The following is a 71,107-nucleotide window of genomic DNA, read 5'->3' as shown; positions in this document are numbered from 1 at the left end:
TAAAATAGTGGTTAGTTGCAGCGCTGGGCTACATCCCCATCCCACAGTGGGTTTTTTTTAGCCGCCCACTCCCGCCAGATTTGCGTTGGGTCCCGCAGGACCCGATCCGGATTCCGCCCTCCGTTACCGATGTCCTTCCAGAGGTGCCGGTCCGTCCGCACCAGCAGCCGTCGAGCCTCCACCTCCAGCTCCAGCCGCTGGATGGCCGTGGCCATGGCGTCGGAGGAGAAGAGCTGGCAGGCGCCGCGCCGGAGCCGGTTCAGCTTCCGCCGGGCCGTGTAGGTGCTGAAGGACATCTCCTCCTTGGTGGGGGCCTTGGGGACGCTGAAGGCCTCGTCGTTGCCCATGGCAACGGACACGGCGCTGACTGCAGGAGACGAGACCAGCAGGTTAGACCTCCGGTTCTAAAGTCTCCAGGTGACCAGATTTAAAACATCCTTGATTCTCATATTAATTCCTAAAAATCCATTCGTATGTCTAAAGATCGATTTTTTTTTTTTCATCATTACAACTTTTGGTATTTTTTTGTTTATGCCCAAAAAAGGAATGTTTTGTTGGACACGAGTATAGCTGCTGCCATGTTTTTGGCTTTGGATATTTATTTAAATTAATATATTATATATTTAAAAGGTATGAAAACATTCAAGTTTCCAGTTATAATTGCATAAATTGTCTATATGTCATTACTTTATATACTGTCTTGGGGTTACATTTGCATAAAATGCTAAAAACAAAATTGTCAAAAATTAAAAAACGGGAAAAAAAATAAATAAATTGAAAAAATGTATAACTAATAACGGAAAAAATTAATTTCATACGGCCTCTGTTTACTACGGAAGAGTATCAGGGCCAGGCAGGAGAACAAATATTTGAGAGGGGAAGATTTTTTTTTATTATGCACTTTGAGAAAAAGTCGAATAAAGTAAAAATTTCGAGAACAAATTTGAAATACAATTTTGTGAATAAAGTTGAAATGTCTCCTCTTGCCCATCAGATCCAGTTAGCAGAGCGACTGACAGCTCTGCAGCAGCAGCCGTAACTAACTAACTAACTAACTAACTAACTAACTAACTAACTAACTAACTAACTAACTAACCTACATGAAACGTTAAGGGTTTGTTTCTGAAGTTATGCAAAAGCAAAGCTTGATAATGATTCTGAATCTTCATAATTCTTGATATGAATGGATGAATGATGAATGGATGCTTGAGCAGCAGCAGGGTTCATGTCCGCTACCTTTGGCGACCTCCGTGTTGACCTTGAAGTCGTCGGGCGTGAGGACGTAGTTGAGCCAGCGCGTGAAGCCGCGCTCCTGCTTCTCCATCCACCGCTCGTCGTAGAACATGTTCTTGGCAGCGAACGGCGTGGGGTGTCTGGGTAAAGCTGGGAGATAACGGCACGTGTTAGCGGTCGCCGTGGAAACGCCGTCAACACTTCACAACGCCGTGGAAATGTAAACGTACTTTTATTCATACACAGCCCTTTACAGCCACCTCTAGGTGTTTTACAGAATAAAACATACAGAAATACAACATACAATCATAATACAGAGGAAAAAATAAACAGAATAAAAGAAAAAGAGTAAAAAGTGTCACCACACTACTGGGTGTTAAAAGCCGTTCTAAATATAAAGGTTTTAAGGTCAGAGATAGTGGTAAGTTTGAGGATCTCAGCGCCCGGCCACGCACCCTTAAAAGCTCTGATAAATACAAACATTACAAGTTTAAAATCAATTCTAAAAAGGACAGGAAGCCCATGGAGTAAATAGGGCTTGGTCACCAAGTTGCATTGTGGGACACGGCGGCCATGTTGGCAGCCTCGTGATTGTAAACAAACAGCAGTGTAGTAGCACCAAGTGAACAGACGGAACGCAAAAAAAGATGTTAAAATGCCGGAAAGGAACTGGAATTTACCGGGATACCTTAAACAAGGAAGCGGTATATGGAGAAAATAATGATTATTAACGGTTTGGATCCATATGAAATCCCTGTTAAAGAGTAGAGCTCCGACGAGGACTTACTGCCGCAGTTCTGCACAACTGACGTCTTTGACTAGCTTATCTGCGGCGTGAGCGCCTTACACTTCGGAGCAGTTCCGTTGATACAAGTTGTTGGAGTCTCATTCATTAATTCATTCATTCACAAATGGATGAGTGCAGGAGCTTCAGATCATAAAGCAAACAGTGGGAACACGGTTATCCGGTCAAAGCTGAGCTCCATTCTAGCAACAGTTAGTGCTTTGTTTGCAGCAGCATGCACACGTGTGCTTTTTTACTAGGCGTTACAAAAGTGTAGTTAAGCTATACACGAATCCGGAAGTGGAGCGGCCGCCATTGCTGCGGTGGCGGCTGCGCTCCTGCGCTCCCATGGATCTATTATATTACATATAATAGATTATAGGGAGCGGACATTATATATGTCCTCTCCCTGCCAGGCTCTCTTAATGTATTTGTATCATCGGAAAACTCCTGTCCCGTCGCTGCATTTGTTTTGATAGTGAATGAAGACGGGACGGACTTTCAAAACTACTTTCCTGTTTCACCAAGTGAACAGACGGAACGCAAAAAAAAGATGTTAAACTGCTGGAAAGGAACTGGAATTTAGCGGGAACCTTAAACAAGGAAGCGGTATCTGGAGAAAATAATGATTATTAACGGTCTGGATCCATATGAAATCCCTATCAAAGAGTAGAGCTCCGATGAGGATTTACTGCTGCAGTTCTGCAGAACCCACGTCTCCGGCTACCTTGTTTAGGAGTGTTTGGCAGCTGCTTTGGTAAATGTTTGACTCGCCATGTGTTTCAATAAATTAGTATAATATAACAACATACAGTACATCTTTTTTATTACTCTTACTTCTCTTTTCTTTTTTTTTACCGCTATATTATGCTGAAGAGGCTCCGAGGCGTGAGCAATATTTCTTTTTCCTCGTGAGATAATTTTTTTCCTTTTCCTTAATATCTTTTCCTCAACAAACTAGTTTTATCTGAAGATTGGGAGACCTGTAATTGCGTTTTTTTTGGTGATCGGACGCCAGGCGATTAATAAAATATTCTTGGATATCGCTCAAACAAATCATTATTTATAAATTAACATCAGCATTAATTTAAGATACCTTCATTATTTATGGAAGGCCACTGTCTAACATCATCAATCCAGCTATAATGATGCTGTAGAGCGTCAGGTTACAATAACAGCATCATGATTGATTGACACCTGCCACCGCAGCGATGGCGCCGCCGCAAGATGGCGGCACACACAAACCGGTCGCCGGATTCGTGTATATAAACTATTATTCAGCTGTTATACTTTACTGTCATATACATAAATGTCATAGAGCAGCTAAGGCAGCTTCCAACATGGCGGCTCCGCCAAGTGATGACGTGAAGACGACCAAGCCCTATTGAAGGCGGTTACTAGAGGACTTGGAGACGCCAACAGCGATACAATAGTCTAATCTGGAGCTGATCAGCGCGGGAACAGCTTTCTAGCATCGTAGCATCAGGTACCTGTCTGCGCCGGCCTGACGAAGGTCAGCTTGGACTGAGCCACCGCCACCACTTTGGTGATCTTCACCCGCCGGCACCCCGACGCCCGGACCGACGAGGAACCTGCGGATGGAGGGGGTTAGTGAAGTAAACGAGCATCACATGGACCAGCTCTGAGATCAGCAGACATAAACACCGCTAATACCTCGCGCCGCAGCTCTGGGGCTCGGCCGTTGACCCGGCGTGGGAGCTGCAGACCTCCTGGTCTTCAGGGAGGAAGAGGACGTCACCGATCGAGCCGAGCCTGGAGGACACAGTCCTGATCATCTTCTGGTTCTCATCATACCTCACTGACCGCCAACACTTCGTACCATTAAAGAACCACAGATCTGGGTGCACGGGTGTCACACTGGGCGTCCCCCAGAGGTCAGTGTTGGGTCTGCTTCTCTTCTCCCTCCCACCCCTGGGCTCAATACTCCCTCACCATGGGGTCCATTTCCACCGCTACGCCGATGACACACGGATGTATATCTCCTCCAAACCCACTGCTACTATTCCTCACACTTCCCCTCCATGGACTTCTCATCATTCCCACTTCACGCCTCGGCACCATGGGTGCCCCATGGGTGCCCGAGCCTCGGCACCATGGGTGTCTGAGGGGTCTGAGGGATAGGAGGGACAGAGATAACCGGCCCTAGAGAATCATTAAGTCAGACCTCCGACCTGCCAGGATGCAAAGGTCAAGAAGTGGGAGGACCACTTATCTGGGGAGAAGTCAGGACTCTGGCAGCCCTGACCCTTCCACGGAAAGGTCAAGAAGAAGAGGATGATGACAACGAGACCCCTACCCCTGTTGGCATGCAAAACAATGCTGCGAAGCAAACCAGTACCTCCCAGAAAATCTGTTCCCCCTGGTGGCTAAGTTGAGTCATGGGAGTTCCATGTCTCATCAGGAGGGAGGCAGGGTATGGTACATCACCAGGACTAAATACCTTTTAAAAATTTTGTAGGAGCAGGCCTAGTGGAATGAACTAATGGCACTGTTAAGCTAAGGCTCAGGAAAACCATGGAAGAAACTGGAAAACCATGACCTGAATGCCGGCCATCAGTCGAAATGTACGTGAGAATCGTCACGCCCTTTGGGTGGTGCATGGTCACCCGTTCCAACTCCCTCTATGGGAGGGAGAACCGTGGCAAGAGAAAACCGAAGAGGCAAATCCACTCTCGATGTGGATGAGTAAATTGTTTGCTGGAAAAATGTTGAAAGTTCTTGTGGGGACAATGGTTTCTCTCTCTCTCTCTCTCCTAAGCAGGAACTGCTGAAACTGGGTGACCAGATCCTGATTTGAGTGGTGAAAGGTAATCACCCCGTCAGGACGGCCCCTTTGCTGTCCAGATCAGGACACCAACAGCAGTAAAGGCTGCTGAACGATCTATGTGGGTTCACCAGTCGCAGTGAAAGCTAGTAGAAAACTTTCCAGACCCTGAGTAGGCCGGAAGTCGGACGGTATCAAAACCCTTGTCCCTGTGATTTAGGGACCCAACACATGGGTGCCCGGGCCTCAGCACCATGGGTGCTCCATGGGTGCCCGAGCCTCAGCACCATGGGTGCTCCATGGGTGCCCGAGCCTCAGCACCATGGGTGCTCCATGGGTGCCCGAGCCTCAGCACCATGGGTGCTCCATGGGTGCCCGAGCCTCAGCACCATGGGTGCTCCATGGGTGCCCGAGCCTTCAGTTGCTCGGCACCCAGACTCTGGAACTCCCTCCCCCCCCACACATAAAACAGACAGACTCCAACATTCAAAATTCAAAACATTCAAAACACACTTTCTGAAACTTGCTCACTCACTTTAACCAGTCCGTATTTTATTTATTTAATGTATTTGCATTCTATTTTTGAATAATGCACCTGGCCTAATTGGTTTGCTGATGTGCTTGAGCTTTTTCTTTTGAATTTTTTTAATGAAACACACTTCACCAATAAAATGTTGCAATGTCCTAGAATTCTAATTCTTTGTTTGGGGACCTTTAGCAGATATGAGATTAAAATGCAATTAATTAGATTAATTAATTATAAATCCTGTAACTAATTAGATTAATTTCTTTAATCGCCCTAATAAAAGCACTAATAAAAATACAACAAAACAATTCCCCTGGATCCTTCCCAGGCAGGTCAAGCTGGACGACTCACCTGCTCTCGGGGCTTTACTCTCCTGGAACCTCGGGGGGTCCGGCCTTCCTGCCCCCCCCCTGCTCCTCTCCGGCCTTCCTGCCCCCCCCCTGCTCCTCTCCGGTCCTCCTGCCCCCCCCCTGCTCCTCTCCGGTCCTCCTGCCCCCCCCCTGCTCCTCTTGACCTCCTCAGGTTTCCCAGAATCCTCCACTTTACTGTCGCTCTTCAAAAACTCCTCACTCTTCCTCTTCTTGCTTTTCATGGCCGAACGAAAGGGAAACGAACCCTCCTCCCTCCTCGGGGGGGCGGGGGCCGTCTGGGGCTGCTGGGATACAGAACCTGGTGGGGGGGCGGGGGCCGCCTGGGGCTGCTGGGATACAGAACCTGGTGGGGGGGCGGGGGCCGCCTGGGGCTGCTGGGATACAGAACCTGGTGGGGGGGCGATGTGAAGACGAGGCGATAGGGGGGAGACGGAGGAAGAGGGGGGGGAGACGGGGAAGATGACGGGGTTGGGCGTGGGGCTGGAGGTGAAGGCCGGGACCTGAGGGGGAACAGCAACGTTTGAGACAACGACGGTAAAAACAAACACAAGGGACCAATGGTTTTTTTTCATTATGCACTTCGAGAAAAAAAGTTGAAATGTGGAGAAAAAAGTCGAAATGTTGAGAAAACATTCGAGATGTCGATTCGACTTCATTCTTGAAATTGTATTTCAACAATTTTCTCAACATTTTGACTTTTTTCTCGAAGTGCACAATACAAAAAAATCTTCCCCTCTCAAATATTTTTCTCCTCCATGGCTCTAATACTCCAAACGCTAATTTTCTGAACCTCATGATACTTCATTTGTTCTTTTTGCATATTATTATGTTAAAAGGTGGGCCAGATAAGTGTTATGCTTCAAGCCCAGACCTTTTTCGGTCAAAATAATGTTTATTATCTTGCTTATTGATTGCTTCTAATTGAGTGAAATAAAGAATAACTAACTAACCTGAGGTCCACCAGCGTCGATGACCGGCAGGTCTGGAGTGGCCGGGCCAGAATCGGGGCTGCTCCCCTCACAAAGCTCCAGCGTTTTCTCCATCAGCCGTCGCCGCGACTTCTTCACCTTCCGCCCGCTGGACGGGTTCAACGGCGCCGCCGGCGCCTTGCTCTTAGTCACCGTGGCGGAGGTGAAGCTCTTCTTCTTCCCCGGGACTTCATCCTCTGGAGGAACTGTGGGAAAATAAGACACATTCTGGATCATAAATCATTACATACTCTAGCCCAGCGGTCGGCAACACAAAAGGTTGAAAGAGCCGTATTGGACCAAAAAACAAATATGTCTGGAGAAAAAAGTCAAAATGACGAGAAAAAAGTCGAAATGTCATGAAAAGTTGAGATGTTGAGAAAAAAAGTAAAAATTATGAGAAAAAAAGTTAAAATGTTGAGAAAAAAGTAAAAATGTTGAGAAAAAAGTAAAAATTACGAGAAAAAAGTAAAAATGTCGAGAAAAAAGTTGAAATGACGAGGAAATTTTAAAAATGTTGTGAAAAAAGTCGAAATGTCGAGATTAGTACAATTTCAAGAAAAAAAAAAAAAAATCAACAATCTCTTTACCGAGGAGGAAAGTGTGGCGCTGCCCGCTGGACTCTGCCATCAGCCCGGGGCCCGTCGGCCCGGGGCCCGTCCCGGAGTCCCGCTGGGGTCCAGTCCGGGACTCCAGGGAACCTGAAAACCCGCAGCTCTGACCCGGTTCTCCCGGACTGGTTCTGACGAGACTCAGGTCAGAGTTGATGAGCAGCAGAGCGTCTCTCATGGTCAGACCCGGGGTGGTGGGTTCCAGGCCCGGGGTGGTGGGTTCCAGGCCCGGGGTGGTGGGTTCCAGGCCCGGGGTGGTGGGTTCCAGGCCCGGGGTGGTGGGTTCCAGGCCCGGGGTCCGGATGTGGGGCATGAGCCTCCTGAAGGTCTCCGGTGTGCCGATGGGGGACAGAGTTCTGTTCAGGAGCTGCAGACCTTCCGGTTTTTCTGCCGGGTCCTGCAGGGCTGCAGCCGGGACCAGCAGGACCAGGGGGGAGTTCTGGGCCTGGGGGGCCCGGGGTGCCTGGGGGCCCGGTTCCTGGGGCCTCTGCTTCGGTTCCTGGGGCCTCCGGTTCTGGCCGGGGTCTGCAGGCCCTGGCCTGGCCCGGTTCCTGGGCCCGGCCCCCAGTGCCGCCAGCGGGCTCCGGGCCTGGTCCCGCCGGTACTGAGCCGCCCGGGAAACCGCAAAGGTTTTATTGGCCGCCGGCTTCAGCGGGGGCTCCTTCTTCCTGGCGCTGGAGACGGTTGTTTTCTCTCCTTTTTTGGCTTTGATGGCGTCCCATAAGCTCTTCTGAAACACATAATAAACAGGTTCCTACACATGTTTCAAGGACAAATTCAAGCACTTTCAAGGTTCATTTTCAAAATCTTCAAGCACCGTATCGCTGGGGTAAAATATCTACAGGAATATATATACACGCAATTATTTTTTCCGCTTTTTATCACAATTATGTACATTGTATTGTGCTGTAAACATCTAGTTATGTTTCATAATAGCAAAATGTTTAGAAATTAAAAGGGGAACACAAAATGTTATCCAAAAAAGGTAAGCCACTTGGCATTCTACAGGCATATATATTATTATTATTAGTGCCACGGCTAGCGCCAAGGGGCACGCCTCCTCCATAGCTCTGCAATAGCAATGGAGGAGCAGCCAGAGGCACTATTGTTATCCTGCGCGTTTATTATTCATTTTCCGGACAAACTTCGGCGCGTAACTAGTCCTGCAGCTTTGAGAAAACGCGAAAAGTAAAAACGTAGAAACGTGCGCGTTAAGCGGGAATCGTATGCTATGACTTTTATTAGCGATTGGTGTGCACGTTTTTGCGCAACGTGCAAAAACGTGCGCTTTATGCGCCATCCGGAACGCATTGCGAGAACTTTGGGGCCTCACCACTCGCACACCGTTACTCGAAACATTCTGAACCGATTTAGAAAGTTGTCGGTCCTGAATTTAACTACAGTCCTGTGGATTTTCAGAGCGATGGCACAAATAGTTTTTGCACGAAGTGCAAAGACATTTCCAAATTTCCAAACTAATGGGGAGATTTTCCCATGTAAGTGAATGGGGCAGAATGTAACACTGTGGCTGGAAGGAGGTTGGAAAAACTCCAAATTTACCTTTTTTCTAAGTCACGTATCTTTCTCATACTTGCACGTAGAACTGTCATTCAAACTTCAAAACGGAGGAAAACTTCTCTTCTCTCTCCAAACCTGAAACAGTTTTTTCCTAAAATGTACACTTTTCAAGATATGAGCCCTCAAGCGAGGACTGGAAATCACATTTTTTTCAAAATCTAGAGTGAAGTTCTAATTTTTTAGAGTGAGAGAAACCTTCAAAAAATGACAATTTTTATTTGTAACTCGAGCTCACGGCCGAACCGTAAAAGCTGGACAAATAATTTTTGGTCAAAATGTAGATATAGGTGTTGGGATTCATATAATGTGACTTTGACATGCGGGGTATGCACAAAATTTAAACGGCGAATGCTAAAGCGGCACCAATTCCTGCATCGGTCTCCATTTACTTCAATGTAATCAAACATTTTCTTCAAAAAAATCTCACTTTGTTTTCGAACTGCCGTTACTAACACATTTTAAGGAATATCTGAATAAAATTAAGATTGTCAGAATCTCCCGGGTTCTGTCTCTCTCACGATGTCTTTGTTTTTCTGCTAGGAGCTACGGTTTTCTCACAAATCGGAGTTATTTAAGAACTTGTCACAAGGCAAAAGCTGGGGTTTTCTCACAGCCAGTCCGGAACCTTCCTCATTTCGAGGTTCTTGTTGCCCCTAGCAACCAGAGCTCAGCTGTTGACTGATTACTGACCCAGAACTGGTCACATGACCCAGTCAGTACAGACAGCCGACAGCCATCGGTTCCAAAAAGTCTAGAGTTTGCCAGGGCACATGCCGACAAAGGTGAGCGCTACTGGGACTCTATACTGTGGAGTGATGAGACCAAAATCAATCTTTTTGGAACCGATGGCTTCAACACTGTCTGGCGTCGCAAGGGTGAGGAATACAAAGAAAAGTGCATGGTGCCCACAGTGAAACATGGAGGGGGTAGTGTCCTTGAGGGGCTGCATGAGTGCTGCTGGTGTTGGGGAGCTGCATTTCATTGATGGCATCATGAATTCAGAAATGTACTGCTCTATACTGAAAACTAAGATGCTTCCATCACTTCTTGCCCTTGGTCGTCGTGCCCTTTTCCAACACGACAATGATCCTAAGCACACATCTAAAGCCACTGCTGGCTTTCTGAAAAGGAACATGGTGAGAGTGATTCCGTGGCCAAGTATGTCACCTGATCTGAACCCAATTGAACATCTTTGGGGAATTCTAAAGAGACAGGTTGAGCATCACTCTCCATCCAACATCCAATCTCTGAAAGAGGTCATTGTAGAAGAATGGAAAAAAGATTGATGTTGCCAAATGTCGCCAACTTGTGCATTCCATGCCCATGAGACTTGAAGCTGTCATCAAAAATAATGGAGGCCATACAAAGTACTAAATGTACTAAATTTAGTAGTTTTTCTTTTGGGGTGTACTCATTTTTGCACCACACTAATTTGACTAAAAAAGGAAAATATGGCATCTGAGTTATATTATTAACCTTTGTTTTAAGTCAAAAGTTCAACAGATGCTGTATTAAACGTAACCTGTGCACATCTTGGAAATGTTGTTTGTTTTCAATGAGATATTGTATAAAATGTTACTTTTCAAAGGGGGTGTACTCATTTATGCTGGGCACTGTATATATATATATATATATATATATATATACAGTTAGGTCCATAAATATTTGGACACTGACACAATTTTCAGTATTCCAGCTCTGTACAACACCACAATGGATTTGAAATGAAACAATCAAGATGTGCTTCAAGTGCAGACTTTCAGCTTTAATTTGAAGGTATTTACATCCAAATCAGGTGAACGGTGTAGGAATTACAACACATTTTATATGTACCTTCCACTTTTTAAGGGACCAAAAGTAATTGGACAACTAACATAATCATACATCAAATTGTCAATTTTTAATATTTTGTTGCAAATCCTTTGCAGTCGATGACAGCCTGAAGTCTGGAACCCATAGACATCACCAGACGCTGGGTTTGGTCCCTGGTGATGCTCTGCCAGGCCTCTGCTGCAGCCGTCTTCAGTTCCTGCTTGTTCTTTGGGCATTTTCCCTTCAGTTTTGCCTTCAGCAAGTGAAATGCATGCTCAATCGGATTCAGGTCAGGTGATTGACTTGGCCATTGCAGAACATTTCACTTCTTTGCCTCTTTGGTTGCTTTCGCAGTATGCTTCGGGTCATTGTCCATCTGCATTGTGAAGCGCCGACCAATGAATTTTGAAGCATTTGGCTGAATATGAGCAGATAATATTGCCCAAAACACTTCAGAATTCATCCTGCTGCTTTTGTCAGCTGCCACATCATCAATAAATATAAGAGAAGACTTCACCAGAGGAAATACAGAGGAAATACAGATGGGTTACACAAGGTAAACCGTTGGTGAGCCTCAAAAACAGGAAAGCCAGATTAAAGTGAACAGTTCCTTCCCTTCTCCATACTCTTCTCTTTCCATCATTGTGGTACAAGTTGATCTTTGTCTCATCTGTCCATAAGATGTTGTTCCAGAACTGCATTGGCTCTTTTAGACCTTTCTTAGCTAACTTTAATCTGGCCTTCCTGTTTTTGAGGCTCACCAATGGTTTACACCTTGTGTAACCCATCTGTATTTCCTCTGTATTTCCTCTGGTGAAGTCTTCTCTTATATTTATTGATGATGTGGCAGCTGACAAAAGCAGCAGAATGAATTCTGAAGTGTTTCGGGCAATATTATCTGCTCATATTCAGCCAAATGCTTCAAAATTCATTGGTCGGCGCTTCACAATGCAGATGGACAATGACCCGAAGCATACTGCGAAAGCAACCAAAGAGGCAAAGAAGTGAAATGTTCTGCAATGGCCAAGTCAATCACCTGACCTGAATCCGATTGAGCATGCATTTCACTTGCTGAAGGCAAAACTGAAGGGAAAATGCCCAAAGAACAAGCAGGAAGTGAAGACAACTGCAGCAGAGGCCTGGCAGAGCATCACCAGGGACGAAACCCAGCGTCTGGTGATGTCTATGGGTTCCAGACTTCAGGCTGTCATCGACTGCAAAGGATTTGCAACAAAATATTAAAAATTGACAATTTGATTTATGATTATGTTAGTTGTCCAATTACTTTTGGTCCCTTAAAAAGTGGAAGGTACATATAAAATGTGATGTAATTCCTACACCGTTCACCTGATTTGGATGTAAATACCTTCAAATTAAAGCTGAAAGTCTGCACTTGAAGCACATCTTGATTGTTTCATTTCAAATCCATTGTGGTGTTGTACAGAGCTGGAATACTGAAAATTGTGTCAGTGTCCAAATATTTATGGACCTAACTGTATATACATACATACACACACACACATACATACACACACATATATACTATATATATATAAATATATACATTTGTATATTATATATACAAATTAGCCCCGCCCCTTATTGGTTGATATATCAGTCCAATAACTTTTGAATGGTTTGACATAGAGAGTCATGGGTGGTGTCATTGGACTCGGTATTGAGTCCTTGACCTTCATTGGTGCAAATTAGCCCCGCCCCTTCTTCTGATTGGTTGTCCCTATTTTCTGCTATAACTTTTGAATGGTTTGACATAGAGAATCCTGTGTGGTGTCAGACTTAGTTTTGAGTCCTTCACCTTTATTGCTTGCAAAATATACACAAATGTGCAGCACGCCGTGGCACTCTCGAAATTTCTGCGAGGAAATTGTCTAGTTATTATTATTATTCAGGCTCACTCGCACTGAGACGAAGAGAGATCTGTGAAGTTTTGGTTTGCCGTCTAATCTGACAGTCAATATTAAAAATAATCACAAAAACTTCACTTTCAAACTTCAATAATTTCAAGCATTTAAACTAAAATGCAAGCACTTTCAAGGATTTCAAGCCCCCTAGGAACCCTGAATAAAATCACTTAAAAAAGCTGTCAATGCCAAGAGTACTTTAAGATGCCATTTCAATGTTTCCTGCATATTTAATGGAACTTGTGGAAAACTAAACGCAAATAATGGCGACTCACTTTAAGGCTGTAACTAACTTCCTCAGTTCCTTCTTTGCCCTCATGCCACCCGTGTGACGCCCTATTAGAGCGCCCATCGACTCTTAAGGCTGAATTATGGTTCCGCGTTAAACCAACGCAGAACCAACGCCGTAGGCTACGTGGGAGTCTCTCCGTAGCCTGCTAGCACCTCCCAAAACATGGAACTACGCGTCGAGGCGACGCAGGCCGAGAGGGCTGTGATTGGTTCTTGGTAGCAACGCATTTCCGGTTCCGGTTCGTGAAGCAGTCGTGAAATTTCAGCCTCTTTTCTTCGTGTGTGTGGGATTTTTTTTTTTTGCGGTTGTTTTGGTTTTTTACACAATAGTCGTCCTTATCTCTTTGATTCACTGTGACCGGAAAAACCGGAAGCTAAACAAAGTATCAATTAGCTCTGGGGGGTTAGTGCACCGCGGAGAAATGGAGTGATGGAGAAGTCCGAAGGTTCACGACGGTGTCGCGGCAACGGCGTCGCGGCGACGGCGTCGGTTTAACGCAGAACCTTAAATCAGGCATTAGAGGTTTCATATCCACTCTAGCAGGCTTCCTCAGGTGCAGAGCTCCTCCATCTCTCCTTAAAGGACACTGGGAATCTGACCAGAGCTCCTCTAATAACTAGCGCTGGGACGATACGGTAACTCACGATTCAATACTGTGGCGATATGTGGCCCACGATAACGATCACCATACTCCATATATTGTAAGAAATAATACCCGTAAAAAGGAAAACGTCTGTAGTTCTGCATTTATTCAATGCCAAAACTTCATACAATGTACAAAGAAAGTGTATTTGTATATTTCCTCTCTGCTGCTAGTCTGTAAATGTAAACTCTGAACAGCTGGACTGATTCAAGTGCATGAACATTAATAACCCCGAGGGGCCCCTACCTTCTTCCTGCGGGGGCCCTCGGCCCTCCCCAGGACCCCTACCTTCTTCCTGCGGGGGCCCTCGGCCCTCCCCAGGACCCCTACCTTCTTCCTGCGGGGGCCCTCGGCCCTCCCCAGGACCCTGCCCCCCCCAGGACCCCTACCTTCTTCCTGCGGGGGCCCTCGGCCCTCCCCAGGACCCCTACCTTCTTCCTGCGGGGGCCCTCGGCCCTCCCCAGGACCCCTACCTTCTTCCTGCGGGGGCCCTCGGCCCTCCCCAGGACCCCTACCTTCTTCCTGCAGGGGCCCTCGGCCCTCCCCAGGCCCTCGCCCCCCCCAGGACCCTGGCCCCCCCCAGGACCCTGGCCCCCCCCAGGACCCCTACCTTCTTCCTGCGGGGGCCCTCGGCCCTCCCCAGGACCCCTACCTTCTTCCTGCGGGGGCCCTCGGCCCTCCCCAGGACCACGGCCTGGTGCTTCAGGACTCCGTTGGCGCTGAAGAGGATCAGCTCGCGGGCCCTCCCCTCCTCCGTCGGGGTCCATGTCACCGTCAGGAGGAACGATCCCTGGGGCTGCAGAGGAAGAGCAGCAAGTATTTACACATCTATATTAATATTTATTAGAGCTGCAGAGGAAGAGCAGCAAGTATTTACACATCTATATTAATATTAGAGCTGCAGAGGAAGAGCAGCAAGTATTTACACATCTATATTAATATTAGGGCTGCAGAGGAAGAGCAGCAAGTATTTATACATCTATATTAATATTAGAGCTGCAGAGGAAGAGCAGCAAGTATTTATACATCTATATTAATATTTATTAGGGCTGCAGAGGAAGAGCAGCAAGTATTTATACATCTATATTAATATTTATTAGGGCTGCAGAGGAAGAGCAGCAAGTATTTACACATCTATATTAATATTAGAGCTGCAGAGGAAGAGCAGCAAGTATTTATACATCTATATTAATATTTATTAGGGCTGCAGAGGAAGAGCAGCAAGTATTTACATATCTATATTAATATTTATTAGATCTGAGGAGGAAGAGCAGCAAGTATTTATACATCTATATTAATATTTATTAGGGCTGCAGAGGAAGAGCAGCAAGTATTTACATATCTATATTAATATTTATTAGATCTGAGGAGGAAGAGCAGCAAGTATTTATACATCTATATTAATATTTATTAGAGCTGAGGAGGAAGAGCAGCAAGTATTTATACATCTATATTAATATTTATTAGAGCTGCAGAGGAAGAGCAGCAAGTATTTATACATCTATATTAATATTTATTAGAGCTGCAAACGAAGAGCAGGAAGTATTTATACATCTATATTAATATATATATCTATATATATCTATATCGATATAGAGATTTATAGTAATATATAATATATATATATATATATATATATATATATAAATATGTCGATATAGAGATTTATAGTAATTTTTATGTACCGTAACTTGAAACATGTGTTTTGATGTTGTTTTTTTCTTTATGAGAATAGAATAAACTTTATTGATCCCCAGAAGGGAAATTCACTTGTGCAGAAACACACACACACACACACACACACACACACACACACACACACACACACACACACACACACACACACACACACACACACACACACACACACACACACACACACACACACACACACACACACACACACACACACACACACACACACGCTCAACGGTTTATACAAAATATACACGCAAGTATGAAAAGGAATAAAAAAGTATATCCTAATAAAAATAACCAATAAATAGCTTAGTAATTAAAAAGAGCAATATAAAAAATGAGTAATGTACAAAAGAAGCACTAAACCTGAAAAACGAATAATATATATACATGTGCAAAGAAACAAAAATACCAGTGATGCATTTGGAGAGAGAAGGTTATTGCACTTTAAACAATTATTTAAATAATAAATAAAATAAAAATATAAATAAAATATTAAATAAGTCTATATTTCCTCCCACTCCTTTTCGAACATGTATCTCGAAATATGTGTTTTGATATTGTTTTTTTGTTTTCCTTTATGTGATGGAATGCCCACCTGGATTTGTTTTCTTGTTATACACAGTACTGGAGTAGAGGGGGGATGAGGGGGGATGAGGGGGGATGGCATCGCCCCCTGAAATAAAAACGGTCCAAATCATCCCCCCTGAAATAAAAACGGTCCAAATCATCCCCCCCTGAAATAAAAACGGTCCAAATCACCCCCCCTGAAATAAAAACGGTCCAAATCATCCCCCCTGAAATAAAAACGGTCCAAATCATCCCCCCTGAAATAAAAACGGTCCAAATCATCCCCCCTGAAATAAAAACGGTCCAAATCATCCCCCCCTGTAAAACTTCCATCCCCTCCTTTCCATCCCTTATGTCATTTCATCAATGAATGTGGTTTTACTGCTATTTCAACATTTAGATTCATCACCAGAAAAATAACACCAGAAAAGTAACTTATTTGACAATTTTCACCTGTTTCAAGTAAATTTTCACTTGAAATAAGTAGAAAAATCTGCCAGTGGGACAAGATTTATCTTCTTATTACAAGCAAAAAAATCTTGTTCCACTGGCAGATTTTTCTACTTATTTCAAGTGAAAATCTACTTGAAACAGGTGAAAATTGTTGTTTTTTCCAGTGATGAGTCTTGTTTTAAGTGTAATGAGATTTTTTTTACTAAAATGAGACATTTTAACTAGAAATAAGACCAATATTCTTGTTAAGATTGTGAGTTTTTGCAGTGATCCATGTTACTTATCCTGTGAAGGACAGAGTCATATTGATAAGTTCAGAAAAGTGTTTTTTATTGTTGTGTTTTGATGTATTTGATGTAAGTCCAGTGGATATTTAAAGCTTACAGAAGGCTGCATTTAACTGCTGCTATGTCATTCCTGCAGTATTTCTGCAGCTGTTTTGGTCACTGCTATTATTTGTAATATATTATATTATTTGTAATCAGCACAAATTATCTGTCCCCATATGATAAAATCCACCACCCCCCCTGATTTATTTTTACAACTCGAGTACTGGTTATAAACATATAAAGCAGAACCCACCTGGATGGTGAAGGTGTTTTTAAAGGTTTTAAAGGTGTGAAGGGAGAACCCACCTGGATGGTGAAGGAGCGCTGATCCACAGAGAAGCCTTTGCTGGAGTTAATCTTGTCGACAGAAACCTCCGCTTCCACCTCCTCTGTGGGGTTATCGATCTGCAACACCGCAGACCTGGAGCTGCCCAACTTCACCGTCCCGAATGTCACAAAAGGAGGCTTGGAAAACTGTAACAAACTCAGAACCGGGACCTGGTTCTCCTTCCCCGGACTGATGCTGGTCCTCCTGCCCGGGCTGAGGGCTCTCCTGCCCGGGCTGATGTCCAGGAATCCCCGCTGCGCTGCCGGTCCCACTTCAGCCATCTCACACGTTCTAACGTCGCTTAATTAAGCCTCATATTAAAAAAAACATCAAATAAATGCGTTTCACCTTTAAAAATCCTTGTAAAATCCGCACAAAACGTGGTTTAATCCCAACACTCGCGTCGCACACGCTCCTCTCAACACAACACTGACTGTAGTTTGAAATGTGTGACGTGTTCTCATCAGCCAATGGCAGCAGGGCTGCTGCTGCGTCGTAGCCAATGAGCGAAGAGCTGCGGACGCCGTGAGCCGGGCAGCCAATCAGAAGCCGGATCCAGTTTAAACCGCCGGAGAACACGCCCACATTCTGAAAACGGATCAATATATTCTAAAATCATGACACAAATTAGACGCTATATTCAATAAAACGAAACGATAATGTAATATTGTTTTGAATAAAGAATAATTTAGCCTTAAGAGTTCGAAATTACATCTGAATTTACAGAATTATCGCTGAAAAAGCCCACCGTGGTGTTTTAGTTTCCTCTCCTTAGGCGGTAAACGGTTAATATCTTAGATTTGGCTGTAATAAATGTTATAAATGTATTTGTTCCAGTTTGAGCCGGATTAAAACACTTATAGACGTGTTCTGTGAGGATAGTCCCGGGTTTAGGTCCGGGTTTCTGCGGATACTAGCGGGTTTCCGGGGCCCTCTCCGCCACCCGGACGGATAGCTCGCCGTGATCGTATAGTGGTTAGTACTCTGCGTTGTGGCCGCAGCAACCCCGGTTCGAATCCGGGTCACGGCAGTCCGGACGGACACTTTTTATTCTTGTTTTGTTTTTAACAATAAGAAACATAAAGTATTAGTCATATAAGATCTGGAATAATATTTTAAAAGCATTTCCACATGTTTCCAGCAGCCCACTGCAGCGTTGACTGGTTTCTGATTTAGGGTGAATAAGTGTTAGAAAAGTCACATAAACCTAGTTAATAATTAGGCCTGTGTTGAAAAAATCGATTTTCTGATTCTAAATCGATTCTCATATGAATTCCTAAAAATCGATTTGTATGTCTAAAGATTGATTTTTATTTTTTTATTTTTTTCATAAAAAAAAAAAAATATATATATATATATATATATATATATATATATATATATATATATATATATATATATATATATATATATATATATATATATTTTTTTTTTTTTTTTTTTTTTTTTTTCTCATCATTTGCCTGGTGAACTTTTAATCCCAGTAGTTTTGAAAACTCCTGAACTGATCATGAACTGAACTGATCATATACATACACACACACACACACACACATGCATGATCATATACATACACACACACACATAGACATACACACTGGCTTGTTCACCTGCATGCTGGCTCTCTAGTTTTTGGGTTTAGGTAGCGGTAGCGATAGCTTAGCTCAGACTGCGATCAGATCTCAAGATTTAGGTCGATTGCTGTTCGTGTTTTGGTTGGCTCCGCGCCGGTTTCGTGCTTTGTTTGTGGTTTTTTGTTGCAGATTTCCAGTGCTTGACGTGTGTCTCCGTGTGTTCCTGCTTCCTGGATTGGCAGTGGATGTCGTCACCCCCCCCCCCCCCACCTCCCCCCCCCCCCCCACCTCCTCCCCCCCCCAAAAAAAAAAAAAAAAAAAAAAAACACTGGGTTTGTATGTGTATATTTATGTATGTGTACGCATATGTGTGCGTATATATATGTATATATTACATATAGTAATAATGCACATATATACACTTTTGGTTTCTACCGTCATGGTATCAATCAATAGTATGTGTGCAGACAAGGTAAAAAAAAAAAAAAAAAAAGAAAACTCCTGAACTAAATGAACTTTTCTTTAGAGAAAATGCTGGACATTTCAGCTTAAATTTCTAAATGTTAAATTAGTTCAATGAAGTTCATATTATCTATATTTATATTTATTGTTATCGGACACGGTTTGTCATGAAATACCTGAAAAACACCGGTGCTTCATGTCCAGCTGTGTCTGGTGACAGAATAAACCAGACAAGATAAAATAATCTGTTACTGCTTGAACTGTTGATATTTCTTTCTTTTTTTGCACTTTAAATGGATATTGAAATGCCTATTTGAGTTATTTATTTCTTAGTTATTTCACAATAATTATTGTGAAATTATTATTTCAATAGTTATTTTACAGTCATATAATCCAGGAAACACCAACCCAAATCAATATCCAATCAAATGGTGATAATCGATTCTGAATCTTAAGAATCAGAATTGAATCTATTGTTGACATTTGAATGGATCCCCAGCTCTATTAATAATAATAAATGATAATAAACTTTATTTCTGTAGCACTTTCACACAGGAACTGCAGCTCAAAGTGCTTCCCAGTAGGAACATAGACATGTAAGAACAACGAGAAATAGAGAAATAAACAATCATATATTTGTTTAGCCCCTTTTTTATGAGTGAAACGATGTTTTAACTGTTTAACTGGAACCTGAATTGAATTAGATGCATAATATTATTTTTGAATGTCATGAACACATGAAAACAAATTATTATCCAGCAATTCACTTTAATACAAAATTACAAAATGAACTGAATAAAATAAGTATCTGTTTTAAACAGAAACCTGTCCTGCTTTAACTTAAAACTTAAATTAATATAAAACAATAGAAAGAAACAGAACATCCATTCTGTAACAAAGGTGCAAACAGAAAGTCTGTAGAAAACTTAAACATGTTTGTGCCTCAAAGGCCACGACTGTAGTTGGAGTAAAAAAGATAAAATAACTTATCTTAAATAACTTAACTTAGATAACAGCTCAATGCCATTTCCATTGGTATTTCATGACTATTTTCTGACTCTCACAGTAAAACAGACAAGTGTGTCCGTTTCCAGCTCAATACGGGACTTTAGTTCATAAATACGGGACGATTCTGTTATTCAGGGGACGGTTAAGCCGATTATAATACACTGCAAACTCTGAAATTATAATACACTGCAAAAACTCTAAAATTATATTACACTGCAAAAACTCTAAAATTATAATACACTGCAAAAACTCTAAAATTATATTACACTGCAAAAACTCTAAAATTATATTACACTGCAAAAACTCTAAAATTATATTACACTGCAAAAACTCTAAAATTATAATACACTGCAAAAACTCTAAAATTATATTACACTGCAAAAACTCTAAAATTATATTACACTGCAAAAACTCTAAATCTTAACAAGAATATTTGTCTTATTCCTAGTTAAAATGTCAAATTTTTAGTAAAAAAAAAAATCTCATTACATTTAAAACAAGACTCATCACTGGAAAAAACAACAATTTTCACCTGTTTCAAGTAGATTTTCACTTGAAATAAGTAGAAAAATCTGCCAGTGGAACCAGATTGTTTTGCTTGTAATAAGAAGATAAATCTTGTTCCACTGGCAGATTTTTCTACTTATTTCAAGTGAAAATTTACTTGAAACAGGTGAAAATTGTCAAATAACAAGTTATTTTTCTGGTAAAGACTCTTGTTTTAAGTGTAATGAGGTTTTTTGACTAAAAATGAGACATTTTAACTAGAAATAATATTCCTGGTAAGATGTAGAGTTTTTTCAGACAGTTCTAATAACTTTGAGCATGAAGGTTCTCCGTGTGTTGCAGCAAAGCTGTAGAAACCGCTGTATGAAGTCATCTATTACTATTCGTAACTATTTAAATCTGAGTTCAGTGAGCAAAAAAAAAACAAATTCCGTGTCTGGCATGTTCATACTTGGCCAATAAAACTTCTTCTTCTTCTTCTTCTTCTTCTTCTTCTTCTTCTTCTTCTTCTTCTTCTTCTTCTTCCTGTGAGAGGAGTGTGAGTGGAAGAGCTGAGAGTGGATGGTTGATTTTTCTATTTTCTGTCCTTTGTTCTTTCATGTTTTGTTAGTGGTGTTTGTGTCAGTTGTTTAGTGTTGTGTTTGGTTAGTTTTATTTAAGTTTGTAGTTGTTTTTGTGTGTTTTTGCCAGCCAGGCTTTGTCTGGCTGGAGGACCACTCGAAGCCAAAATGGCTGCCAGTGGCTTCTCCAAGCTGTCTCGGAAGCATGGCATCAAAGTCGGTGCCGGCTCTCCGTGCAGCGTGGAGGAGGTGGCTTTGGCTGTGGGGGAGATCATCGGGCACAGCTCTGTCATGTCTGCTGCCCGCATGAACAAAGCTGTGGTTTTGTTTTTGGAGAAGGAGGACCAGGTGAAATGTTTGGTGGAGAAAGGCATCACAGTGAATGGTCTGTTTGAGCCTGTGCTGCCGCTTACGCAGCCAGCAACTAAAATAACACTGTCAAACGTTCCTCCATTCATCAGTGATGAGTTCCTGGTTCGAGAGCTGTCCCGTCACGGTAAGGTGATATCACCGATCAAAAAGATATTGTCTGGTTGTAAGTCACCACTTTTAAAACATGTTGTTTCTTACCGGAGACAGCTCTTTATGATCCTTAACAACAAAACGGAAGAATTTAATTATCGTTTCTTTGTTCGTGTGGACGATTTTGATTATGTTCTGTTTGCGACTTCTTCCCTGGTGAAGTGTTTTGGCTGTGGTGAGGAGGGACACCTCATTAAGGCCTGTCCTAACCGCGCCGGCTCGGCGGGGGCGACGGCGGCCGCTGCCACCGAGCGGCCGGCTCCTGCTGCGCGGCGGCGGAGTCCTGCTGCCGCGGGGGGGGATGGGGCTGTGGGGGGAGCTGACTCAGACGCTCCGTCCGGGTCGGACCCCCCCGCGGCTTCATCCGCTCCAGTGGTTGAGAGTCAGGTGGAGAAGGAACAGGTGGAGAAGGAACAGAGCCATGACAGTGGTTGTGCTGAGGTGAGTGGTGAGAGGGAGAGTGGAGCAGGTGAAGGTGGAAAAATGGCAGCTGAGGTGACAGGTGGGCTTGGACCTGAGCTGACTGAACCAGGTGAGGTGACAAGTGAGTTGGGTGAGGTGACAAGTGTGCTGGGTGAGGTTACAAGTGAGTTGGGTGAGGTGACAAGTGTGCTGGGTGAGGTGACAAGTGAGTTGGGTGAGGTGACAAGTGTGCTGGGTGAGGTAGGTGAACTGGGTGAAACCGGTAAAGTGACTGGTGAGTTGGGTGAAACAGAAAAAATAACAGGTGAGCTGGCCGAAACCGGTAAAGTGCCTGGTGAGTTGTGTGAGGCTGGTGCAGCTACTGAGGCTGAGGTCATGGAGGTCTGTGCTCCATCAAAACGGCGCAGCAAGCGAAAAAATACCCAGAAGGATGTTGTGGGCTGTAAAGCTGGTCGGCTGTGGGCAAAACCGAGTGCTGCAGACAGCAGTGATAGTGAAGGCTGCATATCTGACTGCAGTGACATGTCGTGCAGTCAGATGACTGCAAGTCAAGACAAGAAACTATACTCTGAAACCATGTTTAAGGCGTTCCTGCAGCAGACAAAAGGCATGAAAGGCCTGGATATAGAGCAGCATTTTCCTGACAAGCTCATTTTTTATAACTCAGCAAAACGTGTCATTAAAAACCGAGCTACATCAGATCTCACTGATCAGGAAATTTTTAGACTAAGAAAACAGATGCTTAAGGTGAGAAAACAACTCGGTTTTTAATGATGTTGAAGCTGTTGGTTTTACTCTTATTTATCTCTTTTACTGTTTTTGTTTTTAACATCTCCATAACAATGGATTCTTTTAGAGTGGGGACGTTAAATGTGAATGGTGCCAGAGAGGCAAGGAAAAGGGCACTGGTGTTTGACACAGCAAGGATGAAAAATATTGATGTATTGTTTTTACAAGAAACACACAGTGATGAAGGCAATGAGGCGGATTGGAACAAAGAGTGGGAAGGAGAGGTGGCTTTGAGCCATAACACCACACTCAGCGGTGGAGTGGCCTTCCTGTTCTCTCGGAACTTTACTCCATCATCCCTGGAGGTCGAGCATGTGGTGAAGGGGAGGTGTCTTTTAGTAAAGGCACAGTTTGAACATCACACCTTGTTTTTTATGAACATTTACGCTCCAACAAACGGTACAGAGAGGAAGAGCTTTCTAGAAAAAGTCAATACTAGACTGAATTGCTGTGGCTCGGAGGATTTTTTATTCTTGGGTGGAGATTTTAACTGTACCGAGTACGAGTTTTTAGATCGTAATCATGCAGAGCCTCATCCAGCCTCCCAACACGCTCTGAAGCAGCTGGTCTACTCCCACGGCCTGGTGGATGTGTGGCGAAGGATGCACACAGACTGCAGACAGTACACGTGGTCCCACCTGAGAGAGGACAGAATCTCCTTAGCCAGACTTGATCGTTTTTATTGTTTTAAGCACCATTTTAATGTTTTTAAGCTGTGTAAAATAATGCCAGCTGGTTTTACGGATCATTCTTTGGTTTTATGTCATGTCAACATAAAGAACATTTTACCTAAGAGTGCATACTGGCATTTTAATTCAGTTTTAACATTTGATAAAGGTTTTAGCGAGGCTTTTAGATTTTTTTGGACTGGTTTTAGAAACAGGAAAGCTGATTTTACATGTCTTAGGCAGTGGTGGGACCATGGCAAGACTGAGATAAAGCTTTTGTGTCAGCAGTATACTCTCAATGTCACACGTGACATCTGTCGATCTATGAAAGACCTGGAGACTGAGATCGTGGAGCTAGAAACAATGAGTGCTTCCACAGGAAATCGAGGATATATTGAAATCCTCAAGTCCAAAAAAATGGCTTTAGCCAACCTGCTGGACACCAGGGTACAGGGTGCATTGGTCCGGTCCCGGGTCCAGAACATCACAGCGATGGATGCTCCCTCTAGCTTCTTCTTTGGCCTGGAGAAGAAGCATGGACAGAGGAAAGTGATCCACACTCTGCTCTCTGACACGGGGCAGGAGCTGACTGAGCCTGGTCAGATCAGAAGGCGAGCTGTGCAGTTTTATTCATCTCTCTTTACGAGCGAGTACGTGGAGGATGATGATCTGTTCGAGGGGTTCTGTGGTGAACTGCCTCTGGTCTCTGAGGAGACCAACTCACAGCTTGACAGGCCACTGCAGATGGAGGAGCTACACGCCGCTCTGCAGGGTATGCAGGGACGGCGGTCTCCTGGCATCGATGGCCTGACTGTAGAGTTCTACAAAGCCTTCTGGAGCATTTTAGCACCTGACATCCTAGAGGTGTTTAATGACAGTCTGACCTCAGGTTCTCTGCCACTGTCCTGTCGCAGGGCTGTTGTTGCCCTGCTGCCAAAAAAAGGGAATCTGCAGGACATAAAGAACTGGCGCCCCGTGTCACTGTTGTGCACTGACTACAAGATCCTGTCCAAGGCTTTGGCCAACAGGCTTAGAGAAGCTATGGAGCAGGTCATCCACCGGGATCAGACCTACTGTGTGCCCGGCAGGTCCATGGTAGACAATGTCTACCTAATTCGAGATGTTTTGGAGGTCTCTAGCTCATTGGGTATAAATACTGGTCTCATTTCGTTAGATCAGGAAAAGGCATTTGACCGTGTTGAGCACGGCTTCCTCTGGAAAACCATGGGGAAATTTGGGTTCAGCACTGGTTTCATTGCCAAGATCCGGGTGTTATATAGTGACATTGAGAGTGTACTGAAGTTTAATGGCAGTCTGTGTGCTCCTTTCGGGGTGCATAGAGGCATCCGGCAGGGCTGCGCTCTGTCTGGGATGCTCTACGCACTCTCCCTGGAACCCCTCCTCTGCAAGATCCGCACAAGAATCCGTGGCCTGATTTTACCTGGTTTTAGTGAAAACATAATTTTATCTGCTTACGCAGATGATGTTATTGTTTTAATTAATAACCAAAATGATATTGACATTTTATCTAATTTAACAGTTTTATTCAACACTCTGTCTGCAGCGAGGGTGAATTGGAGCAAGAGTGAAGCCCTTGCTGTCGGTAGTTGGCGTGACGGTCTCCCAGTTCTTCCCCAGGGTCTGTCCTGGAAAACTGACGGCCTTAAATACCTTGGCGTCTTCCTCGGGAACGAGGCTATGATCCGGAGGAACTGGGAGGGCGTCACTGAAAAAATTGAAGCCAAACTGAAAAACTGGAAATGGCTGCTCCCTCAGATGTCGTATCGAGGCAGGGTTCTTGTGCTGAACAATCTTGTGGCCTCCCTGCTTTGGCACCGTTTGGCCTGTATGGATCCTCCATCAGGTCTTTTAGCCCAGATCCAAGCAAAGCTTGTTAACTTTTTCTGGGATGGCTTTCACTGGGTGCCACAGGGGGTGCTGTTTTTACCCAGAGAGGAGGGGGGACAGGGCCTCATCCACTTGGCCAGCAGAACTGCCACCTTCAGACTACAGTTCATTCAGAGGTTTTTGTCAGGGCCGGCAGATCTGGTGTGGAGAGAAGTGGCCGGCTGCATACTCAGGCGTGTGAGTAACTTGGGACTGGATGCTGCTCTGTTTTTAATCGATTTTACATTTTTAAGGTTAAATGGGTTGCCTCCTTTTTATCAGGGTGTTTTTAAATCATGGGCCCTTTTTAAATGTGATTCAGGAAAAAGCTCTAACTCTCTGTTCTGGTTGTTGAGAGAACCTCTAGTTCATGGAGCCAGGCTGGATGTCTGCAGTGGAGCTGTGCCTGGGCTGACGGCAGCGCTGTGCAGGACCAAGACTCTGGTCCTGAAACAGCTGGTGGACACCGCGGGCCCGGCGCTGTCAGACTCTCAGGCGGTGGGCTCTCTGCTGGGCATCCAGTCCAGCAGGGTAACCCAGAGGATTCTGGAGCTGTGGAGGCAGAGGCTCTCTGGGAGGGAGAGAAGCCTCCTGATGGACTACGGCAGAGGGACTGAACCTGATCACAGGGACCCATTCCCGGAGGTCTTAATAAGTCCCCAATTTGGAGAACTGGATGGACCTCTCCTCAAGGACCCTCAGTGGCTCAGCTTGCACACAGCTGACAGAAAACTCATCTACAGAAACTGTGTGAAAGCTGTCAACAAAAAAGGACTGTGTGACAGGGCGTCCACTGTATGGACTGACAAGCTGGGAGGAGATGGAGAGCGTCCGGAGTGGAGAGTCTTGTACAAACCTCCCCTCAAGAAGAGAACAGCCGACCTCCAGTGGAGGATTTTACACGGAGCCATCGCCACCAATGCCTTCATCTCTGTCATTAATCCTGCTGTGTCAAACCAGTGCCCTTTCTGTCACCTTCGCGAGACGGTTTTCCATGTTTTTAGTGAGTGTAAGAGACTTTCACAGTTCTTCACTCTTTTAACCACTGTTTTTAGTCTTTTTAATGAGACTTTTTGCAACACAAATTTTATTTATGGTGCAGGATACAGGAAGAGAAGTCAGAAAAAGTGGCAACTACTGAATTTTATTTCTGGTGAAGCCAAGATGGCGATTTATATATCCAGGAAGAACAAAATAGAGGACAGGGCAGTTCAGGAGGCTGCCTCAGTGTGGCGCTGCAACACCAAATGCAGACTGAAACTGGAATTCAATTTTTATAAAATGATGAATGATTTGGATTGTTTTAAGAACATCTGGTGTTATAATAATGTCCTGTGTAATGTTGTAAATAAAGAACTGCACTTTGCACTTTTCCTTCAAGACTGAAATGCTGATGTAGCCGTTTATTTATTTATTGGGTATTCTGTATTGTTAAGGCACTTCAGCACTTTATGACATGTGATGTGAACTGTATCCTTTGAAACTGTAAATAAAGTGTGTTTGTAAAAATCAAAAATCTTCTTCTTCTTCTTCTTCTTCTTCTTCTTCTGTTCTAGTTATTGATTACTTTGTTGTGATTAGGTTTTAATGTTTGGTCATAGTTTGCAGGAACGTGTCTGCTGTTTTGTAACTGTTTAGTCCATGTTTAGTTTGTGTTTCACTCACAGTGACAGGATCATTTCTAGTTAGTTTAATTTACTCAGGAGTTGATACCAGTTGTAAAAACAGTATCCATTTACACTCACACACACTTGTGTTTTTGTCTTTATTCTTCATTATTATTTATATATTGCATTATTAGTTTGCCATCACTTTTGTGTAGTTATACTTTTATGTTTGTGTATGTTACAAGATTAACATGTATGTTATGTTAATCTTGTTCTTTATAACATGTTAAATGTTAATAACTTCAGTGGCTTCAAATAAGCCCCTTGGTTTTTTTCCCTCTTCCTGCACCGTATAGTTTTATCTGTGATATTTTATTATATACCTTTAAAACTGTGCAATACAATAAACTAAACTATACTATAAAAATAATAATAATAATATTATGATGCATTCTTCATTGCAAAATCAGCTGAAGATAGTTAGAACATCACCAGTTTAAGATAAACAAGCCTGTACCATCATAGAACTGGAATGAACCTTTTTGAACCTTTTACAGCCTTTTCTTCATCAGTTAAAGCTGAAATCAGCCCTGGTGACCGGACTGGTCTGTTATTATTTTAACCTTTAACAGCCTTTTCTTCCTTAAATCAGCTTAGATCAGCCCTGGTGACCGGACTGGTCTGTTATTATTTTAACCTTTTAACAGCCTTTTCTTCCTTAAATCAGCTTAGATCAGCCCTGGTGACCGGACTGGTCAGTTATGTAAGTGTTCTGTTGTTGCAACACCAGGAATATTGATCTGCAGGCCGGTGAATATTGATCTGCAGCCCATGGTCTCATGTTGATTCTGCTGAGGCAAAGGTCAAAGGTTTCACTACGAGGTAAAACTGAAGTTATATATATATTATATATAATAAACCTGAAGTAAAAGAGCAACAAAGCGTGTGCTGGTGAAACTTAAAACATTTACCTGCTAACAGAGAGACGTTAACGTTAAAGAGCATATTGCAGGTTAGGGTTTTTTCAAAAATTATACCTGACCTTATGTGAAAATGACTATGTGAGAAGTTAATGTAGATTTAATATGTTTTACAAGACATAAGGCACGTATTCAGAGGAACAAGTGGCTGATTTTAGCCAAGCTCCTACAAACGCTTTTTTTTCCAACACTGCGTCATATGACGCAGCGGGAGGGAGACGTCTCCACTAAAGTACTATAGTACTAGTACTATAGTCTCCACTAAAGTACTATAGTACTAGTACTCTAGTCTCCACTAGAGTACTATAGTACTAGTACTCTAGTCTCCACTAAAGTACTATAGTACTAGTACTCTAGTCTCCACAGCTCTGCCCCATCTTACTGCCCAGATATATATATATATATATATATATATATACATATATATATATATATATATACACACATACATACATACATACATACATACATACATACATACATACATATATGTATGTATGTATGTATGTATGTATGTATATATATACATATATATACATGTATATATATGTATATATATATATATATACATATATATACACATATATATGTATATATATGTATATATATGTATATATATATATATATACATATATATACATATATATGTATATATATGTATATACATATATATACATATATATGTATATATATGTATATATATATATATATATATATATATATATATATATATATATATATATATATATATATATACATACATACATACATACATACATATATATATATATATATATATATATATATATACATATATATACATATACCGATCCTGCAGATCCAGAGAGTGAAGGTCTATTCTAGTTGAACCCACGTCTCTTTTCTCTGCAGCTTCTCTATTTGCTCTGCGTGACTAATGAAACTTGTATTTTATGACATTAGTTTTGTTCCAAATCCCCCAGGACCTTCAGCCCCGTCCTGGACTGATCGATTGATTGATTGATTGATGAACACAAGTCAGAGCCAGGATTAGATCAGGGGACGTTTCACTGCAGCGATGGTGGTTATTGATCCCAGAGAGAGAACGACTGCAGGGCTGATCAACTCCGTTGGGAAAGTCCCGGCAGCAGCTGATTGGCCGGCGGGGAGATAAGAGATAAAGGCAGTCCCAGAGAGGATCATGAGTTTAGGAGCTGTGGAGTCAGGGGTCAAGGGTCGTGTTTACCTGCTGAGAGGCGACAGCAGCAGGATATAAAAGCCCTCCGTCCCCCGTCAGGACATCTGTCTCTGCCGGGCTGTTACGATGCAGAGCTCTGGTACCATGAGGGGGTTTGTTACGGTGAGGGGGTTGGTCCCGGGTCTGCTGCTGGCCTTGGGGGTCCTGCAGGTCCACGGGGCCCCGCTGGACCTGGACGGCCTGGAACCGGGTTCCTGTGAAGACGGGGCGGCGGTGAGCGCCGCTCACCTGGCTCTGACCCGGATCAACCAGGACCGGCAGGACGGCTACGTGTTCAGCCTGCAGCGGCTGTCCAACGCCCACATGGCCGCACACGTAAGTCCAACGCCCACATGGCCGCGCACGTAAGTCCAACGCCCACATGGCCGCACACGTAAGTCCAACGCACACATGGCCGCGCACGTAAGTCCAACGCCCACATGGCCGCACACGTAAGTCCAACGCCCACATGGCCGCGCACGTAAGTCCAACGCCCACATGGACCACGTAAGTCCAACGCCCACATGGACCACGTAAGTCCAACGCCCACATGGCCGCACACGTAAGTCCAACGCCCACATGCCCGCGCACGTAAGTCCAACGCCCACATGGCCGCTCACGTAAGTCCAACGCCCACATGGCCGCGCACGTAAGTCCAACGCCCACATGGCCGCACACGTAAGTCCAACGCCCACATGGCCGCGCACGTAAGTCCAACGCCCACATGCCCGCGCACGTAAGTCCAACGCCCACATGGCCGCGCACGTAAGTCCAACGCCCACATGGCCGCGCACGTAAGTCCAACGCCCACATGGCCGCGCACGTAAGTCCAACGCCCACATGGCCGCGCACGTAAGTCCAACGCCCACATGGCCGCGCACGTAAGTCCAACGCCCACATGGCCGCGCACGTAAGTCCAACGCCCACATGGCCGCACACGTAAGTCCAACGCCCACATGGCCGCGTACGTAAGTCCAACGCCCACATGGACCACGTAAGTCCAACGCCCACATGGCCACACACGTAAGTCCAATGCCCACATGGCCGCGCACGTAAGTCCAACGCCCACATGGCCGCGCACGTAAGTCCAACGCCCACATGGCCGCACACGTAAGTCCAACGCCCACATGGCCGCGTACGTAAGTCCAACGCCCACATGGACCACGTAAGATCAACGCCCACATGTCCGCGCACGTAAGTCCAACGCCCACATGGCCGCGCACGTAAGTCCAACGCCCACATGGCCGCGTACGTAAGTCCAACGCCCACATGGACCACGTAAGTCCAACGCCCACATGGCCGCGCACGTAAGTCCAACGCCCACATGGCCGCGCACGTAAGTCCAACGCCCACATGGCCGCACACGTAAGTCCAACGCCCACATGGACCACGTAAGTCCAACGCCCACATGGCCGCGCACGTAAGTCCAACGCCCACATGGCCGCGCACGTAAGTCCAACGCCCACATGGCCGCGCACGTAAGTCCCACAAAAAAGAGTTTCAAGGACTTTTAAAAGAGTTTTAAAGAGTTTTAAAAGACTTTAAAGAGTTTTAAAGAGTTTTAAAGAGTTTTAAAGCCTGTAAAGTGTGAACACCTGCATACAATCACTGGCAATCATGCCAGCAGTATTTAAGCCCCAGTCTCACACCAGTCTTTGCCAGATTGCCTTGTGTGTGTACTCCCATTCAGTTGCCACAGTAAAACATCCCATGGACAAAATCAGAGATACTATTAAATACCTGAATCCAGATCAGGTCCCTGTCATAACTGCAGACCAACCAATCTATGCACTTGCAAATCAAGTGCAGTGGCAAAGGCCTGAACTGTATGGCGAAGATCAATTTGTTGTTATGTTTGGGGGTCTCCACATAGAGATGGCTGCCTTGAGATCTCTTGGTACCCTGCTCCAGGACAGTGGGTGGATAGGAGCTCCTGTAGAGGCGAGCGTGGCTTCTTCTGGAAAAGCAGAGTCCTTTCTTTCTGCTTCACATGTGAAAAGAACACGCCAAGCTCACCAAGTTCCAGCTTGCTATAACTTGGTGAAATTAAAAATTGTATTACTTGCATATAAAGCCCAAAACGGCTTAGCTCCGCAGTATTTACAAGACCTGATAGTGCCTTATGTTCCTGGCAGAGCTCTCCGCTCTCCGAGTGCAGGTTTACTCGTAGTTCCTAGAGGATCTAAATGTAGATTTGGAGGGCGGGCGTTCTGCTATCAGGCACCACTACTATGGAACCAACTTCCAATCTGGGTTAAGGAGGCTGACACCACCTCCACCTTTAAAACTAAACTTAAAACCTTTCTGTTTAGTAAAGCCTATAGTTAGTGTTTAGTAAACCTCTAGCTGGTGTTGGTAAATCTCTAGGTAGTGTAAACTCTAGTGTGTTAGAGTCAGTAGTCATAGTTGCAGCTATAGAACAAGACTATAATAGTTAGTCTCAAATATAGCTTGGTGGTAGATATGCTGCTATAGGCCTATGCTGCAGGGGGCACCGACATGATCCGCTGGGCGGTGCCTCTCACCCTTCTTCTCCTCTCCTCTTCCCTTCCTCTCTTCTCCATTTACATTTTTATTTATTATAAATATCTCATAGCTATCATTTTTGTCCATCGTTCCTGTAGTTTCTTGTGCCGGCCCCCCTTTTTTCTCTTTTGGGTATGTTTGCAGGCCGGAGCCTCGGGAGCTGCGTTCTGGCCTGCCGTTTTGGCCTACAGTGCACACAGCTGTGTGCCTGCAATTGTGATGATTAGAAAAAATGTGACACAGCAATGGGAGGGGGGGAGGCGGGGGGGACTATAATTTGATGCCAAAACAATCAAAACCTAATTATATAATCACATTCCAGGTCAAAAAACATATAAAAACGGCTTTTGTGGCAGCCATTTTGGAAAACTGCAGCCATATTGTTTTTTTTGCGTGGCTAACGGGCTTTTTTGAAAAGTAGACCTAGAAGATACTTTGTGCAAAATTTGGCGCTTGTCTCACAAAGTGAACGATCGTTTCACTAATGTGCCTGGCTATTTGTCCAAAACTAAAAGGTATAAATGTAGTTTTGTCCCCTCAGCTATTAATGCCCTAATCAACAAATCTACCTTATCAATAAAGTTCCCTCACCTTCCCCTTCCACCCCCTCTCTCAACGATACCGTGTTTATTCAGAGAGAAAGACGAGGCTTTTGCCATTTCCTTTCTAAAGTGGTGACATTAATTGATACATTTAAATGTTCAGTTTAGGATCAAATCCAGACATTGAAACTGTTGAGTTAAACAAAGATAAGAAACTGCTACAGAAACTCCTGCAGCAACAAGGCTGTTACAAGGAGGAGGTTAAAACCTGAATCCCCACTACAGATGAACTCGACAAAAATAAGGAGTGGGATCAAAATGTTTTTTCTAATATGATATATTGATTTAATCTACAGCAGGATCTTTACTCATTCTGCTTTGCAATGGTTATAGTTATACTTTTTTTAAAGCAGGTTCAAGACTCGGCTTTTAGCGGATTCCTTTTATTCTTTCTGGTAAACCTTTGTTTTAACTCTCTGTTCTTGTCGTTTTAACCAGGTCTGATGCTCTTATGGTTTTAACTTGTTCTCATGTTTGTTTTAGCAGGTCTTTCTAGACCGACTTTTAGGATTTGATGTTATACTTTTAAACTCTTTTAGTGTGTATTTTAACCTCATAGCCATTTTATCCTGCGTTCTTTTAGCTTTTAGCTCCAGAGTTTCCTCATGGGGAAGAGTTTAAAAGAGTTTAAAGAGTTTAAAGAGTTTTAAAGAGTTTTAAAGAGTTTTAAAGAGTTTAAAGAGTTTTAAAGAGTTTTAAAAGAGTTTTCCTCATGGGGAGTCTCTTTCCTGGGAGTGGAGTTTTAAAGAGTTTTAAAGAGTTTAAAGAGTTTTAAAGAGTTTTAAAAGAGTTTTAAAAGAGTTTTCCTCATGGGGAGTCTCTTTCCTGGGAGTGGAGTTTTAAAGAGTTTTTAAGAGTTTAAAAGAGTTTAAAGGAGTTTTAAAGGAGTTTTAAAGGAGTTTTAAATAGTTTAAAAATAGTTTAAATTACTTTTAAAAGAGTTTGAAAGGAGTTTTAAAATAGTTGTAAAGAGTTTTAAAAGAGTTTAAAGAGTTGTAAAGTAGTTTTAAAAGAGTTTTAAAGAGTTTAAATGAGTTTTAAAGAGTTTAAAGAGTTTAAAAAGAGTTTAAAGAGTTTAAAGAGTTTAAAGAGCAGCGGCTGTCCAACGCCCACATGGCCGCACACGTAAGTCCCACAAGAAAGAGTTTCAAGGACTTTTAAAATAGTTTTAAAGAGTTTAAATGAGTTTTATGAATGAATGAATGAATGAAAAAAATGTATTGGTCACCACCAAGCATATACACTTAGGTCACGACCAAAGGGGCAGGGCTGAAGCATCGGCTTATGAATGCCCCCCCTTCTTAATATAAATATAAATAAATACAATAAATGAATAATAGCTAACAACAACAAAAAACATATGCATATTTACATGCATACCTAACTACTTACGTACGTACGTACCTACACATATATCCATACATGTACATACATATATACACATATATCCATACATGTACATACATATATACACATATATCCATACATGTACATACATATATACGAGCACATTACATATCCACATACATATGTACACTACACATGCTTACACTTGCATTCATGCATGTATCTGCACACACATGTGTTAAAAAAGGATTATTTAAATTATTATAAAAATGATACTCAATATACCCATCCTTTTGTTTCCTTTCTTTATGCCATCATTCCATTACCCGGGAACAAGTCTGTACTTATCCATCATCATGTCTTTATACCTTTTTTTAAAATTCAACACATTTTTGCTATATTTTAATTCTTCTGGTAATGCATTCCATAACCTCACGCCACAAACAGAAATGCACCTACTTTTCAAAGCTGTATTCCAGATCGGTTGTTTCCAGTTGAATTGGTCTCTGAGGGCATAACCCCCCTCTCTCTCTCTCTCTGAACATGGTTTGTATGTTGGGAGGAAGTAGATTTTTTCTGGCTTTAAACATAAACAAAGCTGTTTTCTGATCTACCAGGTCCATGAATTTGAGTGCTTTTGACTTGATGAATAATAAATTAGTGTGATCATAAAAACCAACATTATTCACCGTTCGTATAGCTCTTTTCTGTATTGTGCAAACTGTCTGTAGTGTGGTCTTGCAAGCATTACCCCAGATTTCAACACAGTAAGTCAAAGAGTTTAAAGAGTTTGAAGAGTTTTAAAGGAGTTTTAAAGAGTTTAAAAATAGTTTAAATTACTTTTAAAAGAGGTTTAAAGAGTTTAAAGGAGTTTTAAAAGAGTTTTAAAGAGTTTTAAGAGTTTTAAAGGAGTTTTAAAGAGTTTAAGAGTTTTAAAGGAGTTTTAAAGGACTTTTCTCCTCTTTAATGGCGGCTACAGACTGCAGACTACAGACCAGCTGATCCATCTCAGATGAAGCATCTCATCCACTTTACGGCCAATTCCAGTATCTCCTTCTGGCCGGAGGTTTAAAACGCCTTTGTGCAAAAATAAAAGGTATAAATGTAGTTTTGTCTCAGCTATTAATGCCCTAATCAACAAATCTACCTTATCAATAAAGTTTCCTCACCTTCCCCTTCCACCCCCTCTCTCAACGACACCGTGTTTATTCAGAGAGAAAGACGAGGCTTTTGCTATTTCTTTCTAAAGTGGTGACATCATTTGATTGCTGGAACATTTAAATGTTCAGTTTAGGGTCAAATCAAGACATTCAGTACGTGCACATGCAGCGATTCAAACTGGTTGGAGATCATTTGCACACATCGTACTGACTTTTAAACTGCATGTGAACACCTTAAGTCAGTCAAGTAATCTGATCAGACCGGATTCATCAACCCGCTTGCAGCACCTAGATAAGCCAGTCGCAACCGCCTTGTTAATGCCATGTGTACGGAGACATGGATATTACAGTCTGCGCATGCTCGAGAATTTCCCCCGGGTGGGGTTTTCCCCCGGGGGAGGGGATTCACTCGGAAGTGAAAGGAGACGACGTAACGCTGCTCAGTAGTAGCACCCTGGGGTGTCGTGTGACTGCTTCAGGGGTGTCGTCAAAATATTTCCTATTCTGACATTTCATATATAAATACTGTATTTTCGCGACCATACGGGCGCCGTGTGGAAAGGCCTCAGTCTTGTGTCATTTCTGTATTTAAAACACACACGGCGCACCGACCGAAACGGCACACACACACACACACACACACACACACACACACACACACAAGAACACACACACACACAAGCACAGGAGTGTGCGTATTTAAAAATACAGCGGGAGCAAAACTTTGTTTGATTGTAGGCTACTTTATTTCAGTTTTCACATTAATCAAACCCATTAAGTCTCATCCTCTGTTTCTGCATTAAAGAGCTCCGCTAAATCAGCTGTGCCAGTCCGAATTCCTCGCTGTCAGAGTCACGTTCCGTGCGGTGCCTCGGAAATGCACGCTTTTGCAAAAGCTCGCAAAATAATCCCAGCAGACACGTTAGCCCACGCATCAACAATCAATCTGCAAACTGTGGCATAAAAAAAACAAAATACGCCGTACCCTACGCCGTAGGCTGCGTCTATTTAACGCGGACCTAATGCCGCGTTCCATTTATCCTCGGAAGTGGGGATTTCCCAGTCCCCAGTCGGAATTTTCAACTGGAACGCCCCTCAAAGTGGGGTTTCCCACTGGGAAAGTGGGAGAGTCTTCACCACCCCCGAGTTACCATTCCAAGATGGCTGCCATTCCCAGTTCCCACTTCCGATTTCCGAGGTAAATGGAACGCGGCATAAACTCTGGAGCCGACAGAAATCTCTAAATTTCGGAGCAAATTTCTTAACAGGCGTAGCTACAACTGTTAGATTTCATCTATTAAACCAACATATTCCTAAATGATTTATTTCAGCCGGCGTGATTCTCAACAGAGCAGCGTCCCAGAGAGAGTTTCTCTCCCGGGGCTGACGGAGCAGCTTGACCCGGCGGACACGTCTCTTCTCGGGCTGTGAGCTGAGGCTGCTGTTACCATGGTAACGGCTGCTGCTGCTCCCCGGGGGCGGCGGCTCTTCTCATCTCCGAAAACATCGGGTCAAATTTCTTAACAGGCGTTATTTGGATAAACTGAGCCCCGGTTGCGGATCTTAAGGTTACCTTTATACCTGAAAAAATATTAAAACTTAATAAAGTGCCATATTAACAGCGCTACAGCTGAAATTAAAACAGCTTTTGGCTCTCTGCTTCCTGATCAGGGTAGGGATGAAAACGAGGGGGAGTAGGAGAAATGGGACAGGCACCTGGGCCAAGTGCCCTAGATCTCAAGTGCCCTAAAATCTCCCCCTTCTTTTTTAGGGGGTAGGGAAGAAAAGAAGTGCGAGTGGAGAAAAGAAGGGCGAGTGAAGGAGAATTGGGATTGGCCCTTAGAATGCACTTTTTCCTTTCCTCGTTGTTAAGCGGAGGTCAACCGGAAGTGGCTCTTTGTTGAAATGGTTACCATGGTTACCTCGGGTACAGCGCCACCTAGCGTCACGGAGTCAGCCATGCTCTGGTTACAGTGGTTTATTCAATCTGATTCAGTCTGATCTCAGAACAGCATGTGTGATCAGACAAGTTGATCCAATCTTCTGCATGTCATTATCTGATCAGATCTGCAACCACCTTGAATCGCTGCATGTGCACGTACTGACTGAAACTGTTGAGTTAAACAAAGATAAGAAACTGCTACAGAAACTCCTGCAGCAACAAGGCTGTTACAGGGAGGAGGTTAAAACCTGAATCCCAACTAGAGATGAATAAATATAATAATATAAATATATGTCAGGGAAAAGTTGTCATTCTCTTTAAAATCCAGAAGGAGAAGTTTGACCAGACGTGTCTCAGTGGACGGAGAACATGAAACCTTTTAGCTCTGACTTTTGCTAACTTGACAAAAATAAGGAGTGTTTTCTAATATGATATATTGATATAATCTACAGCAGGATCTTTACTCATTCTGACTTGTGTGTCATTTTCTATGTGTAATATTTAAGATGAGAAGTTTTACATTTAAATATTTTACAAAGAACATTCTGGGAAGAGCCGGGAGGAAAACTGGACTTCAGAAGTTCTACAAGATGTTTATGTTAACTTACTTGAAGTGATTTAGACGCTACGTAAATCTGCATCTCTCAAATCAAGGCTTTTCCAAATAAAAGATGAACATTTTAAAAGAGAAACTGTTGAGTTAGTCAATAAACTACGACATTAATGCCCGTATTTGATCTGAAATGCAACTCTGTGAAATGTGAAGCAGCAGAAACAGAAACAGAATAAAGAAGCCGCAACTGTTTTTCTTTCTTTTCTTTCTTTCTTTTTAATTCTTTTTATTGAATTTTCACTGGATGCATTAAAACAGTGGGCTCAGGAGATTCACCTCAACACTTAAAAGTAAATAAATAGAATAAATAAATCCGCCCACGTAAGTCACAAGGAGACGAGTTTATTCAGAGAGAAAGATGAGGCTTGGGTTTTACTTTCTAAACGGCGACAACAAAGTTATTACAGTTTACTTGCTGGTACATTTCCATGTTCAGTGAGTTAGTCAGTAAACTACGACATTAATGCCCGTATTTGATCTGAAAAGCAACTCTGTGAAATGTGAAGCAGCAGAAACAGAAACAGAAACAGAAACAGAAACAGGAACAGGAACAGGAAAGACGCCGACATGAGTCTGGATCGCGGTTGTTTTAAGTTTGAACAGGTTTGGTTTTAACGACAGTCACACAGAAATGAGGTTTTATCTGCAGGACGGGTCGTTAACCCGCACGGGCAGGCGTTCAAAAGTAGACGTGCATTTCAGATTCAATAATCTGTAAACTCTGACTTATATATGGAGAATTACTGCAATGGTTATAGTTATACTTTATTTAAATCGGCTTTTAGCGGATTTATTCTTTCTGGTAAACCTTTGTTTTAACCAGCTGTTCTTGTCGTTTTAACCAGGTCTGATGCTCTTATGTTTTAACTTGTTCTTATGTTTGTTTTAGCAGGTCTTTCTAGACCGACTTTTAGGATTTGATGTTATACTTTTAAACTCTTTTAGTTTGTATTTTAACCTCATAGCCATTTTATCCTGCGTTCTTTTAGCTTTTAGCTCCAGAGCTTCCTCATGGGGAAGAGTTTAAAAGAGTTTAAAGAGTTTAAAGAGTTTTAAAGAGTTTTAAAGAGTTTAAAAGAGTTTAAAGAGTTTAAAAGAGTTTTAAAAGAGTTTAAAAGAGTTTTAAAGAGTTTAAAGAGTTTTAAAAGAGTTTAAAAGAGTTTTAAAGAGTTTAAAAGAGTTTAAAGAGTTTAAAAGAGTTTTAAAGAGTTTTAAAGAGTTTAAAGGAGTTTAAAGGAGTTTTAAAAGAGTTTTAAAAGAGTTTAAAAGAGTTTTAAAGGAGTTTTAAAGAGTTTTAAAAGAGTTTAAAGGAGTTTAAAGGAGTTTAAAGGAGTTTTAAAGAGTTTTAAAAGAGTTTAAAAGAGTTTTAAAGGAGTTTTAAAGAGTTTTAAAAGAGTTTAAAGGAGTTTAAAGGAGTTTAAAAAGTTTTAGAGAGTTTAAAGAGTTTAAAGAGTTTTAAAGAGTTTAAAGAGTTTTAAAGAACCGATCCAGTTCAGTTCAACCCAGAACACGTGGTACAAAGAATTCAACATCATCTCACCGGGTCGATGACTGGGTGAATGTTTGACAGGGTATTCTATGACTGGGTGAATGTTTGACAGGTTATTCTATGACTGGGTGAATGTTTGACAGGTTATTCTATGACTGGGTGAATGTTTGACAGGTTATTCTAACGATGACTGGGTGAATGTTTGACAGGTTATTTATGACTGGGTGAATGTTTGACAGGTTATTTATGACTGGGTGAATGTTTGACAGGTTATTTGTGACTGGGTGAATGTTTGACAGGTTATTCTGTGACTGGGTGAATGTTTGACAGGTTATTCTAACGATGACTGGGTGAATGTTTGACAGGTTATTCTATGACTGGGTGAATGTTTGACAGGTTATTCTAACGATGACTGGGTGAATGTTTGACAGGTTATTTATGACTGGGTGAATGTTTGACAGGTTATTTATGACTGGGTGAATGTTTGACAGGTTATTTATGACTGGGTGAATGTTTGACAGGTTATTCTATGACTGGGTGAATGTTTGACAGGTTATTCTATGACTGGGTGAATGTTTGACAGGTTATTCTATGACTGGGTGAATGTTTGACAGGTTATTCTATGACTGGGTGAATGTTTGACAGGTTATTCTAACGATGACTGGGTGAATGTTTGACAGGTTATTCTAACAGTAATGTAGTGATGACTGGGTGAATGTCGTCATCACGCTGGTTTCCGTAGTCGCTGGTTTGATCCAGATCAATGATTCATCACCATGGAAACAGGGATAACCCTGTTAGCTCCCGCATGGAAACGGAATATTCCCAATGTTTCAGTAGCCGCAATCAAAGATCCTCTATACACAAGATAGCGCATTGCCGTTACTGGCAATGGTATGAAATTGTATACACTTCCTGTCTCCTAAGTGGGCGTGGTCGCCCCTCTGACCTCACTTCCGGTCTCCTAAGTGGGCGTGGCCGCCCCTCTCCCCACATCGTTTTGGAACATAAAACACTAGATACAGTACAACTTTCTTCCAAAAATACTTAAATAATAAAAATAACAGTATTATTAAGCAAAGAAGCTAGTTTTATTTTAGTTTTAAACTAATGAGAGCCAAATCTGGCGAGAGTGTGTTGCTCAGACAGAGACAGGTCTCAAACAAAGTTCATTTTCTCCTAATCTGTCGGTCTGAAAGTTTCCATTTTGGTGTCAGAATGTTCTGAAGGTTTGTGGCTTTTGAAAAATGGGTCCCATATTTACTTAGGTTACTATGGGGCGAAGGAATTGGTAATAATCTGTGCTCACGTTAACTTTTCCCATAGGACTCAATAGACTCAGGACCTACTTCCTGTCTCCTAAAGGGGCGGGGCTAGGGAGGAGGCGGGGCAGTCACGTGACACAGATACAGGAACTCGAACCTTAGTGGGCTGTCTCGGTTATAGAACGTCTCTGCCGCAATATTAGCAATAACCAGAATTCTGACTGATGTAAACGTAGTCACAGATTACGTTTACATCAGTCAAACGTTGAGAAATGCAGCACGTTTACGCGTCACCGCGGCAACAGCTGTTGATGATCAGACCAGTTAAAGTCCCAGAAACTTCAGTTTTTACTGCTGAATTGTTTGACTATCTATTTGTATATTGATTTTAGGATTATCAGATAATCTATAGCTAGAACCAAACATCATACTCTTAGTTTTTCATGTATTTAGAATCATTTTATTTGTTTTGATCCAATTATATAATCTGATCTCACAGGACAGAACCTGATTCAGCTCTGAACACGTAATAAACTCTCCCAACGCATTTTGTAATAAACTCTCCCAACGCATTTTGTAATAAACTCTCCCAACGCATTTTGTAATACATTTTACTGCATTATGTAATGTAATGTGAAAATGTACTAACATGGTGCATTATGTAATAACAATTCTAAAGCAGAGTTTATTTGTTTGTTATTGGGCGATATGATTCCAAACTTTTTCCAAACAATTCCACAAAGTTCCCCCTCAGACTGATAAACTCAGGCTTTTAAGAGCAGGACGTAAAACGTAGTTTTCCTTTGGACGATATTTTCCTTCTCTATCTTGAAACGTTTTTTGAATGTTTTCAGGCAGTGTGTTATTTCTTGCTTTGAACCTTATTATTGCTGTTCTAATTTAAGTCCATAAATGTCTGTACTGTAAGGCTGGAGGATTGGTGTGATCTCTGCCCCGTGTTGTGTCTGTCAGGGAGAAGCCGGCGTGGTTTTCTACCTGACCCTGGACGTGGTCGACACCAACTGCAGCGTCCTGAGCAGGAGGGACTGGAAGATCTGTGAGGCCCGAAGCGCCGACCAGATGCCGGTTAGTTCCCCGACATCAGCGACGGCAGCCAGCGCTCTGGCTCTGGAGCTCTTTCAGAAATGTTTGACCTTTTTTTTCCTTTTTTTTCTTCTTTTTTCCTTTTTTCTCTTTTTTTCTCCTTGTTTCTTCTCTTTTTCCTTTTTTTCTTTTTTTTTCCTTTTTTCTATCCGTTTTTAATCTCGACATTTCGACTTTATTCTCAAAATTTCGGCTTTTTTCTCAAAATTTTTACTTTTTTCTCGACATTTCAACTTTTTTCTCAACATTTTAACTTTTTTCTCAACATTTCAACTATTTTCTCGAGATTTTACTTCAACATTAATCTCGACATTTCGACTTTTTTCCCGACATTTCGACTTTTTTCTCGAAGTGCATAATAAACAAAATGAAATGAAATGAAAATCTTCCCTCCAGTTGTAACTAATATAGAAACATGCAGCATGTGTTTCTTCATTCTAATTCTGATGCAAGACTTTCAATTTTTTGCGGCTCCAGACATATTTGTTTTTTGTGTTTTTGGTCCAATACGGCTCTAAAACATTTTGGGTTGCCGACCCCCGACTTACATTCACTTACAATTCTCCTGCAGGGTTTAAGTCGTCCCGTTAGTTTTCACTTGATTGGTCTTAAAGATACTGTAACGATTGATTTTTTTTTTTTAATGTTTGCATTATTCTTGTACGGAAGAGTATTAGGGCCAGGCAGGACAAAAAGAATAATTATATTTTAGAAGAGGAAGATTTTTTTTTTCATTATGCACTTGGAGAAAAAAAAAGTCGAAATTTCGAGATTAATGTTGAAATGTTGAGAAAAAAGGCAAAATTTCGACTTTATTCTTGGAATTGTATTTCAACATTGATCTCGACATTTCAACTTTTTTTTAAAAAAAGTCGAAATGTTGAGATCAAAGTTGAAGTGTCAAGATTAATGTTAGAGTACAATTTCGAGAAAAAAGTCAAAATTTCGTGAATAAAGTTGAAATGTTGAGAAAAAAGGCAAAAATTCGACTTTATTCTTGGAATTGTATTTCAACATTGATCTCAACATTTCTACTTTTTTCGCGACATTTTAACCTTTTTCTCGAAGTGCACAATAAAAAAAAATCTTCCCCTCTCAAATATTTTTCTCCTGCCTGGCCCTGATTCTCTTCCATATTCTTGAGAATGGGTGAGATAGAACTTTTAAAAGTAAAAATAAAATGTAATATTATTTTGAGAACTCAGTGAAAATATCAGCTGTGTCATAACTGCACTTGTTTGTACAGACTTATGGACAATGCAAAGCTGCCATCTACATCAGTAAGGTGCACAGAGTGGTGCGTCTCTACAAGTACGACTGTGTCGTCAGACCAGGTAGGAACCGTCGCATCTAATGAGAATTAATTCAGAAATCAGGAGTTTCTTTGATATCCACGTGAAATACTAATGTAGAATAGCTTGAAGGGAATTAGGACCCTTTGACGTCATAACCTGGTCCATGAGGTTTACTGACCACGAGAAACCAGACTCTTTAATGAGCTGAAATGAATCAGGTGCACCTAGAGGTCCAGAGTGGAGCCACACAGCTGAATACAGAACAAATACTTCTAGTTGTTAAGAGAAGTGAAAAGAAAACGAAAGTTACGACTGTAACTACAGTTCTATTTCGTCCCTTGATGACGCCAGGCGGTGCTGTTAGCACTGGATATCTCCGCTCGCGAGTACAAATAACAACAATGTCACGTCACCGTGACCCCTGTAGCAGTACGGCTGCTAACTAGGGTTGTCCTGATCAAGATTTTTTAACTCCTGATCACTTGAGTTTGAGTTTCTGCCCATCCTGATTTTTCCCGATCCGATCACCTTTTTTGGCTCCAGATACATTTCCGATACTTTTTCCCGATCAGATACATTTTGGTAATGAATTTAAAAAAAAAAGAAAAAAAAAGGACAAAAACTAAATTATCCCAAGTTTCTTTTATTGTCCATTGGAAACAACATGGACATATATTTCAACAAAGCTTATCATAAAAATGTCTTAATATGTATTTTTAATGAACACCCACTGCTTTTCAAGGCTTTAATCAAGACCTGACAAAAGAAAATACTTTTTATATCTTTTCAGTTCAGATTGACTTTGAGTCTTGAAAAGATTTTTAATGTGTTTAAATACTTCCGAATGTGATGATGTGAAATGTTTCTCGCAGTACGATACAAACGTGTGATATATGCACACTGAAGGAGTGTTGTGTTGATCAGTTCCTGCAGGCAGGGTGACGGTGTTGTGTTGATCAGCTCCTGCAGGCAGGGTGACGGTGTTGTGTTGATCAGCTCCTGCAGGCAGGGTGACGGTGTTGTGTTGATCAGTTCCTGCAGGCAGGGTGACGGTGTTGTGTTGATCAGTTCCTGCAGGGTGACGGTGTTGTGTTGATCAGTTCCTGCAGGCAGGGTGACGGTGTTGTGTTGATCAGTTCCTGCAGGGTGACGGTGTTGTGTTGATCAGTTCCTGCAGGCAGGGTGACGGTGTTGTGTTGATCAGTTCCTGCAGGCAGGGTGACGGTGTTGTGTTGATCAGTTCCTGCAGGCAGGGTGACGGTGTTGTGTTGATCAGTTCCTGCAGGCAGGGTGATGGTGTTGTGTTGATCAGTTCCTGGGTGACGGTGTTGTGTTGATCAGTTCCTGCAGGCAGGGTGACGGTGTTGTGTTGATCAGTTCCTGCAGGCCGGGTGACGGTGTTGTGTTGATCAGTTCCTGCAGGCCGGGTGACGGTGTTGTGTTGATCAGTTCCTGCAGGCAGGGTAACGGTGTTGTGTTGATCAGTTCCTGCAGGCAGGGTGACGGTGTTGTGTTGATCAGCTCCTGCAGGCAGGGTGACGGTGTTGTGTTGATCAGCTCCTGCAGGCAGGGTGACGGTGTTGTGTTGATCAGTTCCTGCAGGCAGGGTGACGGTGTTGTGTTGATCAGTTCCTGCAGGGTGACGGTGTTGTGTTGATCAGTTCCTGCAGGCAGGGTGACGGTGTTGTGTTGATCAGTTCCTGCAGGGTGACGGTGTTGTGTTGATCAGTTCCTGCAGGCAGGGTGACGGTGTTGTGTTGATCAGTTCCTGCAGGCAGGGTGACGGTGTTGTGTTGATCAGTTCCTGCAGGCAGGGTGACGGTGTTGTGTTGATCAGTTCCTGCAGGCAGGGTGATGGTGTTGTGTTGATCAGTTCCTGGGTGACGGTGTTGTGTTGATCAGTTCCTGCAGGCAGGGTGACGGTGTTGTGTTGATCAGTTCCTGCAGGCCGGGTGACGGTGTTGTGTTGATCAGTTCCTGCAGGCCGGGTGACGGTGTTGTGTTGATCAGTTCCTGCAGGCAGGGTGACGGTGTTGTGTTGATCAGTTCCTGCAGGCAGGGTGACGGTGTTGTGTTGATCAGTTCCTGCAGGCAGGGTGGCGGCCATCTGCCCCGACTGTTCTCCGCTGATCGGCAGCGACAACGATCAGATCAAGAACACGGTGTCGCTGTCGCTGGGGAAGTTCAACAAGGACAGCGGCCTGAAGAATTACTTCTCTGTGCTGAAGGTCGAACGAGCGACGACTGGGGTACGTTTTCAGATGTTTACCGACGTTTACCGATGATGAGGTTGTTGATGTGGTTGTTGAGGCTTCAGGCCGGCGGTCAGTCCGACTGTTGTTCACGTCCATGTCTTTGTCTCCAGTACGCCATGGGGAATTATTACCACGTGGAGTTCAGCGTCCAGGAGACGTCCTGCCCTGCGACCACCGACGCCCCGGAGAAGTGCACACCGTTGGACTGCGAGTTCGCTGTAAGTCAAGAAAAGTTCTGTTACAACGTGGATAATCATCTATTACTGAAGGTTCTTTTATTCTTTACTCGGTTCTACCCATCAGTTTTATTTTGGAAGAGTATTAAGGCCAGGCAGGAGAAAAATAAAAATAATATTTTAGAGGAGGACATTTTTTTTTCATTATGCATTTCGAGAAAAAAAGTCAAAATGTCGAGAAAGAAGTCGAAATATCAAGATTAATATTGAAGTACAATTTCAAGAAAAAAGTTGAAATGTTGAGAAAAAAGGTGAAATTTTGACTTTATTCTTGAAATTGTATTTCAACATGAATCTCGACATTTTGACTTTTTTCTCGACATTTCAACTTTTTTCTCGAAGTGCACAATAAAAAGAATCTTCCCCTTTCAAATATTTTTTCTCCTGCACGGCCCTAATTGCCTTCCGTAGTTTTATACCTTCTCAGTTTCTGTCATGATCTGTCACGGTGCACACTCACTCCAAAATTTACAGAACTAGGTCATTTACAAACCTTACAAATCTTGTAGAAACCTTACAAATCTTGCTTAGAAAGCTAAGATTCTTGTGATTCCAGCAATATAAACCATTTCAGGTTATAATCATAGCAGCTGGTACAAATCCACACGACAAACAAACAAAGAAAGATTTGCGCAGATGACGCAACTTCCCCTTTGAGGCTTCTGGAACAGTCCAGGACAAAAAATATTCCCACAAAAATCATCTGATTACACTCAGAAAAGGTCCACTAGATCCAGTAAAGTATTTAGTCCAAAATACATTATTATACCAGTAAATATCCACAAATACATGATTATACCAGTAAATATCCACAAATACATGATTATACCAGTAAATATCCACAAACAGCCGCTCTTCATCTCCACCATCGTCGGAGAAGCACATGTTATGTTTACACGTCTGTAACTCCTCCGTCCTGCACGTTTTCAGACGGAGACCGCAATGCTAAAATGGAGCGTACACTCTACATTGATTGTCAGCTCATCCGGCCATACAAGAGCTTCCTGTCCCCTCATGTGTTGGGGCGGGACGAGCACGTCCGGCTTTTGTCATGAGAAAAACGTAGGCCATTGCAGCGTTCGCCCAGAAGATGGAGCAATTGTAGAGCAAACACAACGATATAGATCTGTACGTTGTATCTTCAACGGTTCAAAAGTTATGCCCATGGGACATAATTGTTATAATAAAACTCAGACATAGTCTTACAAAAACATGTGTAAAATACTCATTTTTTGTGGTATTGTTATCAAATTTGAACTTGCACTAGATAAGGCTTCAGGCTGTGTTTCAGTGTGTTTTAAAACCAATAAATCACAGATTCATCTGCAACATCTGGTTACAAAACAAATAAAAACCTTCTATTTCAGTGTGTTCAAACTGAGATTAGTGAATTCTAGTAGCAGTTACAGATTCTGACAGTTGGGGGAAAAACTTCAGAGTGTTACCTTTCAAAAGAACCAGAACCAGAACCATGAACTTCACACGGTTCCAGAAAAGCTTTCAATTTACTTTGGGTTTAACTTGGATAGGCGTTTTGGGCGACTTTTACAGGAGTGGGAACAAGTTTGTGATTCTATTGTGATTCTGTTGAACTCAGAAAAGCCACTAACGCAGCTGTTACCGCCCCTTCTTCTCCTCTCTGTCTCTCCTCAGCACAAGGGCTTCTGCAAGGCCTCGCTCTACAACCTTCCCACCGGAGACGAGGACATCAGCGTGGAGTGTGAGATCTTTGAGCCCGAGGTGAGACTCACAAAGACCTTTCTGCACCCTATGTCTTCTTTTAAAGGCAAAAAGTCAAATACATGAAAGACAAAGCCTTTGAAAGAGGTGTATTAAAGAAAATGTTGCATGACTTAAAGGGTATTAACAAGCTGAAACAATCAAAACAGTAGCAGGGATTGTGTGTTTGACTGAAAACTCCCCTGGAAAGCTGCAAATTGCTCTTATAAAGTTTTCCTTTTGCAAATATTGGCAGCATCAATAAATACAAAAATTAGCATTACCATTACATCACAAGGATTGCAACCTTTAGTCAGAGACCAAAACAACATGAACGAATATTATATTTACAGTGAAGCCTGTGTCAGAATAAACGGCTATTTTAATACTCTGGCGAGACTCGTGCATCATCAGCATAAGTGATGGTGCGGATAGAGTCTCTACAGACAAAGCAAGGTCATTTTAAATTTCTATATTATATATATAAACAATAAGGGCCTGATTTACTAAGATCCTAAATAAAGAGTACTAAATTGCGTGTGCACTGAAAAAGTTTGCACGTGCTGTTGTTGTGTGGTTTGCGGGTGATCAACTAAGAATGCTTGCGCAATTGATAACAGGTGCAAACAGCAGTATTTAAATGAGGTGTTGCGTGTCTTACGGTTTGCGCCATGGAGAGTCTGGATGGAAAGCAGGATAGTGGCAAGCGCAAAATGAAATTTGACGAGTTGGAGTTAGAGATATTAGTGGAAGAGGCAAATAAACACATTCATGAACTACAGCAAAGAAATTTAAACATTACCAAAAGAAACGCAATATGGGAGAAAATCTGCGATAGAATAAATGCAGTTGGTAAGACAAAAAGAACGGCAGATGAGGTTAAAAGAAGGTGGCAAGATATAAGGCGAAGAACTAAAGAAAAAGTGGCCTTTAATAAAACTTGTGCAACCATTTTTAAAATAGCATGCAGCAGAATAAAGACTCTCTCTCTGCGTATTCTTTGATTTTGGATGTCGCCTCCTTGCCACAATAACAGCAGCAGCAGATTAGCACCTTCCTTTCCAACGTATTAAATACAGACGCAATCACAATACGCGCAATTACTTTCAGGCTTGGTAAATCTCATTGCGCGTGGTAAATGGAGCAATTTGCATCTTCCCCTCCCAGTATTTAGGATTTCTGGCGGGTACGCCCCATATTGATTATTCATCAGGGCAAAAGTACTAACTGAATTGCGTGAGCAATTTTGCTCATTTCAGAGACGCAGTCCTCTTTGCACGCTGTTAGTAGATCAGCTGGCACTTTGGTTTGCGGGTGATGTCAAGTTTGCACACGTTTTAACACACGCAAACCTTTAGTAAATCGGGCCCAAAGTGTATAAGAAAGCAGTTTGAATGAAACAACAGTCGACTTGTTCAGAGTTATGACGATCTACAAGCTGCTGTCAGTGCAGACCTGGGGCCTCATAGACAAAGAGTGTGTGGATTTCAACGTGAATCCGTGCGTGGAATTCTTGCGTACGCAAAAAAAAATTCAGATGTTCAAAACTGTGCGTACGCCCAAATCCACGCAGGTTTCTTTGAACATCACAATCAGCGTGGATTTGAGCGCACATGCAGGAGCACAACACTCCGCCCTGTCTCCTCCCTCAAAAACGTACATTTGAATATGATAATGAAGGGAAACACACAACGAGCACACAAGCCTTGGAGATCTGTAAGAGAAAAAACAATCAGACACGAGAACAAGACACAAGCAGCAACCATTTCAGGTCCCTGAGACTGAATAAGTAATGAACTTAGGCCACGTTTCCACAGAGCTGGTATTTACAAAAACAGATATTTCCCCCTCTACGTTTATAAAAATGCCATCATTTCCAGGATCCTGCATAAATATCTGTTAAGGTGCTATGAGCAGCCAAACCTACAGGGGGCAGTGTAACGAGAAGATAAAGTCATGCTAGCCAATCAGAATCCTGGAAAAAAACATCAACAAATGACACGAGTAACTTCCAGTTACTTCCAAGATGAACCAGAGTCTTTGGTTTGGAGTGACAGAGAAGTGGAGTTACTTTTAAGTGTGACGTTAGAATATAAAACAGGTAAAATACTAGAAAATATTGACGGTTACAAACTAATTGTAACCACAGGTGTCACTCATGACGCTGGTGACGTTTCTGTCTCATAATGTGACGTTCTGAAGAATAAATGTCCGTTTCTCTCCGTTTACAAGCAAACGTGAAGACGGAGGTTTTAAAAATCTACACTTTGGCCGGAGTTTTCAGAAATGATCATTTTTGGTGACGTTTTCGTGTAAACGAACGGCCAAAACGCATGAAAACACCACCGTTTTTGCTCCATGGAAATGGGGCCTTAAATGCAGGTTTTGCAGATCGCAGGACGTTTACTAACCAGGAGGTTTTCTTGTGTGGTTCAGGCTGCGGAGAAGGAGAAGAAGCTCCACCTGCTGGGCGGAGAGACGGACCACAGCCACAACGACACGGGCGCCGCCGCCCAGGACCAGACCCACGACCACGTGCACGACCACACCAAGGGCCACGCCCACCACGACCAGAAGCACGCCGAGGGCGGCGAGCACCACCACACCCACGACCACGCCGCCGGCGGCGCCCACCGCCACGCCCACGACCACTCCCACGACCACGGCCACGGCCACGACCACGTGCACGCCCACCACGCCAAGGCGCACGACCACAGCCAGGACCCGCCCAACCACCACCACGACTACAAGCACCCCGAGGGCGACACCCACCACCACGACCACGAGCTGGCGCTGGACCACGACCACAAGCACGCCCACCTGCACGAGCACGAGCACCACCACCACCACCACAAGCACGAGCACGAGGGCGACGCCCACCACGACCCCCAGGGCTCCTGGCGCTCCCTGCCCTCCCTGGACCAGCCCATGACCATGCCCTCCTTCCCCGACGCCCCGGCCGGCCCCGAGGCGGGGGTCACCCTGCCGCTCAAGCCCGACCCCCAGATCCCCGGGGTGACCCAACCCTCCATCCAGGCCTTCCCCGCCGCCGTGTCCGCCCAGTGTCCCGCCCCGGCGCTCCGGGAGGACGCGTCCCTGGTGGAGACCCTCTTCACCGAGGACCCCATGTTCAAGGCCCCCGCCTGAGGATCCGCCTGAGGATCTGGCTGAGGATCCGGCTGAGGATCCGGCTGAACCGCAGACACAGACTGACACGAAAAAACAACCCACGCTGATTTCAAATGTGAAGAAAACACTACCGCTACCCGACTCCTTCCTGGAGACACAAATGTCACGTTTTCAATCATTCAATAACAGCAGATCATTCTAAAAGGAAGTTCCTCACGGTTTCTTCTGGTTGTTGCAACTTGTTCATGAATAATAAAAGAATAGAACCACTAAACTGCTCATTTATCAAGTGTTTCACAGCATCACGCCCACATTTACATTCACAAGCTGCATATCTTTGTACTCCAGGGTCCATTACATTAGGAAAGAGTATCATGGCCATGCAGGAGAAAAATAAAAATAATATTTTAGAGGAGGAAGATTTTTTTTTCATTATGCACTTTGATTTGTTGTTCAGAGTTTGCTCCCGTAGTCGTCACTAACCTTGTGAGAACTGGGGGGAATTTAGAGGAAAATACTGATAGGGAGGACGGCGGGAAAGAGGTGTGAAATACGGTAGTTTGACAGGTCTGGTCCATTATGGTGAGGAAACCCTGAAACACAGCTGAGCATGAACTCTGATCTTTCCTGCACCAGCACAGACGTCAAAAGAAGTCAAACAGCCAGAAAAAGAAAGAAGACAGACTAAGAACGTTTCACAAGCTTGATATGGAAAAGAGAAGATCAGGGACCGTTACGTCGCCCAGATCGGCATCACCGGGGCCCCGCCCTGGAGCCAGGCCTGGGGTTGGGGCTCGTAGGCGAGCGCCTGGTGGCCGGGTCTTTGCCCGTGGGACCCGGCCGGGCTCAGCCCGAAACGGCGACGTGGGCCCACCTTCCTGTAGGCCCACCACCCGCAGGAAGGACCATGAAAGGCCGGTGCAATGTGGGCTGGGTAGCAGTCGTGGCCTCGACGACCCAATCCCTTGACCAAAACCCTCACAGTGGGGACATGGAATGTCACCTCGCTGGGGGGGAAGGAGCCGGAGCTTGTGGGGGAGGTTGAGAGATACCGGCTAGAGATAGTCGGGCTCACCTCCACATTTAGTTTGGGCTCTGGAACCAGCTCCTTGAAAGGTTCTGGACTCTCCAGGACTGGAACCAGCTCCTTGAAAGGTTCTGGACCCTCCAGGACTGGAACCCAGCTCCTTGAAGGGGGCTGGACCCTCCACTACTATGGAGTTGCCCAGGGTGAGAGGCGGCGGGCTGGTGTGGGCTTGGTTATAGCCCCTCAGCTCAGCCGCCATGTGTTGGAGTTCACCCCGGTGAACGAGAGGGTCGCTTCCCTGCGCCTTCGGGTCGGGGATAGGTCTCTCACTGTTGTTTGTGCCTACGGGCCGAACAGCAGTGGGGAGTACCCGGCCTTTTTGGAGTCCCTGGGAGGAGTACTGGATAGTGCTCCAACTGGGGACTCCATGGTTCTACTGGGAGGAGTACTGGATAGTGCTCCAACTGGAGACTCCATGGTTCTACTGGGAGGAGTACTGGATAGTGCTCCAAATGGAGACTCCATTGTTCTACTGGGAGGAGTACTGGATAGTGCTCCAACTGGGGACTCCATGGTTCTACTGGGAGGAGTACTGGATAGTGCTCCAACTGGGAGGAGTACTGGATAGTGCTCCAACTGGGAGGAGTACTGGATAGTGCTCCAACTGGGAGGAGTACTGGATAGTGCTCCAACTGGGAGGAGTACTGGATAGTGCTCCAACTGGGAGGAGTACTGGATAGTGCTCCAACTGGGGACTCCATGGTTCTACTAGGAGGAGTACTGGATAGTGCTCCAACTGGGGACTCCATGGTTCTACTGGGAGGAGTACTGGATAGTGCTCCAACTGGAGACTCCATGGTTCTACTGGGAGGAGTACTGGATAGTGCTCCAACTGGGAGGAGTACTGGATAGTGCTCCAACTGGGGACTCCATGGTTCTACTGGGAGGAGTACTGGATAGTGCTCCAACTGGAGACTCCATGGTTCTACTGGGAGGAGTACTGGATAGTGCTCCAACTGGGAGGAGTACTGGATAGTGCTCCAACTGGGGACTCCATTGTTCTACTGGGAGGAGTACTGGATAGTGCTCCAACTGGAGACTCCATGGTTCTACTGGGAGGAGTACTGGATAGTGCTCCAACTGGGGACTCCATGGTTCTACTGGGAGGAGTACTGGATAGTGCTCCAACTGGGAGGAGTACTGGATAGTGCTCCAACTGGGGACTCCATGGTTCTACTGGGAGGAGTACTGGATAGTGCTCCAACGGGGGACTCCATGGTTCTACTGGGAGGAGTACTGGATAGTGCTCCAACTGGAGACTCCATGGTTCTACTGGGAGGAGTACTGGATAGTGCTCCAACTGGGGACTCCATGGTTCTACTGGGAGGAGTACTGGATAGTGCTCCAACTGGGAGGAGTACTGGATAGTGCTCCAACTGGGAGGAGTACTGGATAGTGCTCCAACTGGGGACTCCATGGTTCTACTGGGAGGAGTACTGGATAGTGCTCCAACTAGGGACTCCATGGTTTTACTGGGAGGAGTACTGGATAGTGCTCCAACTAGGGACTCCATGGTTCTACTGGGAGGAGTACTGGATAGTGCTCCAACTGGGGACTCCATGGTTCTACTGGGAGGAGTACTGGATAGTGCTCCAACTGGGGACTCCATGGTTTTACTGGGGGACTTCAACGCTCACGTGGGTAATGACAGTGATACCTGGAGAGGCGTGATTGGGAGGAACGGCCTCCCCGATCTAAACCCGAGCGGTGTTTTCTTGTTGGACTTCTGTGCTAGTCACAGTTTGTCCATAACGAACACCATGTTCAGGCATGAGGGTGTCCATCAGTGTCTCTGTGGCGTAATTGGTTAGCGCGTTTGGCTGTTAACCGAAAGGTTGGTGGTTCAAGCCCACCCAGGGACGAGGGAACATGTGAGTTTGGATCCAAGTTTAGCATCAAAATACTGATGTAAAAACAGCTGAACCTCTAAAATAATATCTGAACTTTTACTGGTGGAATCAGCTACACAGAGCTGACTGATCTTATCACCAGCTTTGGCTGCAATCCTGTTTAGTTACAAAAGTGAAAAACAAACTTCTCCAAATATTGATCCATTTAGAAACGGTCACTTACAGTAAGAGTTGCATAAAACAGCAGGAGACAAACATGCACAACCAATAAATGCAGTTGTGCTTTAATTAAGGAACATGCACAATTCTCACCGTATGAGCCATTTTATTAAATAAAAGGTTTGATTCTCAACTAAAAAAGCTTCTGAACACAGAATCAGTCAGTGGCTGAATAATGATGTCCTGCAAAAGGAAAACTGATTGGGAAGTCGTGTCAGTGTTTTTGATCAGGGACCTTGACGTCGGTGTGAACGTATCTTATCTTTAGTAATACTTATCCTTTAGATCAGTATTTCTGGGCTCTCAGGCAACACTGGCCTGTCTGTTTTAGTTGCTTACCTGTCTCAACACACCCGGCCCAAATAAATGAGTCTTTATTAGACTTTATTAGACTCAAGTGAGCCGTTCATTTCACTTCTTTTTTGATTAAATGATAAAGACACAAATGTCCTACGTATAACATGGCACTAACATCGCAGTTACACGTCTTTCAGAACACGTAACTGAACATCCTGCTCCTCCTTTGGAAAGTACATTTAATCCCATATATTTACACAAAGTCTTCACTTTTTGGCAGAAATAGCTCTTCTCTCGTTACATCGATCCATCTCTGATTTGTTGTTCAGAGTTTTCTCCCGTAGTCGTCACTAACCTCGCGAGAACTGGGGGAAATTTACAGGAAAATACTGATAGGGAGGACGGTGGGGAAGAGGTGTGAAATACGGTAGTTTGACAGGTCTGGTCCATTACGGTGAGGAAACCCTGAAACACAGCTGGGCATGAACTCTGACCTTTCCTGCACCAGCACAGACGTCAGAGTCGGAGCACAGACGTCACAAGAAGTCACAGCCAGAAAAAGAAACAATATTGTGCAGAAAACTCCATGAATCCTCTAAATGTGTTCCCTGGCCAGCTCGGGAGTTGTTTCAAAGCTGCACAAGAATGTATAATGGATCAATTTCTTTTTTTGACGACATATACACTGTAAAAAGAATAAAACATGCCCCGTTTTTGCATCCAAAATATTTGACTTCACAGAATCTAAATTGAGTCGTTGAGCTGATTCTTTTACGTTGATGTGCGTTAATCTGGTCCTGTTTACACGTGCAGCCTTTGGGAAGTCGTATCCAGAACCACAGCATCCGTTTCCATCACTATGCTGACGATACGCCGCTGTATATGTTTATGAAGCCAGAAGAAACAGAACCGTTCTGAAACACCTCAGGAAGGACTAGACGGTGTTGTGACGTCTCCAGTACAACTGGGAGGAACTTGGACTTATTCGGATCAGGATTTGTGGTTGAAACAGCAGATTAATCAGGTTTGTGAAACAGCGTTTTTCCATCTCCGTGATATCAAAGACCAGGAACTTCCTCTGATTCTAAAACACTAATTCAGGCGTTTGTATCTTCTAGACTGGATTACTGTAATGTTTCATTAGCAGGATGTCCCAGTAATTCATGAATATCCTCCAGCTAACAGGAACCAGCAGAGAGACCACGTCTTTCTGGCGTTTTCCTCCCTCCATTGGTCCCCGTAAAACCCAGGATCCAGTTCAGAGTTCTGGTTCTGGTTCTGGTTCTGGTTCTGGTTCTGGTTCTGGTTCTGGTTCTGGTTCTGGTCCTGGTTCTGGTCCTGGTCCTGGTTCTGGTCCTGGTTCTGGTTCTGGTCCTGGTTCTGGTTCTGGTTCTGGTTCAGATTCAGATTCTGGTTCTGGCTCTGGTTCTGGTTCTGGTTCTGGTTCTGGTTCTGGTCCTGGTTCTGGTTCTGGTCCTGGTCCTGGTTCAGATTCAGATTCTGGTTCTGGTTCTGGTCCTGGTCCTGGTTCAGATTCAGATTCTGGTTCTGGTTCTGGTTCTGGTCCTGGTTCTGGTTCTGGTTCAGGTTCTGGTTCTGGTTCTGGTTCTGGTTCTGGTTCTGGCTCTGGTTCTGGTCCTGGTTCTGGTTCTGATTCAGATTCTGGTTCAGGTTCTGGTTCTGGTTCTGGTTCTGGTTCTGGTTCAGGTTCTGGTCCTGGTTCAGGTTCTGGTTCTGGTTCTGGTTCTGATTCAGATTCTGGTTCAGGTTCTGGTTCTGGTTCTGGTTCTGGTTCAGGTTCTGGTTCTGGTTCTGGTCCTGGTTCAGGTTCTGGTTCTGGTTCTGGTTCTGATTCAGATTCTGGTTCAGGTTCTGGTTCTGGTTCTGGTTCTGGTTCAGGTTCTGGTTCTGGTTCTGGTCCTGGTTCAGGTTCTGGTTCTGGTCCTGGTTCTGGTTCTGGTTCAGATTCTGGTTCTGGTTCTGGTTCTGGTTCTGGTTCTGGTTCTGGTTCAGGTTCTGGTTCTGGTTCTGGTTCAGGTTCTGGTTCTGGTTCTGGTTCAGATTCAGATTCTGGTTCTGGTTCTGGTTCTGGTTCAGATTCAGATTCAGATTCTGGTTCTGGTTCTGGTTCTGGTCCTGGTTCTGGTTCTGGTTCTGGTTCTGGTCCTGGTTCTGGTCCTGGTCCTGGTTCTGGTCCTGGTTCTGGTTCTGGTCCTGGTTCTGGTTCTGGTTCTGGTTCAGATTCAGATTCTGGTTCTGGCTCTGGTTCTGGTTCTGGTTCTGGTTCTGGTTCTGGTCCTGGTTCTGGTTCTGGTCCTGGTCCTGGTTCAGATTCAGATTCTGGTTCGGGTTCTGGTTCTGGTCCTGGTTCTGGTTCTGGTCCTGGTTCTGGTTCTGGTCCTGGTCCTGGTTCAGATTCAGATTCTGGTTCGGGTTCTGGTTCTGGTCCTGGTTCTGGTTCTGGTTCTGGTCCTGGTTCTGGTTCTGGTTCTGGTTCAGATTCAGATTCTGGTTCTGGCTCTGGTTCTGGTTCTGGTTCTGGTTCTGGTTCTGGTCCTGGTTCTGGTTCTGGTCCTGGTCCTGGTTCAGATTCAGATTCTGGTTCGGGTTCTGGTTCTGGTCCTGGTTCTGGTTCTGGTCCTGGTTCTGGTTCTGGTCCTGGTTCTGGTTCTGGTTCTGGTCCTGGTTCTGGTTCTGGTCCTGGTCCTGGTTCAGATTCAGATTCTGGTTCTGGTTCAGGTTCTGGTCCTGGTTCAGGTTCTGGTCCTGGTTCTGGTTCAGATTCAGATTCTGGTTCTGGTTCTGGTCCTGGTTCTGGTTCTGGTCCTGGTTCTGGTTCTGATTCAGATTCTGGTTCAGGTTCTGGTTCTGGTTCTGGTTCTGGTTCTGGTTCAGGTTCTGGTCCTGGTTCAGGTTCTGGTTCTGGTTCTGGTTCTGATTCAGATTCTGGTTCAGGTTCTGGTTCTGGTTCTGGTTCTGGTTCAGGTTCTGGTTCTGGTTCTGGTCCTGGTTCAGGTTCTGGTTCTGGTCCTGGTTCTGGTTCTGGTTCAGATTCTGGTTCAGGTTCTGGTTCTGGTTCTGGTTCTGGTTCTGATTCAGATTCTGGTTCAGGTTCTGGTTCTGGTTCTGGTTCTGGTTCTGGTTCAGGTTCTGGTCCTGGTTCAGGTTCTGGTTCTGATTCAGATTCTGGTTCAGGTTCTGGTTCTGGTTCTGGTTCTGGTTCAGGTTCTGGTTCTGGTTCTGGTCCTGGTTCAGGTTCTGGTTCTGGTCCTGGTTCTGGTTCTGGTTCAGATTCTGGTTCTGGTTCTGGTTCTGGTTCTGGTTCTGGTTCTGGTTCAGGTTCTGGTTCTGGTTCTGGTTCAGGTTCTGGTTCTGGTTCTGGTTCAGATTCAGATTCTGGTTCTGGTTCTGGTTCTGGTTCTGGTTCAGATTCAGATTCTGGTTCTGGTTCTGGTTCTGGTTCTGGTTCTGGTTCTGGTTCTGGTTCTGGTTCAGATTCAGATTCAGATTCTGGTTCTGGTTCTGGTTCTGGTTCTGGTCCTGGTCCTGGTTCTGGTTCTGGTTCTGGTTCTGGTTCTGGTTCTGGTTCTGGTTCAGACGACTTTATGAATCCCTTTGGGAGGTTTCCTCGGGGAAACTGATTCTCCATCTCACTCACACAACACTGTCATTTACAAATCAAACAGCCCAAAAGCCAAACACCCGTATAAAGATAAAAGGATAAGAAAAATGAAAAATAAAGATTCAAATTAAAATTGAAATAAAAATAAAAGAAATAGGTAAAAACAAAATAAAAAATAGAAAAATAAAAATAAAATAGAATAATTAAATAACATGGAAAGTTAAAAATACAAAAATTAAAAATAGAAAAAATAAAATAAAAAATAGAAAAATAGAAATAGAATAAAAAATGAAATAGAAGGTGTATAAAGTTCTGAACGTCCAAACTCCTGGGGCCTCATTTATCAACCGTTCGTACGCACAGATCTGTGCGTAAAGCGTGCGTACGAGCATTCCCACGTAAAGTAAGGAATTTATCAACATGTACCTGTGCGCAGGAACGCGTGTAAATGTAAGCACAACTCCGACCATGCGTACACACAAAACCTAGTGGTAGAACAGTGAAACTACAACCCTAGTGGTAGAACAGTGACACTACAACCCTAGTGGTAGAACAGTGACACTACAACCCTAGTGGTAGAACAGTGACACTACAACCCTAGTGGTAGAACAGTGACACTACAACCCTAGTGGTAGAACAGTGACACTACAACCCTAGTGGTAGAACAGTGAAACTACAACCCTAGTGGTAGAACAGTGACACTACAACCCTAGTGGTAGAACAGTGACACTACAACCCTAGTGGTAGAACAGTGACACTACAACCCTAGTGGTAGAACAGTGACACTACAACCCTAGTGGTAGAACAGTGAAACTACAACCCTAGTGGTAGAACAGTGACACTACAACCCTAGTGGTAGAACAGTGACACTACAAACCTAGTGGTAGAACAGTGAAACTACAAATAGAACCCATTAAAAGAGTCACAGTGTTCAGCGATCTCAAACTTCACACATGTTCCCCGTTTCCTCCAATTAATAAAAATTCTCCATTAGTAATTTAGACATTTTGAATAATTGGTGTGACAAGCTATAAAAGACAGCTTTGGCAGGACGAGCTGAAAAGAAAATACAAGTACCATGGCTTACTTAGAACTGTCCGCTCTTTGAAAACGCGCTCCCTGTGGGGCGCGTTTTCAATCTGCTGATCTGTTCAGTGAGAGACTGAGCGGCTTCTCAGCAGGAACCGCTTCCCCAAAAACATTCTGATGGATCTATGCCGTGATTTACAACCTACTGTGTGTTGGAGCGAGAGACAAAACAAACCAAATCCATCCTAGTCACATCCAGCTCCGTCCACCCTGGGATTTTTGTCCACCGGAACATTTCAGAGAGAGATTGGAGATATGTGCAGCATTACGCAGCAGAATCATGCCGGCAGTGTTGGATGCAATAATTTCTCTGGCCCTAATTTACACCCAGTTTCCATACACACATCACCAACAAGTCGAAATTAAAAGAGGATTTCACGCCATCGCTGGATTCCCAAACATAATTGGAGCTATAGATTGCACCCACATCGCCATAAAAACACCATCACATAATGAATTCAGTTAGGTGGACATGAAAGGATTTCATTCAATCAATGCACAAATAATCTGTGATGCAACTGTCTCTGTTGCCCGTCGTTGCCCGGTGGCCTGCAGGAATGCAACACTCATTTATTCTGCAGAACAGCTCGGTTGGTGTTTGCACCTCCAAGCAGGAGCTGTTGACTCCAACCAAATCTTAATTTATGGATAATCTTCCAAGGAATATATCAAACATGGTCAACATAATTATTTTACTGGTAAATATCACATACATAAATGCAAATGGAATAACAGCAAACCCTCCATTGTACATCTGAAAAATGAATGTAAACTGTACTTAGCTTCTCTTAAACTAATGTTGCCAAAAGCTTATATGAAACGATGTCTTTGTTTCTTAATTTTTACCCCCCCAATGTTGAATATCGTTTCATTTGCCTTTTGTTGTAAACCGTACAGAATTTTGTTCAATAAAGTTTGAAAAAAAAAGGCAACCTCCAAGCGGGAGCTGTTGCTGCTTCATATATGGTCATTATTAAAGGGATTGCTGCTTCATATATGGTCATTAATAAAGGGATTGTTGCTCCATATATGGTCATTATTAAAGGGATTGCTGCTTCATATATGGTCATTAATAAAGGGATCGTTGCTCCATATATGGTCATTATTAAAGGGATTGTTGCTCCATATATGGTCATTATTAAAGGGATTGTTGCTCCATATATGGTCATTAATAAAGGGATTGTTGCTCCATATATGGTCATTATTAAAGGGATTGTTGCTCCATATATGGTCATTATTAAAGGGATTGTTGCTCCATATATGGTCATTATTAAAGGGATTGTTGCTCCATATATGGTCATTATTAAAGGGATTGTTGCTCCATATATGGTCATTATTAAAGGGATTGTTGCTCCATATATGGTCATTAATAAAGGGATTGTTGCTCCATATATGGTCATTATTAAAGGGATTGTTGCTCCATATATGGTCATTATTAAAGGGATTGTTGCTCCATATATGGTCATTATTAAAGGGATTGTTGCTCCATATATGGTCATTATTAAAGGGATTGTTGCTCCATATATGGTCATTAATAAAGGGATTGTTGCTCCATATATGGTCATTATTAAAGGGATTGTTGCTCCATATATGGTCATTATTAAAGGGATTGTTGCTCCATATATGGTCATTATTAAAGGGATTGTTGCTCCATATATGGTCATTATTAAAGGGATTGTTGCTCCATATATGGTCATTATTAAAGGGATTGTTGCTCCATATATGGTCATTATTAAAGGGATTGTTGCTACCATATATGGTCATTATTAAAGGGATTGTTGCTCCATATATGGTCATTATTAAAGGGATTGTTGCTACCATATATGGTCATTATTAAAGGGATTGTTGCTACCATATATGGTCATTATTAAAGGGATTGTTGCTCCATATATGGTCATTATTAGTAGTAGTAGTAAACCTTTATTTTACCAGGCAAGAATTGCTAAGAATACATTCTTATTTAAGGCAATGGCCTGGTAGGAGGTGAAAGACCTCCTAAGGGGAAGGGAGAAGGGGAGTAACATTAAGATATACAGTAGACAATAAAAGCACATACAACAACAGTGACACAACAGAAAAGGAATAAATGAGACTGTAACAAAACAACAGCCGCTAGTCAGGTTAGTGAGGTGACAGGATCAGAGAGAGCTTTGGCTGGGACAGCTGCAGGTACTTTATGGATTTAGTTATGACATTTTTGAAGGAGTTGACAGAGGTAAGAGTTTGTAACTGTAAGGAAAAACGTACGAAGAAACGCACGAAAAAACGTACGAAAAAAAAGTACGAAAAAACGTAGGAAAAAACGTAGGAAAAAACGCACGAAAAAACGTACGAAAAAAACGTACAAAAAAACGTATGAAAAAACGTACGAAAGTGTAACTGTAAGGAAAAACGTACGAAGAAACGCACGAAAAAACGTACAAAAAAAACGTACGAAAAAAAGGTACGAAAAAACGTATGAAAAAACGTACGAAAAAACGTATGAAAAAACGCACGAAAAAACGTACGAAAAAACGCACGAAAAATCGTATGAAAAACATACGAAAAAACGTACGAAAAAACGTATGAAAAAACGCACAAAAAACCTACGAAAAAACGCACGAAAAATCGTACGAAACCATAAATGAGACAGTAACAAAACAACAGCAGTACCAGACGGTGTTAGTGAGGTTAGTGAGGTGACAGGGTCAGAGAGAGCTTTGGCTGGGACAGCTGCAGGTAAACTTTATGGATTTAGTTATGACATGTTTGAAGGAGTTGACAGAGGTAAGAGTTTGTAACTGTAAGGATTTTTGGAGTTGATTCCAGCTGTCGGCAGCAGCAACCTGGAAGGAGGAACGGCCCAGGGAAGAGTGCGACCGTGGGGCATTTAACAGGATGAGAGGGGCAGAACGGGTGTTGTGTATAGGGGGAGGGCGCAGATGCAGAAGCTGTGTTAGGTAGGGAGGAGTAAGACCTAGCAGGGTTTTGAATACCAGCATCAGCCAGTGCATGTTGCGCCTGGTTTCCAGGGTGTAGAGGTCACAGTGATGGGTCCTGTATGGGGCGTTGGTAGCAAATCGAATGGCGGAGTGGTAGAGAACGTTGAGCCGTTCAAGTGCTCCTTTGCAGGCAGATCTATATATGACGTCACCGTAATCAAAAAGTGGAAGCACAGTGAGCTGGACCAAGGAGCGTTTGGCAGTGGCAGTGAACGAGGAGCGGTTACGGTAAAGAAAGCTGAGCCTGGCCTTCACTTTTGACTGCAGAGAGGATAAGTGCTCAGTGAATGACAGGCTGCTATCTATCCAGACTCCCAGATATTTATAAGAGGATACCAGGTCAAGTTTATGGTCGTCAGCAGCCAGAATGGTACCATCTTGGACAGCGTGCTTACGACCAAACCACATGACCTTGGTTTTGCTGGAGTTTATGGATAGGCCGAGGGCAGAGAAACCAGACTGTACGGCTTGGAAGCTCTGTTGGAGTGTTTCCAGGGCGATTGCAGGGGAGGGACCGGTGGCATAGAGCACTGTGTCGTCGGCATACAAGTGAATAGATGAGTTGGCAGCTGATTTAACTATATCATTTATGTAAATTGAGAATAATAATAATAATAATAATAATAATAATAAATTTTATTTGTAGAGCACTTTTCATGTATAATCTCAAAGTGCATTACATAAACAAGGGAAAGTCAGGGCACATAAAAGACGAGAGGTAAAAAAAAGCATAAAAATAGTAAAAAACATCTAAGAAAGACCAGGGAAAGCCTTCCTGAACAGGAAAGTTTTAAGCCCCTTTTTGAAGGAGTCCACAGACTGGGGTTGACGGAGGTGTTCAGGGAGGGAGTTCCAGATGTGGGGGGCAGCAGAGCAGAAAGCTCGGTCTCCCATGGAGCGGAGTCGTGTGCGGGGCTGATAGAGGAGGTTGGTCTTTTGTGAGCGGAGGTTCCGGGTGGATGAGTGAGGGGTCAGGAGGTCTTTGAGGTATTTAGGGGCAGTGCTGTAGATGCAGAGGTGGGTGATGAGGGCGATCTTGAATTGGATTCTTGCGGTTATGGGAAGCCAGTGGAGTTTCTGGAGAGTAGGGGTGATATGGTCGTATTTGCAGGTTCTCATCAGAGTTCGGGCGGCACAGTTCTGAATGAGTTGGAGTTTCCGAAGGTGTTTGTTGGGGATACCGATGAGCAGGCTGTTGCAGTAGTCAAGCCTGGAGGAGATAAGAGCGTGGACGAGTTTTTCTGCATCAGGGAAAGTGAGGAAGGGGCGGAGTTTGGATAGGTTCTTTATGTGGAAGAAGCAGGTTTTGTACAGATGTTTGATGTGGTTTATGAAGGTGAGTTGTGGGTCCAGCTTCACACCGAGGTTTGTAACAGAGGTGGAGAGGGGGATGTCTTGACCGGAGAAGGAGATGGTGGTTATGGGTGATGACTGGACCTGGTGAGGGGTGCCAATTTGTATGGCTTCGGTTTTGGAACTGTTGAGTTGGAGGAAGTTGTGACTCATCCACGCCCTAATCTCCTCCAGGCAGTTAGAGAGGGCTTGAGTAGGTGAAGATGAGGGGACTGGGGTGGAATGAAGGTTGGGGTCAGTCCGGAGGTACAGCTGAGTGTCATCGGCATAGCAGTGAAACGAGACTCCGTGCCGGCTGATGACACGACCCAGGGGCAGCATGTACAAGATAAAAAGGAGAGGCCCTAGGACAGATCCTTGGGGGACACCACACGTAACAGGGGCTGTTTGGGACTTGGAAGATCCCAAGCTGACATACTCTGTCCTGTTACCAAGGTAGGAGGTGAACCAGTCCAGTGTGGAGTGATGGAGACCAACGTCGGTGTGCAGACGGTTTAGGAGGATGTGGTGGTCAACAGGAGGAGATGGTGGTCAACAGTATCGAAGGCTGCTGAAAGGTCGAGGAGGATGAGCAGGGAGGGGGATCCAGAGTCGGCGGAGATGAGAAGGTCATTGGTTACCCTCAATAATGCTGTCTCTGTACTATGGGCAGTACGGAAACCTGATTGGAAAGTTTCAAATAGTGAATGGTGTTGAAGGTGTTCCTGTAATTGTGTGGCAACAGCTTTTTCAAGCACCTTGGACAGAAATGGAAGATGGGAAATGGGCCGGTAGTTGGAAAGACATTCTGGGTCGAGGCTGGGTTTTTTTAGAAGGGGCTTGATAATGGCAGTCTTGAGTGACGCCGGGACATGGCCGGAGTTTAATGAGTGGTTTATAATTTGTGTGATGAGAGGGCTTATAACAGACAGGTTGGATTTGATGAGTGCTGTAGGAATGGGATCCAAAGTGGAAGTGGAGGGTTTCATTGTTTTGATGAGACTCTCAACTTCGGGCTGTGTGACAGGAACAAAGGTGCTGAAGGGTGCAGGTAGAGGGCAGGCAGGTGGCAGAAATGGTGCTGAGGAGCCTGCGAGCTGGGACCGGATGGAGTTGATCTTGTCCTTGAAAAATGAAAGAAATCTGTTGCAGTGTTCGGCTGTGGAGTCTGTCTGGGTTTGGGTTTTGGAATTTAGGAGAAGATTTATGGTGGAAAAAAGTTGTTTTGAATTTCCTGGACTGCTGTTGATGATGTTTGAGTAATAGGTGGACCGGGCTTCTTTAAGGGCAGCTGCGTAGGCCTTCTGATGGTCTTTGTAGGCCAGCTTGTGTACCACCAGGCCGGACGATTTGACTCGCCTTTCAATGGCCCGGCCAGCAGCTTTCATCCTGCGCAGTTCATTGGTGAACCAGGGGGCAGTGCGGGAGAAAGACACAGTCCTTGTTTTGAGAGGGGCATGTACATCCAGGAGGTGGCGAAGAGAATGGTTGTAGTGTTCAACTGATTCCATAACTGAGGGAAAGTTAAGTGAGGCCAGCATTTGGAGGTCAGAATGCAAAATGGCAGGGTTGATGTTTTTTAAATTGCGAAAATGAATATCGCGTTTAGGCTGAGGGAGGTGGGATGAGCAGGAAATGTCCATTGAAATAATGCTGTGATCAGAGACACCCAGGTCATATACTGCCAGATTATTGATGGAGGGGGAGTCTGAGATGACCAGGTCTAAGGTGCGCCTCCTGGTGTGAATGGGTGCATCAACATGCTGTGTGAGGTTGAGACAGTCCAACACATGAAGGAAATCAGCTGCCAGGGGGGAGGAGGGGTTATCAACATGAATGTTCATATCACCCAGTATAATGTTATTGGAGGATAGAGAGCAGAAGGAGGTGAGAAGGTCATGAATCTCCGTGATGAAGGATGGGTGTGGTTTGGGCGGCCGGTAAATTAATACAGCATTGATCTTGGATGGAGGTTTTGATTTGAAGGCCAGATATTCAAATGAGGACACTTCAAGTAGAGACAGAGGGGACAGCTTGAGAGTATTGCGGTAGATAACCGCCAGGCCACCACCTCGGCCAGTGCAGCGAGCTCTCTGCAGGTAACTGTATCCAGGGGGACAGGCTTCATTTAATGAGGAAAAGACCTCAGGTTGGTGCCAGGTCTCCGTGAGGCACATCAGGTCAATATTTTTGTCAAGGATGTGATCGTGGACCAGGCTTGATTTATTTGATAGAGACTGGGCATTGAAAAGTTCAGTCTTGATGTGGATTTGACCAGTGGATCTCTGGATGGGACAGAGCAGGCTGGGATCCACACCTCTCCGCCCACCACACACAGTATGGCTCAGTCTCGCGATGTTCCCGGCAATATTCCTTACCGCGGTGTCGGCGCTCTGATGACGTGTCAGTGACGCGACCGGAAGAGCGGAGGACCAGGTGAGCGAGATGGATCCAGCATCGGGAGGCTGGAAGCAGGCATACTTGCTCCGAGATGCTCCTGCCTTAAGCTGCGCCAGGGTAGCAGGTCCATTTACCGGGGTAATCAGCGGCGCTGGCTCCGGAAAGACAGGGCGGATCCAGCGGCTGCAGACGAACCGGGCAGGAGGAGAAGATCCGCAGCGGAACTCAGCCGAGGAGGAGGACGCTCTCAGGTGAGCTTTGAGTCGGACTATCACACCGGCACGTCTCCCCCGCCTTCTCGAGCGCTTTCTCCGGGGGAGAGGGCATGACAGCCAGCGTCGGTGGTCGGAGCAGGGCCCGCTGGAACGGGGGCCCCGACCGCGATCCCTCCGGGGAGAGACAGCAGGCAGTCGGCGCAGGTGATCGGGGATGTCCGCCAGCAACGGTGTTTGCTGATAGAAGAGTGGATGATCAGGTAACAGCAGGGAATCTGACCAAGCCCTGAGGTCGAGGAGGGTTTGGCGATCATATGCCAGCAGAGCAGAAACAAATCGGAAGGCAAAAAGCAGCAGGAGCAGGAAAAAAGACATGACAGCGCAGGAGCGAGGCGGGCGGCATGCCATCACGGGCGCCATCTCAAGACGATCTGCTCGAGAGCCGAGAGAGAGAGAATAGGACTGGGGCTAAGATTGAGCCCTGTGGAACACCATTTAAGATAGACAGGGGTCGTGAGGAATTACAGTCAGATTTCACAAATTGGGTGCGTCCAGTGAGATAGTTCTCGAACCAGGCTAACGAGCTGTTTGAAGCACCGATGGAGTTGAGGCGAACCAAAAGTTGTTTATGTACTACGTTGTCAAAGGCCTTAGCCAGGTCGATGAAGACGGCCACACAGTATTGCTTTGAGTCCAGAGCACTGAAGATGTCATTAAGTACTTTGAGCGTCGCAGTCTCACAGCTGTGGCCTGCACGAAACCCAGATTGAAAATCAGACAGCATATTGTTGGTGTTCAGGAAGCGAACCAGCTGTTTGCAGATCAGTCTCTCCAGTACTTTTGCTATGCATGGTAAAATAGAGATAGGACGGTAGCAGTTGGGGTCAGCTTGATCTCCCCCTTTAAATAGGGGGCGTACTGAAGCCGTCTTCCAGGCAGATGGAAGTTCAGCTGACTGTATGGATAAGTTGCAAAGGTAGGTGATGGGTTCTGCAATAATAGGGGCTGCGACTTTAAGAAAAAAGGGGTCCAGACCGTCCGGCCCAGGTGGTTTCCCCTTATTAAAGGGATTGTTGCTCCATATATGGTCATTATTAAAGGGATTGTTGCTCCATATATGGTCATTAATAAAGGGACTGTTGCTCCATATATGGTCATTATTAAAGGGATTGTTGCTCCATATATGGTCATTATTAAAGGGATTGTTGCTCCATATATGGTCATTATTAAAGGGATTGTTGCTCCATATATGGTCATTATTAAAGGGATTGCTGCTCCATATATGGTCATTAAAGGGATTGTTGCTCCATATATGGTGAATTGGAGGCGTTTCTGATGCAAATGACCCTAACCGTGCACGAGCACGGCAGTTAAGAACAGGTTGGATTTATCATCACTGATGTGCGTATGACCGGTGTCCGCACGTTTAATCAATTCAGATTTTTTTGTACTTACACACATTCTAAATTTCATTCCTACGACAGAATTTAGAACCTTTTCTACACACCTTTTCTAGGTGCACAGGACAGGAAGGCCGACCATCTCTTTCTTGCATTGGGTCTCATGCAGAAATGCATTTTTGTTGCAGTTCCACAACTGACCAAGAGCCAGTCATTCTCCTTTTACCTACACTTTAAAATGTCCAACTTTGCAGGGAAAAAAGAAACATATTAAGTGCCTGACACAGGCTGATGGCTGGTTTATCAGCCCTGGAAGGAGCTGGAGAGGTGAAACAACCGTGGATTAGCGTCTTTGGGGTCCCAGAGACCCCGCTGGAGGTCTTCTAAAATTCATGAGAACCGGGCCGAGGACCGGGACTTCCAGCCGACCGAGTCAGAGAAAGGCGCACCGTTGTCGGACACTTTTTCGTCGATCACCGGTCCTCGGCTGGAAGTCCCGACCAGAGCGATTTAGCGGTCAAAACTCGGGCCGAACGACGCCGTTCTACCCTCCAGAATAATCTAAACTCTCTCGTGGTGGTTTCGGACTCGTTTAAAGAACCATGAGCGAACCATGGCCCTGGTACCCTAAACACCCAGACGCTACTGGTACCATGGACAGCACTCTGTCAGATGCTCAGGTTCATATTGCTTTTCACTCATGTTCTGGTTTCAGGTTTTCTGTTAGGACCTTCAGTCAGCTTCTGCAAAGAAAATAACAAAGTAGCTATCCTCGTTAGTATAGTGGACAGTATCTCTGCCTGTCACGCAGAAGACCGGGGTTCTATTCCCCGACGGGGAGACTTTGTGTTAAGTACGAGGATACCTACATAATTAATTCAAGTAAACAATGCTCATTAAGAAATTAGACTCTAGAGTTGCTGTCTGCCTGCCAAAAAAGCTTCTCAATGCTGCAGCTGGATCAGAGGAAACTCTGATTGAGGTAGGATTATAGACACACAGAAAATGTCATTGAAGACTGAAAATATTTCTGTCAAGTAAAAAGAGGAATTATTTAGGACAGCATAGAGCAGGGGTCACCAACCGTGGTCCTCGAGGGCCGGTGTCCCTGCAGGTTTTAGATGTTTCCCTGCTTCATTGCACCATGATACAAGTGACTGTGTCATCAACAGAACTATCCAGACTTTGATGACAAGCTGATGACGATGATTAATTAGAATCAGGTGGGTTGGTGACCCCTGGCATAGAGCATCACTGGGATCTGAAAGTCAACCTGCAGCAGAAGTTGACTGAGATATCCAAACAAGGTTTTAGAGGGACGGTCAATCTACGCCCCTACCCTCACCTATGGTCATGAACTTTGGGTAGTGACCGAAAGGACAAGATCGCGGATACAAGCGGCCGAGATGAGTTTCCTCCGCAGGGTGGCTGGACGCTCCCTTAGAGATAGGGTGAGGAGTTCGGTCACCCGGGAGGAGCTCGGAGTCGAGCCGCTGCTCCTCCACATTGAGAGGAGTCAGCTGAGGTGGCTTGGACACCTGTACCGGATGCCTCCTGAACGCCTCCCTAGGGAGGTGTTCCAGGCATGTCCCACCGGGAGGAGACCCCGGGGAAGACCCAGGACACCCTGGAGAGACTATGTCTCTCGGCTGGCCTGGGAACGCCTCGGACTCCCCTCGGAAGAGCTGGAGGAAGAGATGGAGGAAGAGCTGGAGGAAGTGTCTGGGGTGAGGGAAGTCTGGGCATCCCTGCTGAGGCTGCTGCCCCCGCGACCCGGTAACGGATAAAGCGGGAGAAGATGAGTGAGTGAGTGAGTTTTAGAGGGACAGAGCAGATGTTGTGTCTACATCGGTGGTGGTAAATCTCTTTAAAACTCTGGTTCTTTGGTCGCTCTCCTCTTCTTCCTCACTACTGATCTGTTCCAGTCCTTGTTCTGGAGCTAGTGATGGTTGATCAGTGGTCCAGCACTGAGAGACGGATGGAAATGCAGGATGATAAGAATTAATTTAACTTTATTCCAGGTAGGATCAGAACTGTATCTCCCATTGTCTGAGCTCACGTTATAGCACATTACGTAGAGTGACACTTGCCAGGGAACCATAATAACAGCAGAAGGGGATTCCATGGTGTCATGGTTAACACTCTGGACTTTGACTTGACCTGCAGGTATCCATCTTGCTGTCAAGAATTGTAGCAGATATTTTTTACAGGATTTTTGGGGATTATACCCGCCATTTTCAAAGCATGTCAGTTTCCGTAGTGTAGTGGTTTTCACATTGGCCTCACACGCGAAAGGAGTTTACTATCTCAGACACAAACATAAGTGTCATTGTTGATCAAACCAAACATTTGATTGTTTTATGAAAAACTAAATGAAGATATAAAGAATATATGTCAAGAACTGGATGAGATGTATCTCTACGTGTTCAGCAGTTTTTCCTATGCAGAGAAAAACAGATGTAAAATACATGAGATATTCTACACTTGGAGCTTTGTAAATTTTATTTATACAGCGCTTTTAAAAGATCTCATAGACGCTTAACAGACACAAAGATAAAAATTGGAAAAATCCAGACGAGGTGATGGAGAGACTTGTTCCTGGTAACAAGATTATAAATTGTTCTTCTGATTTCATCTCTCCTGCTGGGTTCAAATAAAACAAAACCTGAAGGTAAAGTGTCATCTACCCCAGACTAGTTTTAGCAATAAAAAGAAAGGAGTGACACTGAATTGGGATTCAGAAAATTCTCCCTTCAGTCATGGCTGTCTGGTCTGATTCTAAAGTTACTGTTCTGTGAGGGTTGAGAGTGCTCTTTCAGATCCCCTGCACCCATATAAAGGTTTAAAAGGAGATGGACACTGACTTTCCAATGACATTGATAAACAGTTATTAAGTTCAAATACTGGAAAACTGAAGACTGACTTTTTCTGAACAGAAAGACTTCAATGGAAGTCTGCACAGGAACCTGCAAAGTTTAAAGCAGAATTGAGCAGCACTTCCTGTCATGTTTAAGAGGAACAACCACTGAAAGTTCCTCCAGGACTTTTCAAAACCTCTGAAATGCCTTATATTTGAAAAAACATGAAGAAAAAAAAGAAACAAAACCTTCCAAATAAGACCTGAGTAGCTCAGCTGGTAGAGCATCAGACTTTTAATCTGAGGGTCCAGGGTTCAAGTCCCTGTTCAGGTGGATTAACTGCTGACAGTTATTTCTGACTGTTAATTAATAACATGATCTTCCTCCTCCTATCTGTCCATGTTGCTCCTCCTCTTCCTCAGGTGCAGCTCTGACTCATTCCAGGATCCGTTCAGTTGCGTCTCCGTGGGTTTTGTTCAGACTGCAGAATCTTCATCTTCAACTCTTTGGACTGTTTGAAGAAACTGTAAGTTTGAACTTTGTCTTCAGGAACTTTCCTGTTTTTTTCTGATATTTTTAATGGATTTATTTTTGATCTGTTGTAGCCGTTTTGCATGAATGTGATTTATGTTTAATAAGATTAATACGTTTTGTAAGACTTTGGTTTTATATTTGTTCTAACCAGTGACTAGTCACAAAGCAGAATATTGCATTTCTATTGGCTGCTGTATGTAGAATAAATATACGGTAACTCAGTGAACGTTAACAAGTCACTGGACCTTTGAGCTACACAGTCTTTTGACCAGCATACATTATTTTATTTATAGAAGTTAAGGATTTGGTTCTGTATTTTGTATGATTTTTCAGTTTTTGAAGTAAACATAGAAAAGAAGAACTTTGCGTTAAGACCTTTCCTTTCCGTCATCGGTTTGCTGCGTGTAAAAACCTTTCTGGTCCAGAGCTGGTGAGGCAGCTGCTGCTGCACAAATCAGACACAGTGATGATCAATGATCATTAGTTTTCTTCATCAATCAAACTGTGAGGTGTTTTTATTTCCTGGAATGAAGCTGTCGTCTCCAGCATTAAAGTCAGTTTGGTTCCTGGAAGAAGTTGTTCTTTGGTGCTTGTGTAACTACTGAAGACGGCGTATTTTCATCCAGAATTCTTCGTGACTGAACTTCCAATAGCATCAATGTTGACACAGAAGCTCCCAGAGGTTCATGCAGACGGGTCAGAAACAACAGGCTGATTAACTGAAACATTTTACTGAGAGACGTAAGAGAAGTTTATTCTCCAGGTCATAAGAACTTCTTAATCAAGACACACCCAGCACTCTGGACTCTGGACTCTGTCAATCATCACACCTCATATCACATTTATTACTCGTTTGTACTGGATACAGCATGTTTATATCTCCTTATCTTTGCACATAGAACCCTTGTCTCTGCAGATCAACCTCTGAGCTTCCTCACGTTTGAGTGACATGTATGACATTTGATACTTGGCCCTACTTGGGGAGGGAAACGGTGCTGGATCCCCCGGGGAGGGAAACGGTACATTGACGTTAAAAGTGGCAAGACATAATTAGACAGTAAATAACAAATCAGATTAAATAAAATTATGAATAAGATGACAAGAAAAGAAGTAAGATATAAAAAGCACAAGCTGTAAAAAATAAGGGCAGTAGAGTACAGCAGGTAAGTATTTAATTTAGGAGTACGCTTGAGCAAACAGTAATGTAAAGTAAAATAAAAGAGCGACATTTGCCGGCTGTGTGTGAGATTCCTTGCAGAGGAAGTGTGACAGGCTTCGTTACTTCACGGCTGGAACACGTCTCCCCGTCTGACCGCTGACTCGGTGTTCATTAAGGGACATGTTCTCAACCCTGTCGTACTGTTTCTTGTGTTAATATAAATGATGAAGGGGTTCCACGAGGTCTCCTACAATAAGGTAAAATTATAAAGATGGA

At 43.9% G+C, this 71,107-nt stretch overlaps 3 protein-coding genes and 3 non-coding genes across 11 annotated transcripts in view; 5 read left to right on the top strand and 1 right to left on the bottom strand.

Moving 5' to 3' along the window:
- Nucleotides 1-17,322, bottom strand: part of aspm (assembly factor for spindle microtubules) — a 55,430-nt gene extending 38,108 nt beyond the window's left edge. Inside the window, exons 1-9 of the mRNA XM_061739040.1 lie at nucleotides 16,882-17,322; nucleotides 14,178-14,321; nucleotides 7,258-8,008; nucleotides 6,650-6,873; nucleotides 5,680-6,199; nucleotides 3,692-3,790; nucleotides 3,508-3,609; nucleotides 1,237-1,383; nucleotides 128-367 (exon numbers count right to left, since the gene is read on the bottom strand). Of these exons, the coding sequence (XP_061595024.1) occupies nucleotides 128-367; nucleotides 1,237-1,383; nucleotides 3,508-3,609; nucleotides 3,692-3,790; nucleotides 5,680-6,199; nucleotides 6,650-6,873; nucleotides 7,258-8,008; nucleotides 14,178-14,321; nucleotides 16,882-17,184 (2,530 nt within the window). The 5' untranslated portion in view covers nucleotides 17,185-17,322. The remainder of the gene's footprint in view (nucleotides 1-127; nucleotides 368-1,236; nucleotides 1,384-3,507; nucleotides 3,610-3,691; nucleotides 3,791-5,679; nucleotides 6,200-6,649; nucleotides 6,874-7,257; nucleotides 8,009-14,177; nucleotides 14,322-16,881) is intronic.
- A 539-nt stretch (nucleotides 17,323-17,861) lies between these two features.
- On the top strand, nucleotides 17,862-17,933 carry trnah-gug (transfer RNA histidin (anticodon GUG)). Its single transcript has one exon. It is a non-coding gene; the product is annotated as a tRNA-His (tRNA).
- Nucleotides 17,934-29,182: 11,249 nt separating this feature from the next.
- Nucleotides 29,183-50,062, top strand: LOC133458731 (histidine-rich glycoprotein-like). Of its 3 annotated transcripts, none has more exons than XM_061738933.1 (7): nucleotides 29,183-29,442; nucleotides 41,023-41,136; nucleotides 42,401-42,488; nucleotides 44,532-44,698; nucleotides 44,815-44,922; nucleotides 46,594-46,680; nucleotides 49,096-50,062. In XM_061738933.1, exons 1-7 carry the CDS (start codon nucleotides 29,194-29,196, stop codon nucleotides 49,804-49,806), a joined length of 1,524 nt encoding a protein of 507 aa, XP_061594917.1. In that variant the 5' UTR covers nucleotides 29,183-29,193; the 3' UTR covers nucleotides 49,807-50,062. The 3 variants fall into 3 exon arrangements, with proteins under 3 accessions (XP_061594917.1, XP_061594920.1, XP_061594918.1); XM_061738936.1 differs by lacking the exon at nucleotides 29,183-29,442 and adding an exon at nucleotides 30,558-30,584; XM_061738934.1 differs by lacking the exon at nucleotides 29,183-29,442 and adding an exon at nucleotides 33,332-33,359.
- Nucleotides 50,063-52,663: 2,601 nt separating this feature from the next.
- Nucleotides 52,664-52,737, top strand: trnan-guu (transfer RNA asparagine (anticodon GUU)). Its single transcript has one exon. It is a non-coding gene; the product is annotated as a tRNA-Asn (tRNA).
- A 16,661-nt stretch (nucleotides 52,738-69,398) lies between these two features.
- On the top strand, nucleotides 69,399-69,471 carry trnak-uuu (transfer RNA lysine (anticodon UUU)). Its single transcript has one exon. It is a non-coding gene; the product is annotated as a tRNA-Lys (tRNA).
- Nucleotides 69,472-69,584: 113 nt separating this feature from the next.
- The window catches only part of LOC133458724 (NLR family CARD domain-containing protein 3-like), a 73,621-nt gene continuing 72,098 nt past the window's right edge, over nucleotides 69,585-71,107 (top strand). For all 4 annotated transcript variants that reach the window (XM_061738926.1, XM_061738925.1, XM_061738927.1 and 1 more), the window contains exon 1: nucleotides 69,585-69,664. The gene's annotated coding sequence lies outside the window, so the exon portion shown is untranslated. The remainder of the gene's footprint in view (nucleotides 69,665-71,107) is intronic.

The sequence above is a fragment of the Cololabis saira genome, chromosome 13, assembly GCF_033807715.1.
Source record: "Cololabis saira isolate AMF1-May2022 chromosome 13, fColSai1.1, whole genome shotgun sequence".
NCBI lineage: Eukaryota > Metazoa > Chordata > Actinopteri > Beloniformes > Belonidae > Cololabis > Cololabis saira.
Note: the sequence above shows the minus strand (reverse complement) of the source record. Positions and strands in the feature narration are given on the sequence as shown.

Bases quoted from the DNA above. Each gene is read 5' to 3' on its own strand.
- LOC133458731 (XM_061738933.1), top strand. From the start codon at position 29,194: ATGCAGAGCTCTGGTACCATGAGGGGGTTTGTTACGGTGAGGGGGTTG. The intron at 29,443-41,022 runs GTAAGTCCAACG...TGTGTCTGTCAG, and splicing joins ACGCCCACATGGCCGCACAC to GGAGAAGCCGGCGTGGTTTT. The intron at 44,923-46,593 runs GTAAGTCAAGAA...GTCTCTCCTCAG, and splicing joins CGTTGGACTGCGAGTTCGCT to CACAAGGGCTTCTGCAAGGC.